Raw genomic sequence first — 72089 nt, forward strand, 5'->3', positions numbered from 1 at the left:
AATATATTCCTTTTTCCACTACTACTCTCTTAGCGCTCCAAATGTCCAGTTGCATTTTCTACAGAAAGAGAGTTCAGATCTGCTCAATCAAAAGTATGGTTTAACTCTGTTAGCTGAATGCACAGATCAGAAAGAAGTTTCACAGAATGATTCTGTGTAGTTTATATTTGGAGACATTCCTTTTTCCACTATTACCCTCTTAGCGCTCCGAATCTCCACTTGCATTTTCTACAGAAAGAGTGTTTCAGAACGGCTCAATCAAAACTAAGGTTCAACTCTTTTAGTTGAACAAACAGAACAGAAAGAAGTTTCACACAATTCTTCTGCGTAGTTTTTATTTGTAGACATTCTTTTTCCCAATATAGGCCTCTTAGCGCTCAGAATGTCCAATTGCAGTTTCTACAGAAAGAGTGTTTCAGAACGGCTCAATCAAAAGTAAGGTTCAACTCTGTTAGTTGAATGCACAGAACAGAAAGAAGTTTCATACAATGCTTCTGTGTAGTTTATATTTGAACATATTCTTTTTTCCACTATTACCCACTTAGCGCTACGAATGTCCAGTTGCATTTTCTACAGACAGAGTGTTTCAAAACTGCTCAATCAAAAGTATGGTTTAACTCTGTTAGCTGAATGCTCAGATCAGAAAAAAGTTTCACAGAATGCTTCTGTGTAGTTTATATTTGAATATATTCCTTTTTCCACTACTACGCTCTTAGCGCTCCAAATGTCCAGTTGCATTTTCTAGAGAAAGAGTGTTCAGATCTGCTCAATCAAAAGTATGTTTTAACTCTGTTAGCTGAATGCACAGATCAGAAAGAAGTTTCACCGAATGATTCTGTGTAGTTTATATTTGAAGACATTCCTTTTTCCACTATTACCCTCTTAGCGCTCCGAATCTCCACTTGCATTTTCTACAACAAGAGTGTTTCATAACTGCTCAATCAAAAATATGTTTTATCTCTGTTAACTGAATTTATAGATCAGAAATAAGTTTCACAGAATGCATCTGTGTAGTTTTTATTTGAAGATATTCTTTTTCCCAATGTAGGCCTCTTAGCGCTTAGCATGTCCAATTGCAGTTTCTACAGAAAGAGTGTTTCAGAACGGCTCAATCAAAAGTAAGGTTCAACTCTGTTAGTTGAATGCACAGAACAGAAAGGATTTTCACAGAATGCTACTGTGTAGTTTATATTTGAATATATTCCTTTTTCCACTATTACCCTCTTAGCGCTCCGAATGTCCACTTGCATTTTCTACCGAAAGAGTGTTCAGAACTGCGCAATCAAAAGTATGGTTTAACTCTGTTAGCTTAATGAACATATCAGAAATAAGTTTCACACAATGCTTCTGTGTAGTTTTTATTTTAAGATATTATTTTTCCCAATAGAGGCCTCTTAGCGCTCAGAATGTCCAATTGCAGTTTCTACAGAAAGAGTGTTTCAGAAAGGCTCAATCAAAAGTAAGGTTCAACTCTGTTAGTTGAATGCACAGAACAGAAAGAAGTTTCATACAATCCTTCTGTATAGTTTATATCTGAACATACTCTTTTTTCCACTATTACCCACTTAGCGCTACGAATGTCCAGTTGCATTTTCTACAGACAGAGTGTTTCAAAACTGCTCAATCAAAAGTATGGTTTAATTCTGTTAGCTGAATGCTCAGATCAGAAAGAAGTTTCACAGAATGCTTCTGTGTAGTTTATATTTGAATATATTCCTTTTTCCACTACTACTCTCTTAGCGCTCCAAATGTCCAGTTGCATTTTCTACAGAAAGAGTGTTCAGATCTGCTCAATCAAAAGTATGGTTTAACTCTGTTAGCTGAATGCACAGATCAGAAAGAAGTTTCACAGAATGATTCTGTGTAGTTTATATTTGGAGACATTCCTTTTTCCACTATTACCCTCTTAGCACTCCGAATCTCCACTTGCATTTTCAACAGAAAGAGTGTTTAAGAACGGCTCAATCAAAACTAAGTTTCAAATCTTTTAGTTGAACAAACAGAACAGAAAGAAGTTTCACACAATTCTTCTGTGTAGTTTTTATTTGTAGACATTCTTTTTCCCAATATAGGCCTCTTAGCGCTCAGAATGTCCAATTGCAGTTTCTACAGAAAGAGTGTTTCAGAACGGCTCAATCAAAAGTAAGGTTCAACTCTGTTAGTTGAATGCACAGAACAGAAAGAAGTTTCATACAATGCTCCTGTGTAGTTTATATTTGAACATATTCTTTTTTCCACTATTACCCACTTAGAGCTACGAATGTCCAGTTGCATTTTCTACAGACAGAGTGTTTCAAAAGTGCTCAATCAAAAGTATGGTTTAACTCTGTTAGCTGAATGCTCAGATCAGAAAGAAGTTTCACAGAATGCTTCTGTGTATTTTATATTTGAATATATTCCTTTTTCCACTACTACGCTCTTAGCGCTCCAAATGTCCAGTTGCATTTTCTACAGAAAGAGTGTTCAGATCTGCTCAATCAAAAGTATGGTTTAACTCTGTTAGCTGAATGCACAGATCAGAAAGAAGTTTCACCGAATGATTCTGTGTAGTTTATATTTGAAGACATTCCTTTTTCCACTATTACCCTCTTAGCGCTCCGAATCTCCACTTGCATTTTCTACAAAAAGTGTGTTTCATAACTGCTCAATCAAAAATATGTTTTATGCCTGTTAACTGAATTTACAGATCAGAAATAAGTTTCACAGAATGCATCTGTGTAGTTTTTATTTGAAGATATTCTTTTTCCCAATGTAGGCCTCTTAGCGCTTAGCATGTCCAATTGCAGTTTCTGCAGAAAGAGTGTTTCAGAACGGCTCAATCAAAAGTAAGGTTCAACTCTGTTAGTTGAATGCACAGAACAGAAAGAATTTTCACAGAATGCTACTGTGTAGTTTATATTTGAATATATTCCTTTTTCCACTATTACCCTCTTAGCGCTCCGAATGTCCACTTGCATTTTCTACAGAAAGAGTGTTCAGAACTGCGCAATCAAAAGTATGGTTTATCTCTGTTAGCTTAATGAACATATCAGAAATAAGTTTCACACAATGCTTCTGTGTAGTTTTTATTTGAAGATATTATTTTTCCCATTAGAGGCCTCTTAGCGCTCCGAATGTCCAATTGCAGTTTCTACAGAAAGAGTGTTTCAGAAAGGCTCAATCAAAAGTAAGGTTCAACTCTGTTAGTTGAATGCACAGAACAGAAAGAAGTTTCATACAATGCTTCTGTGTAGTTTATATTTGAACATATTCTTTTTTCCACTATTACCCACTTAGCGCTACGAATGTCCAGTTGCATTTTCTACAGACAGAGTGTTTCAAAACTGCTCAATCAAAAGTATGGTTTAACTCTGTTAGCTGAATGCTCAGATCAGAAAGAATTTTCACAGAATGCTTCTGTGTAGTTTATATTTGAATATATTCCTTTTTCCACTACTACTCTCTTAGCGCTCCAAATGTCCAGTTGCATTTTCTACAGAAAGAGTGTTCAGATCTGCTCAATCAAAAGTATGGTTTAACTCTGTTAGCTGAATGCACAGATCAGAAAGAAGTTTCACAGAATGATTCTGTGTAGTTTATATTTGGAGACATTCCTTTTTCCACTATTACCCCCTTAGCGCTCCGAATCTCCACTTGCATTTTCTACAGAAAGACTGTTACAGAACGGCTCAATCAAAACTAAGGTTCAACACTTTTAGTTGAACAAACAGAACAGAAAGAAGTTTCACACAATTCTTCTGTGTAGTTTTTATTTTTAGACATTCTTTTTCCCAATATAGGCCTCTTAGCGCTCAGAATGTCCAATTGCAGTTTCTACAGAAAGTGTGTTTCAGAACGGCTCAATCAAAAGTAAGGTTCAATTCTGTTAGTTGAATGCACAGAACAGAAAGAAGTTTCATACAATGCTTCTGTGTAGTTTATATTTGAACATATTCTTTTTTCCACTATTACCCACTTAGCGCTACGAATGTCCAGTTGCATTTTCTACAGACAGAGTGTTTCAAAACTGCTCAATCAAAAGTATGGTTTAACTCTGTTAGCTGAATGCTCAGATCAGAAAGAAGTTTCACAGAATGCTTCTGTGTAGTTTATATTTGAATATATTCCTTTTTCCACTACTACGCTCTTAGCGCTCCAAATGTACAGTTGCATTTTCAACAGAAAGAGTGTTCAGATCTGCTCAATCAAAAGTATGGTTTAACTCTGTTAGCTGAATGCACAGATCAGAAAGAAGTTTCACCGAATGATTCTGTGTAGTTTATATTTGAAGACATTCCTTTTTCCACTATTACCCTCTTAGCGCTCCGAATCTCCACTTGCATTTTCTACAGAAAGAGTGTTTCAGAACGGCTCAATCAAAACTAAGGTTCAACTCTTTTAGTTGAACAAACAGAACAGAAAGAAGTTTCACACAATTCTTCTGTGTAGTTTTTATTTGTAGACATACTTTTTCCCAATATAGGCCTCTTAGCGCTCAGAATGTCCAATTGCAGTTTCTACAGAAAGAGTGTTTCAGAACGGCTCAATCAAAAGTAAGGTTCAACTCTGTTAGTTGAATGCACAGAACAGAAAGAAGTTTCATACAATGCTTCTGTGTAGTTTATATTTGAACATATTCTCTTTTCCACTATTACCCACTTAGCGCTACGAATGTCCAGTTGCATTTTCTACAGACAGAGTGTTTCAAAACTGCTCAATCAAAAGTATGGTTTAACTCTGTTAGCTGTATGCTCAGATCAGAAAGAAGTTTCACAGAATGCTTCTGTGTAGTTTATATTTGAATATATTCCTTTTTCCACTACTACGCTCTTAGCGCTCCAAATGTCCAGTTGCATTTTCAACAGAAAGAGTGTTCAGATCTGCTCAATCAAAAGTATGGTTTAACTCTGTTAGCTGAATGCACAGATCAGAAAGATGTTTCACCGAATGATTCTGTGTAGTTTATATTTGAAGACATTCCTTTTTCCACTATTAACCTCTTAGCGCTCCGAATCTCCACTTGCATTTTCTACAAAAAGAGTGTTTCATAACTGCTCAATCAAAAATATGTTTTATCTCTGTTAACTGAATTTACAGATCAGAAATAAGTTTCACAGAATGCATCTGTGTAGTTTTTATTTGAAGATATTCTTTTTCCCAATGTAGGCCTCTTAGCGCTTAGCATGTCCAATTGCAGTTTCTACAGAAAGAGTGTTTCAGAACGGCTCAATCAAAAGTAAGGTTCAACTCTGTTAGTTGAATGCACAGAACAGAAAGAATTTTCACAGAATGCTACTGTGTAGTTTATATTTGAATATATTCCTTTTTCCACTATTACCCTCTTAGCGCTCCGAATGTCCACTTGCATTTTCTACAGAAAGAGTGTTCAGAACTGCGCAATCAAAAGTATGGTTTAACTCTGTTAGCTTAATGAACATATCAGAAATAAGTTTCACACAATGCTTCTGTGTAGTTTTAATTTGAAGATATTATTTTTCCCAATAGAGGCCTCTTAGCGCTCAGAATGTCCAATTGCAGTTTCTACAGAAAGAGTGTTTCAGAAAGGCTCATTCAAAAGTAAGTTTCACCTCTGTTAGTTGAATGCACAGAACAGAAAGAAGTTTCATACAATGCTTCTGTGTAGTTTATATTTGAACATATTCTTTTTTCCACTATTACCCACTTAGCGCTACGAATGTGCAGTTGCATTTTCTACAGACAGAGTGTTTCAAAACTGCTCAATCAAAAGTATGGTTTAACTCTGTTAGCTGAATGCTCAGATCAGAAAGAAGTTTCACAGAATGCTTCTGTGTAGTTTATATCTGAATATATTCCTTTTTCCACTACTACTCTCTTAGCGCTCCAAATGTCCAGTTGCATTTTCTACAGAAAGAGTGTTCAGATCTGCTCAATCAAAAGTATGGTTTAACTCTGTTATCTGAATGCACAGATCAGAAAGAAGTTTCACAGAATGATTCTGTGTAGTTTATATTTGGAGACATTCCTTTTTCCACTATTACCCTCTTAGCGCTCCGAATCTCCACTTGCATTTTCTACAGAAAGAGTGTTTCAGAACGGCTCAATCAAAACTAAGGTTCAACTCTTTTAGTTGAACAAACAGAACAGAAAGAAGTTTCACACAATTCTTCTGTGTAGTTTTTATTTGTAGACATTCTTTTTCCCAATATAGGCCTCTTAGCGCTCAGAATGTCCAATTGCAGTTTCTACAGAAAGAGTGTTTCAGAACGGCTCAATCAAAAGTAAGGTTCAACTCTGTTAGTTGAATGCACAGAAAAGAAAGAAGTTTCATACAATGCTTCTGTGTAGTTTATATTTGAACATATTCTCTTTTCCACTATTACCCACTTAGCTCTACGAATGTCCAGTTGCATTTTCTACAGACAGAGTGTTTCAAAACTGCGCAATCAAAAGTATGGTTTAACTCTGTTAGCTGTATGCTCAGATCAGAAAGAAGTTTCACAGAATGCTTCTGTGTAGTTTATATTTGAATATATTCCTTTTTCCACTACTACGCTCTTAGCGCTCCAAATGTCCAGTTGCATTTTCAACAGAAAGAGTGTTCAGATCTGCTCAATCAAAAGTATGGTTTAACTCTGTTAGCTGAATGCACAGATCAGAAAGAAGTTTCACCGAATGATTCTGTGTAGTTTATATTTGAAGACATTCCTTTTTCCACTATTAACCACTTAGCGCTCCGAATCTCCACTTGCATTTTCTACAAAAAGAGTGTTTCATAACTGCTCAATCAAAAATATGTTTTATCTCTGTTAACTGAATTTATAGATCAGAAATAAGTTTCACAGAATGCATCTGTGTAGTTTTTATTTGAAGATATTCTTTTTCCCAATGTAGGCCTCTTAGCGCTTAGCATGTCCAATTGCAGTTTCTACAGAAAGAGTGTTTCAGAACGGCTCAAAAAAAACTAAGGTTCAACTCTGTTAGTTGAATGCACAGAACAGAAAGAATTTTCACAGAATGCTACTGTGTAGTTTATATTTGAATATATTCCTTTTTCCACTATTACCCTCTGAGCGCTCCGAATGTCCACTTGCATTTTCTACAGAAAGAGTGTTCAGAACTGCGCAATCAAAAGTATGGTTTAACTCTGTTAGCTTAATGAACATATCAGAAATAAGTTTCACACAATGCTTCTGTGTAGTTTTAATTTGAAGATATTATTTTTCCCAACAGAGGCCTCTTAGCGCTCAGAATGTCCAATTGCAGTTGCTACAGAAAGAGTGTTTCAGAAAGGCTCAATCAAAAGTAAGGTTCAACTCTGTTAGTTGAATGCACAGAACAGAAAGAAGTTTCATACAATGCTTCTGTGTAGTTTATATTTGAACATATTCTTTTTTCCACTATTACCCACTTAGTGCTACGAATGTCCAGTTGCATTTTCTACAGACAGAGTGTTTCAAAACTGCTCAATCAAAAGTATGGTTTAACTCTGTTAGCTGAATGCTCAGATCAGAAAGAAGTTTCACAGAATGCTTCTGTGTAGTTTATATTTGAATATATTCCTTTTTCCACTACTACTCTCTTAGCGCTCCAAATGTCCAGTTGCATTTTCTACAGAAAGAGTGTTCAGATCTGCTCAATCAAAAGTATGGTTTAACTCTGTTAGCTGAATGCACAGATCAGAAAGAAGTTTCACAGAATGATTCTGTGTAGTTTATATATGGAGACATTCCTTTTTCCACTATTACCCTCTTAGCGCTCCGAATCTCCACTTGCATTTTCTACAGAAAGAGTGTTTCAGAACGGCTCAATCAAAACTAAGGTTCAACTCTTTTAGTTGAACAAACAGAACAGAAAGAAGTTTCACACAATTCTTCTGTGTAGTGTTTATTTGTAGACATTCTTTTTCCCAATATAGGCCTCTTAGCGCTCAGAATGTCCAATTGCAGTTTCTACAGAAAGAGTGTTTCAGAACGGCTCAATCAAAAGTAAGGTTCAACTCTGTTAGTTGAATGCACAGAACAGAAAGAAGTTTCATACAATGCTTCTGTGTAGTTTATATTTGAACATATTCTCTTTTCCACTATTACCCACTTAGCGCTACGAATGTCCAGTTGCATTTTCTACAGACAGAGTGTTTCAAAACTGCTCAATCAAAAGTATGGTTTAACTCTGTTAGCTGTATGCTCAGATCAGAAAGAAGTTTCACAGAATGCTTCTGTGTAGTTTATATTTGAATATATTCCTTTTTCCACTACTACGCTCTTAGCGCTCCAAAGGTCCAGTTGCATTTTCAACAGAAAGAGTGTTCAGATCTGCTCAATCAAAAGTATGGTTTAACTCTGTTAGCTGAATGCACAGATCAGAAAGAAGTTTCACCGAATGATTCTGTGTAGTTTATATTTGAAGACATTCCTTTTTCCACTATTACCCTCTTAGCGCTACGAATCTCCACTTGCATTTTCTACAAAAAGAGTGTTTCATAACTGCTCAATCAAAAATATGTTTTATCTCTGTTAACTGAATTTATAGATCAGAAATAACTTTCACAGAATGCATCTGTGTAGTTTTTATTTGAAGATATTCTTTTTCCCAATGTAGGCCTCTTAGCGCTTAGCATGTCCAATTGCAGTTTCTACAGATAGAGTGTTTCAGAACGGCTCAATCAAAAGTAAGGTTCAACTCTGTTAGTTGAATGCACAGAACAGAAAGAATTTTCACAGAATGCTACTGTGTAGTTTATATTTGAATATATTCCTTTTTCCACTATTACCCTCTTAGCGCTCCGAATGTCCACTTGCATTTTCTACAGAAAGAGTGTTCAGAACTGCGCAATCAAAAGTATGGTTTAACTCTGTTAGCTTAATGAACATATCAGAAATAAGTTTCACACAATGCTTCTGTGTAGTTTTTATTTGAAGATATTATTTTTCCCAATAGAGGCCTCTTAGCGCTCAGAATGTCCAATTGCAGTTTCTACAGAAAGAGTGTTTCAGAAAGGCTCAATCAAAAGTAAGGTTCAACTCTGTTAGTTGAATGCACAGAACAGAAAGAAGTTTCATTCAATGCTTCTGTGTAGCTTATATTTGAACATATTCTTTTTTCCACTATTACCCACTTAGCGCTACGAATGTCCAGTTGCAATTTCTACAGACAGAGTGTTTCAAAACTGCTCAATCAAAAGTATGGTTTAACTCTGTTAGCTGAATGCTCAGATCAGAAAGAAGTTTCACAGAATGCTTCTGTGTAGTTTATATTTGAATATATTCCTTTTTCCACTACTACTCTCTTAGCGCTCCAAATGTCCAGTTGCATTTTCTACAGAAAGAGTGTTCAGATCTGCTCAATCAAAAGTATGGTTTAACTCTGTTAGCTGAATGCACAGATCAGAAAGAAGTTTCACAGAATGATTCTGTGTAGTTTATATTTGGAGACATTCCTTTTTCCACTATTACCCTCTTAGCGCTCCGAATCTCCACTTGCATTTTCTACAGAAAGAGTGTTTCAGAACGGCTCAATCAAAACTAAGGTTCAACTCTTTTAGTTGAACAAACAGAACAGAAAGAAGTTTCACACAATTCTTCTGTGTAGTGTTTATTTGTAGACATTCTTTTTCCCAATATAGGCCTCTTAGCGCTCAGAATGTCCAATTGCAGTTTCTACAGAAAGAGTGTTTCAGAACGGCTCAATCAAATGTAAGGTTCAACTCTGTTAGTTGAATGCACAGAACAGAAAGCAGTTTCATACAATGCTTCTGTGTAGTTTATATTTGAACATATTCTCTTTTCCACTATTACCCACTTAGCGCTACGAATGTCCAGTTGCATTTTCTACAGACAGAGTGTTTCAAAACTGCTCAATCAAAAGTATGGTTTAACTCTGTTAGCTGTATGCTCAGATCAGAAAGAAGTTTCACAGAATGCTTCTGTGTAGTTTATATTTGAATATATTCCTTTTTCCACTACTACGCTCTTAGCGCTCCAAAGGTCCAGTTGCATTTTCAACAGAAAGAGTGTTCAGATCTGCTCAATCAAAAGTATGGTTTAACTCTGTTAGCTGAATGCACAGATCAGAATGAAGTTTCACCGAATGATTCTGTGTAGTTTATATTTGAAGACATTCCTTTTTCCACTATTACCCTCTTAGCGCTCCGAATCTCCACTTGCATTTTCTACAAAAAGTGTGTTTCATAACTGCTCAATCAAAAATATGTTTTATCTCTGTTAACTGAATTTATAGATCAGAAATAAGTTTCACAGAATGCATCTGTGTAGTTTTTATTTGAAGATATTCTTTTTCCCAATGTAGGCCTCTTAGCGCTTAGCATGTCCAATTGCAGTTTCTACAGAAAGAGTGTTTCAGAACGGCTCAATCAAAAGTAAGGTACAACTCTGTTAGTTGAATGCACAGAACAGAAAGAATTTTCACAGAATGCTACTGTGTAGTTTATATTTGAATATATTCCTTTTTCCACTATTACCCTCTTAGCGCTCCGAATGTCCACTTGCATTTTCTACAGAAAGAGTGTTCAGAACTGCGCAATCAAAAGTATGGTTTAATTCTGTTAGCTTAATGAACATATCAGAAATAAGTTTCACACAATGCTTCTGTGTAGTTTTTATTTGAAGATATTATTTTTCCCAATAGAGGCCTCTTAGCGCTCAGAATGTCCAATTGCAGTTTCTACAGAAAGAGTGTTTCAGAAAGGCTCAATCAAAAGTAAGGTTCAACTCTGTTAGTTGAATGCACAGAACAGAAAGCAGTTTCATACAATGCTTCTGTGTAGTTTATATTTGAACATATTCTTTTTTCCACTATTACCCACTTAGCGCTACGAATGTCCAGTTGCATTTTCTACGGACAGAGTGTTTCAAAACTGCTCAATCAAAAGTATGGTTTAACTCTGTTAGCTGAATGCTCAGATCAGAAAGAAGTTTCACAGAATGCTTCTGTGTAGTTTATATTTGAATATATTCCTTTTTCCACTACTACTCTCTTAGCGTTCCAAATGTCCAGTTGCATTATCTACAGAAAGAGTGTTCAGATCTGCTCAATCAAAAGTATGGTTTAACTCTGTTAGCTGAATGCACAGATCAGAAAGAAGTTTCACAGAATGATTCTGTGTAGTTTATATTTGGAGACATTCCTTTTTCCACTATTACCCTCTTAGCGCTCCGAATCTCCACTTGCATTTTCTACAGAAAGAGTGTTTCAGAACGGCTCAATCAAAACTAAGGTACAACTCTTTTAGTTGAACAAACAGAACAGAAAGAAGTTTCACACAATTCTTCTGTGTAGTTTTTATTTGTAGACATTCTTTTTCCCAATATAGGCCTCTTAGCGCTCAGAATGTCCAATTGCAGTTTCTACAGAAAGAGTGTTTCAGAACGGCTCAATCAAAAGTAAGGTTCAACTCTGTTAGTTGAATGCACAGAACAGAAAGAAGTTTCATACAATGCTTCTGTGTAGTTTATATTTGAACATATTCTCTTTTCCACTATTACCCACTTAGCGCTACGAATGTCCAGTTGCATTTTCTACAGACAGAGTGTTTCAAAACTGCTCAATCAAAAGTATGGTTTAACTCTGTTAGCTGTATGCTCAGATCAGAAAGAAGTTTCACAGAATGCTTCTGTGTAGTTTATATTTGAATATATTCCTTTTTCCACTACTACGCTCTTAGCGCTCCAAAGGTCCAGTTGCATTTTCAACAGAAAGAGTGTTCAGATCTGCTCAATCAAAAGTATGGTTTAACTCTGTTAGCTGAATGCACAGATCAGAAAGAAGTTTCACCGAATGATTCTGTGTAGTTTATATTTGAAGACATTCCTTTTTCCACTATTACCCACTTAGCGCTCCGAATCTCAACTTGCATTTTCTACAAAAAGTGTGTTTCATAACTGCTCAATCAAAAATATGTTTTATCTCTGTTAACTGAATTTATAGATCAGAAATAAGTTTCACAGAATGCATCTGTGTAGTTTTTATTTGAAGATATTATTTTTCCCAATGTAGGCCTCTTAGCGCTTAGCATGTCCAATTGCAGTTTCTACAGAAAGAGTGTTTCAGAACGGCTCAATCAAAAGTAAGGTTCAACTCTGTTAGTTGAATGCACAGAACAGAAAGAATTTTCACAGAATGCTACTGTGTAGTTTATATTTGAATATATTCCTTTTTCCACTATTACCTTCTTAGCGCTCCGAATGTCCACTTGCATTTTCTACAGAAAGAGTGTTCAGAACTGCGCAATCAAAAGTATGGTTTAATTCTGTTAGCTTAATGAACATATCAGAAATAAGTTTCACACAATGCTTCTGTGTAGTTTTTATTTGAAGATATTATTTTTCCCAATAGAGGCCTCTTAGCGCTCAGAATGTCCAATTGCAGTTTCTACAGAAAGAGTGTTTCAGAAAGGCTCAATCAAAAGTAAGGTTCAACTCTGTTAGTTGAATGCACGGAACAGAAAGAAGTTTCATACAATGCTTCTGTGTAGTTTATATTTGAACATATTCTTTTTTCCACTATTACCCACTTAGCGCTACGAATGTCCGGTTGCATTTTCTACAGACAGAGTGTTTCAAAACTGCTCAATCAAAAGTATGGTTTAACTCTGTTAGCTGAATGCTCAGATCAGAAAGAAGTTTCACAGAATGCTTCTGTGTAGTTTATATTTGAATATATTCCTTTTTCCACTACTACTCTCTTAGCGCTCCAAATGTCCAGTTGCATTTTCTACAGAAAGAGTGTTCAGATCTGCTCAATCAAAAGTATGGTTTAACTCTGTTAGCTGAATGCACAGATCAGAAAGAAGTTTCACAGAATGATTCTGTGTAGTTTATATTTGGAGACATTCCTTTTTCCACTATTACCCTCTTAGCGCTCCGAATCTCCACTTGCATTTTCTACATAAAGAGTGTTTCAGAACGGCTCAATCAAAACTAAGGTTCAACTCTTTTAGTTGAACAAACAGAACAGAAAGAAGTTTCACACAATTCTTCTGTGTAGTTTTTATTTGTAGACATTCTTTTTCCCAATATAGGCCTCTTAGCTCTCAGAATGTCCAATTGCAGTTTCTACAGAAAGAGTGTTTCAGAACGGCTCAATCAAAAGTAAGGTTCAACTCTGTTAGTTGAATGCACAGAACAGAAAGAAGTTTCATACAATGCTTCTGTGTAGTTTATATTTGAACATTTTCTTTTTTCCACTATTACCCACTTAGCGCTACGAATGTCCAGTTGCATTTTCTACAGACAGAGTGTTTCAAAACTGCTCAATCAAAAGTATGGTTTAACTCTGTTAGCTGAATGCTCAGATCAGAATGAAGTTTCACAGAATGCTTCTGTGTAGTTTATATTTGAATATATTCCTTTTTCCACTACTACGCTCTCAGCGCTCCAAATGTCCAGTTGCATTTTCTACAGAAAGAGTGTTCAGATCTGCTCAATCAAAAGTATGTTTTAACTCTGTTAGCTGAATGCACAGATCAGAAAGAAGTTTCACCGAATGATTCTGTGTAGTTTATATTTGAAGACATTCCTTTTTCCACTATTACCCTCTTAGCGCTCCGAATCTCCACTTGCATTTTCTACAACAAGAGTGTTTCATAACTGCTCAATCAAAAATATGTTTTATCTCTGTTAACTGAAATTACAGATCAGAAATATGTTTCACAGAATGCATCTGTTTAGTTTTTATTTGAAGATATTCTTTTTCCCAATGTAGGACTCTTAGCGCTTAGCATGTCGAATTGCAGTTTCTACAGAGAGAGTGTTTCAGAACGGCTCAATCAAAAGTAAGGTTCAACTCTGTTAGTTGAATGCACAGAACAGAAAGCATTTTCACAGAATGCTACTGTGTAGTTTATATTTGAATATATTCCTTTTTCCACTATTACCCTCTTAGCGCTCCGAATGTCCACTTGCAATTTCTACAGAAAGAGTGTTCAGAACTGCGCAATCAAAAGTATGGTTTAACTCTGTTAGCTTAATGAACATATCAGAAATAAGTTTCACACAATGCTTCTGTGTAGTTTTTATTTGAAGATATTATTTTTCCCAATAGAGGCCTCTTAGCGCTCAGAATGTCCAATTGCAGTTTCTACAGAAAGAGTGTTTCAGAAAGGCTCAATCAAAAGTAAGGTTCAACTCTGATAGTTGAATGCACAGAACAGAAAGGAGTTTCATACAATGCTTCTGTGTAGTTTATATTTGAACATATTCTTTTTTCCACTATTACCCACTTAGCGCTACGAATGTCCAGTTGCATTTTCTACAGACAGAGTGTTTCAAAACTGCTCTATCAAAAGTATGGTTTAACTCTGTTAGCTGAATGCTCAGATCAGAAAGAAGTTTCACAGAATGCTTCTGTGTAGTTTATATTTGAATATATTCCTTTTTCCACTACTACTCTCTTAGCGCTCCAAATGTCCAGTTGCATTTTCTACAGAAAGAGTGTTCAGATCTGCTCAATCAAAAGTATGGTTTAACTCTGTTTGCTGAATGCACAGATCAGAAAGAAGTTTCCCAGAATGATTCTGTGTAATTTATATTTGGAGACATTCCTTTTTCCACTATTACCCTCTTAGCGCTCCGAATCTCCACTTGCATTTTCTACAGAAAGAGTGTTTCAGAACGGCTCAATCAAAACTAAGGTTCAACTCTTTTAGTTGAACAAACAGAACAGAAAGAAGTTTCACACAATTCTTCTGTGTAGTTTTTATTTGTAGACATTCTTTTTCCCAATATAGGCCTCTTAGCGCTCAGAATGTCCAATTGCAGTTTCTACAGAAAGAGTGTTTCAGAACGGCTCAATCAAAAGTAAGGTTCAACTCTGTTAGTTGAGTGCACAGAACAGAAAGTAGTTTCATACAATGCTTCTGTGTAGTTTATATTTGAACATATTTTTTTTCCACTATTACCCACTTAGCGCTACGAATGTCCAGTTGCATTTTCTACAGACAGAGTGTTTCAAAACTGCTCAATCAAAAGTATGGTTTAACTCTGTTAGCTGAATGCTCAGATCAGAAAGAAGTTTCACAGAATGCTTCTGTGTAGTTTATATTTGAATATATTCCTTTTTCCACTACTACGCTCTTAGCGCTCCAAATGTCCAGTTGCATTTTCTACAGAAAGAGTGTTCAGATCTGCTCAATCAAAAGTATGTTTTAACTCTGTTAGCTGAATGCACAGATCAGAAAGAAGTTTCACCGAATGATTCTGTGTAGTTTATATTTGAAGACATTCCTTTTTCCACTATTACCCTCTTAGCGCTCCGAATCTCCACTTGCATTTTCTACAACAAGAGTGTTTCATAACTGCTCAATCAAAAATATGTTTTATCTCTGTTAACTGAAATTACAGATCAGAAATAAGTTTCACAGAATGCATCTGTGTAGTTTTTATTTGAAGATATTCTTTTTCCCAATGTAGGACTCTTAGCGCTTAGCATGTCCAATTGCAGTTTCTACAGAAAGAGTGTTTCAGAACGGCTCAATCAAAAGTAAGGTTCAACTCTGTTAGTTGAATGCACAGAACAGAAAGAATTTTCACAGAATGCTACTGTGTAGTTTATATTTGAATATATTCCTTTTTCCACTATTACCCTCTTAGCGCTCCGAATGTCCACTTGCAATTTCTACAGAAAGAGTGTTCAGAACTGCGCAATCAAAAGTATGGTTTAACTCTGTTAGCTTAATGAACATATCAGAAATAAGTTTCACACAATGCTTCTGTGTAGTTTTTATTTGAAGATATTATTTTTCCCAATAGAGGCCTCTTAGCGCTCAGAATGTCCAATTGCAGTTTCTACAGAAAGAGTGTTTCAGAAAGGCTCAATCAAAAGTAAGGTTCAACTCTGATAGTTGAATGCACAGAACAGAAAGGAGTTTCATACAATGCTTCTGTGTAGTTTATATTTGAACATATTCTTTTTTCCACTATTACCCACTTAGCGCTACGAATGTCCAGTTGCATTTTCTACAGACAGAGTGTTTCAAAACTGCTCTATCAAAAGTATGGTTTAACTCTGTTAGCTGAATGCTCAGATCAGAAAGAAGTTTCACAGAATGCTTCTGTGTAGTTTATATTTGAATATATTACTTTTTCCACTACTACTCTCTTAGCGCTCCAAATGTCCAGTTGCATTTTCTACAGAAAGAGTGTTCAGATCTGCTCAATCAAAAGTATGGTTTAACTCTGTTTGCTGAATGCACAGATCAGAAAGAAGTTTCACAGAATGATTCTGTGTAGTTTATATTTGGAGACATTCCTTTTTCCACTATTACCCTCTTAGCGCTCCGAATCTCCACTTGCATTTTCTACAGAAAGAGTGTTTCAGAACGGCTCAATCAAAACTAAGGTTCAACTCTTTTAGTTGAACAAACAGAACAGAAAGAAGTTTCACACAATTCTTCTGTGTAGTTTTTATTTGTAGACATTCTTTTTCCCAATATAGGCCTCTTAGCGCTCAGAATGTCCAATTGCAGTTTCTACAGAAAGAGTGTTTCAGAACGGCTCAATCAAAAGTAAGGTTCAACTCTGTTAGTTGAGTGCACAGAACAGAAAGTAGTTTCATACAATGCTTCTGTGTAGTTTATATTTGAACATATTCTTTTTTCCACTATTACCCACTTAGCGCTACGAATGTCCAGTTGCATTTTCTACAGACAGAGTGTTTCAAAACTGCTCAATCAAAAGTATGGTTTAACTCTGTTAGCTGAATGCTCAGATCAGAAAGAAGTTTCACAGAATGCTTCTGTGTAGTTTATATTTGAATATATTCCTTTTTCCACTACTACGCTCTTAGCGCTCCAAATGTCCAGTTGCATTTTCTACAGAAAGAGTGTTCAGATCTGCTCAATCAAAAGTATGTTTTAACTCTGTTAGCTGAATGCACAGATCAGAAAGAAGTTTCACCGAATGATTCTGTGTAGTTTATATTTGAAGACATTTCTTTTTCCACTATTACCCTCTTAGCGCTCCGAATCTCCACTTGCATTTTCTACAAAAAGAGTGTTTCATAACTGCTCAATCAAAAATATGTTTTATCTCTGTTAACTGAAATTACAGATCAGAAATAAGTTTCACAGAATGCATCTGTGTAGTTTTTATTTGAAGATATTCTTTTTCCCAATGTAGGACTCTTAGCGCTTAGCATGTCCAATTGCAGTTTCTACAGAAAGAGTGTTTCAGAACGGCTCAATCAAAAGTAAGGTTCAACTCTGTTAGTTGAATGCACAGAACAGAAAGAATTTTCACAGAATGCTACTGTGTAGTTTATATTTGAATATATTCCTTTTTCCACTATTACCCTCTTAGCGCTCCGAATGTCCACTTGCAATTTCTACAGAAAGAGTGTTCAGAACTGCGCAATCAAAAGTATGGTTTAACTCTGTTAGCTTAATGAACATATCAGAAATAAGTTTCACACAATGCTTCTGTGTAGTTTTTATTTGAAGATATTATTTTTCCCAATAGAGTCCTCTTAGCGCTCAGAATGTCCAATTGCAGTTTCTACAGAAAGAGTGTTTCAGAAAGGCTCAATCAAAAGTAAGGTTCAACTCTGTTAGTTGAATGCACAGAACAGAAAGGAGTTTCATACAATGCTTCTGTGTAGTTTATATTTGAACATATTCTTTTTTCCACTATTACCCACTTAGCGCTACGAATGTCCAGTTGCATTTTCTACAGACAGAGTGTTTCAAAGCTGCTCAATCAAAAGTATGGTTTAACTCTGTTAGCTGAATGCTCAGATCAGAAAGAAGTTTCACAGAATGCTTCTGTGTAGTTTATATTTGAATATATTCCTTTTTCCACTACTACTCTCTTAGCGCTCCAAATGTCCAGTTGCATTTTCTACAGAAAGAGTGTTCAGATCTGCTCAATAAAAAGTATGGTTTAACTCTGTTAGCTGAATGCACAGATCAGAAAGAAGTTTCACAGAATGATTCTGTGTAGTTTATATTTGGAGACATTCCTTTTTCCACTATTACCCTCTTAGCGCTCCGAATCTCCACTTGCATTTTCTACAGAAAGAGTGTTTCAGAACGGCTCAATCAAAACTAAGGTTCAACTCTTTTAGTTGAACAAACAGAACAGAAAGAAGTTTCACACAATTCTTCTGTGTAGTTTTTATTTGTAGACATTCTTTTTCCCAATATAGGCCTCTTAGCGCTCAGAATGTCCAATTGCAGTTTCTACAGAAAGAGTGTTTCAGAACGGCTCAATCAAAAGTAAGGTTCAACTCTGTTAGTTGAATGCACAGAACAGAAAGAAGTTTCATACAATGCTTCTGTGTAGTTTATATTTGAACATATTCTTTTTTCCACTATTACCCACTTAGCGCTACGAATGTCCAGTTGCATTTTCTACAGACAGAGTGTTTCAAAACTGCTCAATCAAAAGTATGGTTTAACTCTGTTAGCTGAATGCTCAGATCAGAAAGAAGTTTCACAGAATGCTTCTGTGTAGTTTATATTTGAATATATTCCTTTTTCCACTACTACGCTCTTAGCGCTCCAAATGTCCAGTTGCATTTTCTACAGAAAGAGTGTTCAGATCTGCTCAATCAAAAGTATGTTTTAACTCTGTTAGCTGAATGCACAGATCAGAAAGAAGTTTCACCGAATGATTCTGTGTAGTTTATATTTGAAGACATTACTTTTTCCACTATTACCCTCTTAGCGCTCCGAATCTCCACTTGCATTTTCGACAAAAAGAGTGTTTCATAACTGCTCAATCAAAAATATGTTTTATCTCTGTTAACTGAAATTACAGATCAGAAATAAGTTTCACAGAATGCATCTGTGTAGTTTTTATTTGAAGATATTCTTTTTCCCAATGTAGGACTCTTAGCGCTTAGCATGTCCAATTGCAGTTTCTACAGAAAGAGTGTTTCACAACGGCTCAATCAAAAGTAAGGTTCAACTCTGTTAGTTGAATGCACAGAACAGAAAGAATTTTCACAGAATGCTACTGTGTAGTTTATATTTGAATATATTCCTTTTTCCACTATTACCCTCTTAGCGCTCCGAATGTCCACTTGCAATTTCTACAGAAAGAGTGTTCAGAACTGCGCAATCAAAAGTATGGTTTAACTCTGTTAGCTTAATGAACATATCAGAAATAAGTTTCACACAATGCTTCTGTGTAGTTTTTATTTGAAGATATTATTTTTCCCAATAGAGTCCTCTTAGCGCTCAGAATGTCCAATTGCAGTTTCTACAGAAAGAGTGTTTCAGAAAGGCTCAATCAAAAGTAAGGTTCAACTCTGTTAGTTGAATGCACAGAACAGAAAGGAGTTTCATACAATGCTTCTGTGTAGTTTATATTTGAACATATTCTTTTTTCCACTATTACCCACTTAGCGCTACGAATGTCCAGTTGCATTTTCTACAGACAGAGTGTTTCAAAGCTGCTCAATCAAAAGTATGGTTTAACTCTGTTAGCTGAATGCTCAGATCAGAAAGAAGTTTCACAGAATGCTTCTGTGTAGTTTATATTTGAATATATTCCTTTTTCCACTACTACTCTCTTAGCGCTCCAAATGTCCAGTTGCATTTTCTACAGAAAGAGTGTTCAGATCTGCTCAATAAAAAGTATTGTTTAACTCTGTTAGCTGAATGCACAGATCAGAAAGAATTTTCACAGAATGATTCTGTGTAGTTTATATTTGGAGACATTCCTTTTTCCACTATTACCCTCTTAGCGCTCCGAATCTCCACTTGCATTTTCTACAGAAAGAGTGTTTCAGAACGGCTCAATCAAAACTAAGGTTCAACTCTTTTAGTTGAACAAACAGAACAGAAAGAAGTTTCACACAATTCTTCTGTGTAGTTTTTATTTGTAGACATTCTTTTTCCCAATATAGGCCTCTTAGCGCTCAGAATGTCCAATTGCAGTTTCTACAGAAAGAGTGTTTCAGAACGGCTCAATCAAAAGTAAGGTTCAACTCTGTTAGTTGAGTGCACAGAACAGAAAGAAGTTTCATACAATGCTTCTGTGTAGTTTATATTTGAACATATTCTTTTTTCCACTATTACCCACTTAGTGCTACGAATGTCCAGTTGCATTTTCTACAGACAGAGTGTTTCAAAACTGCTCAATCAAAAGTATGGTTTAACTCTGTTAGCTGAATGCTCAGATCAGAAAGAAATTTCACAGAATGCTTCTGTGTAGTTTATATTTGAATATATTCCTTTTTCCACTACTACGCTCTTACCGCTCCAAATGTCCAGTTGCATTTTCAACAGAAAGAGTGTTCAGATCTGCTCAATCAAAAGTATGGTTTAACTCTGTTAGCTGAATGCACAGATCAGAAAGAAGTTTCACCGAATGATTCTGTGTAGTTTATATTTGAAGACATTCCTTTTTCCAGTATTACCCTCTTAGCGCTCCGAATCTCCACTTGCATTTTCTACAAAAAGAGTGTTTCATAACTGCTCAATCAAAAATATGTTTTATCTCTGTTAACTGAATTTACAGATCAGAAATAAGTTTCACAGAATGCATCTGTGTAGTTTTTATTTGAAGATATTCTTTTTCCCAATGTAGGCCTCTTAGCGCTTAGCATGTCCAATTGCAGTTTCTACAGAAAGAGTGTTTCAGAACGGCTCAATCAAAGGTAAGGTTCAACTCTGTTAGTTGAATGCACAGAACAGAAAGAATTTTCACAGAATGCTACTGTGTAGTTTATATTTGAATATATTCCTTTTTCCACAATTACCCTCTTAGCGCTCCGAATGTCCACTTGCATTTTCTACAGAAAGAGTGTTCAGAACTGCGCAATCAAAAGTATGGTTTAACTCTGTTAGCTTAATGAACATATCAAAAATAAGTTTCACACAATGCTTCTGTGTAGTTTTTATTTGAAGATATTATTTTTCCCAATAAGGCCTCTTAGCGCTCAGTATGTCCAATTGCAGATTCTACAGAAAGAGTGTTTCAGAAAGGCTCAATCAAAAGTAAGGTTCAACTCTGTTAGTTGAATGCACAGAAGAGAAAGAAGTTTCATAAAATGCTTCTGTGTAGTTTATATTTGAACATATTCTTTTTTCCACTATTACCCACTTAGCGCTACGAATGTCCAGTTGCATTTTCTACAGACAGAGTGTTTCAAAACTGCTCAATCAAAAGTATGGTTTAACTCTGTTAGCTGAATGCTCAGATCAGAAAGAAGTTTCACAGAATGCTTCTGTGTAGTTTATATTTGAATATATTCCTTTTTCCACTACTACTCTCTTAGCGCTCCAAATGTCCAGTTGCATTTTCTACAGAAAGAGTGTTCAGATCTGCTGAATCAAAAGTATGGTTTAACTCTGTTAGCTGAATGCACAGATCAGAAAGAATTTTCACAGAATGATTCTGTGTAGTTTATATTTGGAGACATTCCTTTTTCCACTATTACCCTCTTAGCGCTCCGAATCTCCACTTGCATTTTCTACAGAAAGAGTGTTTCAGAACGGCTCAATCAAAACTAAGGTTCAACTCTTTTAGTTGAACAAACAGAACAGAAAGAAGTTTCACACAATTCTTCTGTGTAGTTTTTATTTGTAGACATTCTTTTTCCCAATATAGGCCTCTTAGCGCTCAGAATGTCCAATTGCAGTTTCTACAGAAAGAGTGTTTCAGAACGGCTCAATCAAAAGTAAGGTTCAACTCTGTTAGTTGAATGCACAGAACAGAAAGAAGTTTCATACAATGCTTCTGTGTAGTTTATATTTGAACATATTCTTTTTTCCACTCTTACCCACTTAGCGCTACGAATGTCCAGTTGCATTTTCTACAGACAGAGTGTTTCAAAACTGCTCAATCAAAAGTATGGTTTAACTCTGTTAGCTGAATGCTCAGATCAGAAAGAAGTTTCACAGAATGCTTCTGTGTAGTTTATATTTGAATATATTCCTTTTTCCACTACTACTCTCTTAGCGCTCCAAATGTCCAGTTTCATTTTCAACAGAAAGAGTGTTCAGATCTGCTCAATCAAAAGTATGGTTTAACTCTGTTAGCTGAATGCACAGATCAGAAAGAAGTTTCACCGAATGATTCTGTGTAGTTTATATTTGAAGACATTCCTTTTTCCACTATTACCCTCTTAGCGCTCCGAATCTCCACTTGCATTTTCTACAAAAAGAGTGTTTCATAACTGCTCAATCAAAAATATGTTTTATCTCTGTTAACTGAATTTACAGATCAGAAATAAGTTTCACAGAATGCATCTGTGTAGTTTTTATTTGAATATATTCATTTTCCCAATGTAGGCCTCTTAGCGCTTAGCATGTCCAATTGCAGTTTCTACAGAAAGAGTGTTTGAGAACGGCTCAATCAAAAGTAAGGTTCAACTCTGTTAGTTGAATGCACAGAACAGAAAGAATTTTCACAGAATGCTACTGTGTAGTTTATATTTGAATATATTCCTTTTTCCACTATTACCCTCTTAGCGCTCCGAATGTCCACTTGCAATTTCTACAGAAAGAGTGTTCAGAACTGCGCAATCAAAAGTATGGTTTAACTCTGTTAGCTTAATGAACATATCAGAAATAAGTTTCACACAATGCTTCTGTGTAGTTTTTATTTGAAGATATTATTTTTCCCAATAGAAGCCTCTTAGCGCTCAGAATGTCCAATTGCAGTTTCTACAGAAAGAGTGTTTCAGAAAGGCTCAATCAAATGTAAGGTTCAACTCTGTTAGTTGAATGCACAGAACAGAAAGGAGTTTCATACAATGCTTCTGTGTAGTTTATATTTGAACATATTCTTTTTTCCACTATTACCCACTTAGCGCTACGAATGTCCAGTTGCATTTTCTACAGACAGAGTGTTTCAAAACTGCTCAATCAAAAGTATGGTTTAACTCTGTTAGCTGAATGCTCAGATCAGAAAGAAGTTTCACAGAATGCTTCTGTGTAGTTTATATTTGAATATATTCCTTTTTCCACTACTACGCTCTTACCGCTCCAAATGTCCAGTTGCATTTTCAACAGAAAGAGTGTTCAGATCTGCTCAATCAAAAGTATGGTTTAACTCTGTTAGCTGAATGCACAGATCAGAAAGAAGTTTCACCGAATGATTCTGTGTAGTTTATATTTGAAGACATTCCTTTTTCCACTATTACCCTCTTAGCGCTCCGAATCTCCACTTGCATTTTCTACAAAAAGAGTGTTTCATAACTGCTCAATCAAAAATATGTTTTATCTCTGTTAACTGAATTTACAGATCAGAAATAAGTTTCACAGAGTGCATCTGTGTAGTTTTTATTTGAAGATATTCTTTTTCCCAATGTAGGCCTCTTAGCGCTTAGCATGTCCAATTGCAGTTTCTACAGAAAGAGTGTTTCAGAACGGCTCAATCAAAAGTAAGGTTCAACTCTGTTAGTTGAATGCACAGAACAGAAAGAATTTTCACAGAATGCTACTGTGTAGTTTATATTTGAATATATTCCTTTTTCCACTGTTACCCTCTTAGCGCTCCGAATGTCCACTTGCATTTTCTACAGAAAGAGTGTTCAGAACTGCGCAATCAAAAGTATGGTTTAACTCTGTTAGCTTAATGAACATATCAGAAATAAGTTTCACACAATGCTTCTGTGTACTTTTTATTTGAAGATATTATTTTTCCCAATAGAGGCCTCTTAGCGCTCAGAATGTCCAATTGCAGTTTCTACAGAAAGAGTGTTTCAGAAAGGCTCAATCAAAAGTAAGGTTCAACTCTGTTAGTTGAATGCACAGAACAGAAAGAAGTTTCATACAATGCTTCTGTGTAGTTTATATTTGAACATATTCTTTTTTCCACTATTACCCACTTAGCGCTACGAATGTCCAGTTGCATTTTCTACAGACAGAGTGTTTCAAAACTGCTCAATCAAAAGTATGGTTTAACTCTGTTAGCTGAATGCTCAGATCAGAAAGAAGTTTCACAGAATGCTTCTGTGTAGTTTATATTTGAATATATTCCTTTTTCCACTACTACTCTCTTAGCGCTCCAAATGTCCAGTTGCATTTTCTACAGAAAGAGTGTTCAGATCTGCTCAATCAAAAGTATGGTTTAACTCTGTTAGCTGAATGCACAGATCAGAAAGAAGTTTCACAGAATGATTCTGTGTAGTTTATATTTGGAGACATTCCTTTTTCCACTATTACCCTCTTAGCGCTCCGAATCTCCACTTGCATTTTCTACAGAAAGAGTGTTTCAGAACGGCTCAATCAAAACTAAGGTTCAACTCTTTTAGTTGAACAAACAGAACAGAAAGAAGTTTCACACAATTCTTCTGTGTAGTTTTTATTTGTAGACATTCTTTTTCCCAATATAGGCCTCTTAGCGCTCAGAATGTCCAATTGCAGTTTCTACAGAAAGAGTGTTTCAGAACGGCTCAATCAAAAGTAAGGTTCAACTCTGTTAGTTGAGTGCACAGAACAGAAAGAAGTTTCATACAATGCTTCTGTGTAGTTTATATTTGAACATATTCTTTTTTCCACTATTACCCACTTAGCGCTAAGAATGTCCAGTTGCATTTTCTACAGACAGAGTGTTTCAAAACTGCTCAATCAAAAGTATGGTTTAACTCTGTTAGCTGAATGCTCAGATCAGAAAGAAGTTTCACAGAATGCTTCTGTGTAGTTTATATTTGAATATATTCCTTTTTCCACTACTACGCTCTTAGCGCTCCAAATGTCCAGTTGCATTTTCTACAGAAAGAGTGTTCAGATCTGCTCAATCAAAAGTATGTTTTAACTCTGTTAGCTGAATGCACAGATCAGAAAGAAGTTTCACCGAATGATTCTGTGTAGTTTATATTTGAAGACATTACTTTTTCCACTATTACCCTCTTAGCGCTCCGAATCTCCACTTGCATTTTCTACAAAAAGAGTGTTTCATAACTGCTCAATCAAAAATATGTTTTATCTCTGTTAACTGAAATTACAGATCAGAAATAAGTTTCACAGAATGCATCTGTGTAGTTTTTATTTGAAGATATTCTTTTTCCCAGTGTAGGCCTCTTAGCGCTTAGCATGTCCAATTGCAGTTTCTACAGAAAGAGTGTTTCAGAACGGCTCAATCAAAAGTAAGGTTCAACTCTGTTAGTTGAATGCACAGAACAGAAAGAATTTTCACAGAATGCTACTGTGTAGTTTATATTTGAATATATTCCTTTTTCCACTATTACCCTCTTAGCGCTCCGAATGTCCACTTGCAATTTCTACAGAAAGAGTGTTCAGAACTGCGCAATCAAAAGTATGGTTTAACTCTGTTAGCTTAATGAACATATCAGAAATAAGTTTCACACAATGCTTCTGTGCAGTTTTTATTTGAAGATATTATTTTTCCCAATAGAGGCCTCTTAGCGCTCAGAATGTCCAATTGCAGTTTCTACAGAAAGAGTGTTTCAGAAAGGCTCAATCAAATGTAAGGTTCAACTCTGTTAGTTGAATGCACAGAACAGAAAGGAGTTTCATACAATGCTTCTGTGTAGTTTATATTTGAACATATTCTTTTTTCCACTATTACCCACTTAGCGCTACGAATGTCCAGTTGCATTTTCTACAGACAGAGTGTTTCAAAACTGCTCTATCAAAAGTATGGTTTAACTCTGTTAGCTGAATGCTCAGATCAGAAAGAAGTTTCACAGAATGCTTCTGTGTAGTTTATATTTGAATATATTACTTTTTCCACTACTACTCTCTTAGCGCTCCAAATGTCCAGTTGCATTTTCTACAGAAAGAGTGTTCAGATCTGCTCAATCAAAAGTATGGTTTAACTCTGTTTGCTGAATGCACAGATCAGAAAGAAGTTTCACAGAATGATTCTGTGTAGTTTATATTTGGAGACATTCCTTTTTCCACTATTACCCTCTTAGCGCTCCGAATCTCCACTTGCATTTTCTACAGAAAGAGTGTTTCAGAACGGCTCAATCAAAACTAAGGTTCAACTCTTTTAGTTGAACAAACAGAACAGAAAGAAGTTTCACACAATTCTTCTGTGTAGTTTTTATTTGTAGACATTCTTTTTCCCAATATAGGCCTCTTAGCGCTCAGAATGTCCAATTGCAGTTTCTACAGAAAGAGTGTTTCAGAACGGCTCAATCAAAAGTAAGGTTCAACTCTGTTAGTTGAGTGCACAGAACAGAAAGTAGTTTCATACAATGCTTCTGTGTAGTTTATATTTGAACATATTCTTTTTTCCACTATTACCCACTTAGCGCTACGAATGTCCAGTTGCATTTTCTACAGACAGAGTGTTTCAAAACTGCTCAATCAAAAGTATGGTTTAACTCTGTTAGCTGAATGCTCAGATCAGAAAGAAGTTTCACAGAATGCTTCTGTGTAGTTTATATTTGAATATATTCCTTTTTCCACTACTACGCTCTTAGCGCTCCAAATGTCCAGTTGCATTTTCTACAGAAAGAGTGTTCAGATCTGCTCAATCAAAAGTATGTTTTAACTCTGTTAGCTGAATGCACAGATCAGAAAGAAGTTTCACCGAATGATTCTGTGTAGTTTATATTTGAAGACATTTCTTTTTCCACTATTACCCTCTTAGCGCTCCGAATCTCCACTTGCATTTTCTACAAAAAGAGTGTTTCATAACTGCTCAATCAAAAATATGTTTTATCTCTGTTAACTGAAATTACAGATCAGAAATAAGTTTCACAGAATGCATCTGTGTAGTTTTTATTTGAAGATATTCTTTTTCCCAATGTAGGACTCTTAGCGCTTAGCATGTCCAATTGCAGTTTCTACAGAAAGAGTGTTTCAGAACGGCTCAATCAAAAGTAAGGTTCAACTCTGTTAGTTGAATGCACAGAACAGAAAGAATTTTCACAGAATGCTACTGTGTAGTTTATATTTGAATATATTCCTTTTTCCACTATTACCCTCTTAGCGCTCCGAATGTCCACTTGCAATTTCTACAGAAAGAGTGTTCAGAACTGCGCAATCAAAAGTATGGTTTAACTCTGTTAGCTTAATGAACATATCAGAAATAAGTTTCACACAATGCTTCTGTGTAGTTTTTATTTGAAGATATTATTTTTCCCAATAGAGTCCTCTTAGCGCTCAGAATGTCCAATTGCAGTTTCTACAGAAAGAGTGTTTCAGAAAGGCTCAATCAAAAGTAAGGTTCAACTCTGTTAGTTGAATGCACAGAACAGAAAGGAGTTTCATACAATGCTTCTGTGTAGTTTATATTTGAACATATTCTTTTTTCCACTATTACCCACTTAGCGCTACGAATGTCCAGTTGCATTTTCTACAGACAGAGTGTTTCAAAACTGCTCTATCAAAAGTATGGTTTAACTCTGTTAGCTGAATGCTCAGATCAGAAAGAAGTTTCACAGAATGCTTCTGTGTAGTTTATATTTGAATATATTACTTTTTCCACTACTACTCTCTTAGCGCTCCAAATGTCCAGTTGCATTTTCTACAGAAAGAGTGTTCAGATCTGCTCAATCAAAAGTATGGTTTAACTCTGTTTGCTGAATGCACAGATCAGAAAGAAGTTTCACAGAATGATTCTGTGTAGTTTATATTTGGAGACATTCCTTTTTCCACTATTACCCTCTTAGCGCTCCGAATCTCCACTTGCATTTTCTGCAGAAAGAGTGTTTCAGAACGGCTCAATCAAAACTAAGGTTCAACTCTTTTAGTTGAACAAACAGAACAGAAAGAAGTTTCACACAATTCTTCTGTGTAGTTTTTATTTGTAGACATTCTTTTTCCCAATATAGGCCTCTTAGCGCTCAGAATGTCCAATTGCAGTTTCTACAGAAAGAGTGTTTCAGAACGGCTCAATCAAAAGTAAGGTTCAACTCTGTTAGTTGAGTGCACAGAACAGAAAGTAGTTTCATACAATGCTTCTGTGTAGTTTATATTTGAACATATTCTTTTTTCCACTATTACCCACTTAGCGCTACGAATGTCCAGTTGCATTTTCTACAGACAGAGTGTTTCAAAACTGCTCAATCAAAAGTATGGTTTAACTCTGTTTGCTGAATGCTCAGATCAGAAAGAAGTTTCACAGAATGCTTCTGTGTAGTTTATATTTGAATATATTCCTTTTTCCACTACTACGCTCTTACCGCTCCAAATGTCCAGTTGCATTTTCAACAGAAAGAGTGTTCAGATCTGCTCAATTAAAAGTATGGTTTAACTCTGTTAGCTGAATGCACAGATCAGAAAGTAGTTTCACCGAATGATTCTGTGTAGTTTATATTTGAAGACATTCCTTTTTCCAGTATTACCCTCTTAGCGCTCCGAATCTCCACTTGCATTTTCTACAAAAAGAGTGTTTCATAACTGCTCAATCAAAAATATGTTTTATCTCTGTTAACTGAATTTACAGATCAGAAATAAGTTTCACAGAATGCATCTGTGTAGTTTTTATTTGAAGATATTCTTTTTCCCAATGTAGGCCTCTTAGCGCTTAGCATGTCCAATTGCAGTTTCTACAGAAAGAGTGTTTCAGAACGGCTCAATCAAAGGTAAGGTTCAACTCTGTTAGTTGAATGCACAGAACAGAAAGAATTTTCACAGAATGCTACTGTGTAGTTTATATTTGAATATATTCCTTTTTCCACAATTACCCTCTTAGCGCTCCGAATGTCCACTTGCATTTTCTACAGAAAGAGTGTTCAGAACTGCGCAATCAAAAGTATGGTTTAACTCTGTTAGCTTAATGAACATATCAAAAATAAGTTTCACACAATGCTTCTGTGTAGTTTTTATTTGAAGATATTATTTTTCCCAATAAGGCCTCTTAGCGCTCAGAATGTCCAATTGCAGATTCTACAGAAAGAGTGTTTCAGAAAGGCTCAATCAAAAGTAAGGTTCAACTCTGTTAGTTGAATGCACAGAACAGAAAGAAGTTTCATAAAATGCTTCTGTGTAGTTTATATTTGAACATATTCTTTTTTCCACTATTACCCACTTAGCGCTACGAATGTCCAGTTGCATTTTCTACAGACAGAGTGTTTCAAAACTGCTCAATCAAAAGTATGGTTTAACTCTGTTAGCTGAATGCTCAGATCAGAAAGAAGTTTCACAGAATGCTTCTGTGTAGTTTATATTTGAATATATTCCTTTTTCCACTACTACTCTCTTAGCGCTCCAAATGTCCAGTTGCATTTTCTACAGAAAGAGTGTTCAGATCTGCTGAATCAAAAGTATGGTTTAACTCTGTTAGCTGAATGCACAGATCAGAAAGAATTTTCACAGAATGATTCTGTGTAGTTTATATTTGGAGACATTCCTTTTTCCACTATTACCCTCTTAGCGCTCCGAATCTCCACTTGCATTTTCTACAGAAAGAGTGTTTCAGAACGGCTCAATCAAAACTAAGGTTCAACTCTTTTAGTTGAACAAACAGAACAGAAAGAAGTTTCACACAATTCTTCTGTGTAGTTTTTATTTGTAGACATTCTTTTTCCCAATATAGGCCTCTTAGCGCTCAGAATGTCCAATTGCAGTTTCTACAGAAAGAGTGTTTCAGAACGGCTCAATCAAAAGTAAGGTTCAACTCTGTTAGTTGAATGCACAGAACAGAAAGAAGTTTCATACAATGCTTCTGTGTAGTTTATATTTGAACATATTCTTTTTTCCACTCTTACCCACTTAGCGCTACGAATGTCCAGTTGCATTTTCTACAGACAGAGTGTTTCAAAACTGCTCAATCAAAAGTATGGTTTAACTCTGTTAGCTGAATGCTCAGATCAGAAAGAAGTTTCACAGAATGCTTCTGTGTAGTTTATATTTGAATATATTCCTTTTTCCACTACTACTCTCTTAGCGCTCCAAATGTCCAGTTTCATTTTCAACAGAAAGAGTGTTCAGATCTGCTCAATCAAAAGTATGGTTTAACTCTGTTAGCTGAATGCACAGATCAGAAAGAAGTTTCACCGAATGATTCTGTGTAGTTTATATTTGAAGACATTCCTTTTTCCACTATTACCCTCTTAGCGCTCCGAATCTCCACTTGCATTTTCTACAAAAAGAGTGTTTCATAACTGCTCAATCAAAAATATGTTTTATCTCTGTTAACTGAATTTACAGATCAGAAATAAGTTTCACAGAATGCATCTGTGTAGTTTTTATTTGAATATATTCTTTTTCCCAATGTAGGCCTCTTAGCGCTTAGCATGTCCAATTGCAGTTTCTACAGAAAGAGTGTTTGAGAACGGCTCAATCAAAAGTAAGGTTCAACTCTGTTAGTTGAATGCACAGAACAGAAAGAATTTTCACAGAATGCTACTGTGTAGTTTATATTTGAATATATTCCTTTTTCCACTATTACCCTCTTAGCGCTCCGAATGTCCACTTGCAATTTCTACAGAAAGAGTGTTCAGAACTGCGCAATCAAAAGTATGGTTTAACTCTGTTAGCTTAATGAACATATCAGAAATAAGTTTCACACAATGCTTCTGTGTAGTTTTTATTTGAAGATATTATTTTTCCCAATAGAGGCCTCTTAGCGCTCAGAATGTCCAATTGCAGTTTCTACAGAAAGAGTGTTTCTGAAAGGCTCAATCAAATGTAAGGTTCAACTCTGTTAGTTGAATGCACAGAACAGAAAGGGGTTTCATACAATGCTTCTGTGTAGTTTATATTTGAACATATTCTTTTTTCCACTATTACCCACTTAGCGCTACGAATGTCCAGTTGCATTTTCTACAGACAGAGTGTTTCAAAACTGCTCAATCAAAAGTATGGTTTAACTCTGTTAGCTGAATGCTCAGATCAGAAAGAAGTTTCACAGAATGCTTCTGTGTAGTTTATATTTGAATATATTCCTTTTTCCACTACTACGCTCTTACCGCTCCAAATGTCCAGTTGCATTTTCAACAGAAAGAGTGTTCAGATCTGCTCAATCAAAAGTATGGTTTAACTCTGTTAGCTGAATGCACAGATCAGAAAGAAGTTTCACCGAATGATTCTGTGTAGTTTATATTTGAAGACATTCCTTTTTCCACTATTACCCTCTTAGCGCTCCGAATCTCCACTTGCATTTTCTACAAAAAGAGTGTTTCATAACTGCTCAATCAAAAATATGTTTTATCTCTGTTAACTGAATTTACAGATCAGAAATAAGTTTCACAGAGTGCATCTGTGTAGTTTTTATTTGAAGATATTCTTTTTCCCAATGTAGGCCTCTTAGCGCTTAGCATGTCCAATTGCAGTTTCTACAGAAAGAGTGTTTCAGAACGGCTCAATCAAAAGTAAGGTTCAACTCTGTTAGTTGAATGCACAGAACAGAAAGAATTTTCACAGAATGCTACTGTGTAGTTTATATTTGAATATATTCCTTTTTCCACTATTACCCTCTTAGCGCTCCGAATGTCCACTTGCATTTTCTACAGAAAGAGTGTTCAGAACTGCGCAATCAAAAGTATGGTTTAACTCTGTTAGCTTAATGAACATATCAGAAATAAGTTTCACACAATGCTTCTGTGTACTTTTTATTTGAAGATATTATTTTTCCCAATAGAGGCCTCTTAGCGCTCAGAATGTCCAATTGCAGTTTCTACAGAAAGAGTGTTTCAGAAAGGCTCAATCAAAAGTAAGGTTCAACTCTGTTAGTTGAATGCACAGAACAGAAAGAAGTTTCATACAATGCTTCTGTGTAGTTTATATTTGAACATATTCTTTTTTCCACTATTACCCACTTAGCGCTACGAATGTCCAGTTGCATTTTCTACAGACAGAGTGTTTCAAAACTGCTCAATCAAAAGTATGGTTTAACTCTGTTAGCTGAATGCTCAGATCAGAAAGAAGTTTCACAGAATGCTTCTGTGTAGTTTATATTTGAATATATTCCTTTTTCCACTACTACTCTCTTAGCGCTCCAAATGTCCAGTTGCATTTTCTACAGAAAGAGTGTTCAGATCTGCTCAATCAAAAGTATGGTTTAACTCTGTTAGCTGAATGCACAGATCAGAAAGAAGTTTCACAGAATGATTCTGTGTAGTTTATATTTGGAGACATTCCTTTTTCCACTATTACCCTCTTAGCGCTCCGAATCTCCACTTGCATTTTCTACAGAAAGAGTGTTTCAGAACGGCTCAATCAAAACTAAGGTTCAACTCTTTTAGTTGAACAAACAGAACAGAAAGAAGTTTCACACAATTCTTCTGTGTAGTTTTTATTTGTAGACATTCTTTTTCCCAATATAGGCCTCTTAGCGCTCAGAATGTCCAATTGCAGTTTCTACAGAAAGAGTGTTTCAGAACGGCTCAATCAAAAGTAAGGTTCAACTCTGTTAGTTGAGTGCACAGAACAGAAAGAAGTTTCATACAATGCTTCTGTGTAGTTTATATTTGAACATATTCTTTTTTCCACTATTACCCACTTAGCGCTAAGAATGTCCAGTTGCATTTTCTACAGACAGAGTGTTTCAAAACTGCTCAATCAAAAGTATGGTTTAACTCTGTTAGCTGAATGCTCAGATCAGAAAGAAGTTTCACAGAATGCTTCTGTGTAGTTTATATTTGAATATATTCCTTTTTCCACTACTACGCTCTTAGCGCTCCAAATGTCCAGTTGCATTTTCTACAGAAAGAGTGTTCAGATCTGCTCAATCAAAAGTATGTTTTAACTCTGTTAGCTGAATGCACAGATCAGAAAGAAGTTTCACCGAATGATTCTGTGTAGTTTATATTTGAAGACATTACTTTTTCCACTATTACCCTCTTAGCGCTCCGAATCTCCACTTGCATTTTCTACAAAAAGAGTGTTTCATAACTGCTCAATCAAAAATATGTTTTATCTCTGTTAACTGAAATTACAGATCAGAAATAAGTTTCACAGAATGCATCTGTGTAGTTTTTATTTGAAGATATTCTTTTTCCCAATGTAGGCCTCTTAGCGCTTAGCATGTCCAATTGCAGTTTCTACAGAAAGAGTGTTTCAGAACGGCTCAATCAAAAGTAAGGTTCAACTCTGTTAGTTGAATGCACAGAACAGAAAGAATTTTCACAGAATGCTACTGTGTAGTTTATATTTGAATATATTCCTTTTTCCACTATTACCCTCTTAGCGCTCCGAATGTCCACTTGCAATTTCTACAGAAAGAGTGTTCAGAACTGCGCAATCAAAAGTATGGTTTAACTCTGTTAGCTTAATGAACATATCAGAAATAAGTTTCACACAATGCTTCTGTGTAGTTTTTATTTGAAGATATTATTTTTCCCAATAGAGGCCTCTTAGCGCTCAGAATGTCCAATTGCAGTTTCTACAGAAAGAGTGTTTCAGAAAGGCTCAATCAAATGTAAGGTTCAACTCTGTTAGTTGAATGCACAGAACAGAAAGGAGTTTCATACAATGCTTCTGTGTAGTTTATATTTGAACATATTCTTTTTTCCACTATTACCCACTTAGCGCTACGAATGTCCAGTTGCATTTTCTACAGACAGAGTGTTTCAAAACTGCTCTATCAAAAGTATGGTTTAACTCTGTTAGCTGAATGCTCAGATCAGAAAGAAGTTTCACAGAATGCTTCTGTGTAGTTTATATTTGAATATATTACTTTTTCCACTACTACTCTCTTAGCGCTCTAAATGTCCAGTTGCATTTTCTACAGAAAGAGTGTTCAGATCTGCTCAATCAAAAGTATGGTTTAACTCTGTTTGCTGAATGCACAGATCAGAAAGAAGTTTCACAGAATGATTCTGTGTAGTTTATATTTGGAGACATTCCTTTTTCCACTATTACCCTCTTAGCGCTCCGAATCTCCACTTGCATTTTCTACAGAAAGAGTGTTTCAGAACGGCTCAATCAAAACTAAGGTTCAACTCTTTTAGTTGAACAAACAGAACAGAAAGAAGTTTCACACAATTCTTCTGTGTAGTTTTTATTTGTAGACATTCTTTTTCCCAATATAGGCCTCTTAGCGCTCAGAATGTCCAATTGCAGTTTCTACAGAAAGAGTGTTTCAGAACGGCTCAATCAAAAGTAAGGTTCAACTCTGTTAGTTGAGTGCACAGAACAGAAAGTAGTTTCATACAATGCTTCTGTGTAGTTTATATTTGAACATATTCTTTTTTCCACTATTACCCACTTAGCGCTACGAATGTCCAGTTGCATTTTCTACAGACAGAGTGTTTCAAAACTGCTCAATCAAAAGTATGGTTTAACTCTGTTAGCTGAATGCTCAGATCAGAAAGAAGTTTCACAGAATGCTTCTGTGTAGTTTATATTTGAATATATTCCTTTTTCCACTACTACGCTCTTAGCGCTCCAAATGTCCAGTTGCATTTTCTACAGAAAGAGTGTTCAGATCTGCTCAATCAAAAGTATGTTTTAACTCTGTTAGCTGAATGCACAGATCAGAAAGAAGTTTCACCGAATGATTCTGTGTAGTTTATATTTGAAGACATTTCTTTTTCCACTATTACCCTCTTAGCGCTCCGAATCTCCACTTGCATTTTCTACAAAAAGAGTGTTTCATAACTGCTCAATCAAAAATATGTTTTATCTCTGTTAACTGAAATTACAGATCAGAAATAAGTTTCACAGAATGCATCTGTGTAGTTTTTATTTGAAGATATTCTTTTTCCCAATGTAGGACTCTTAGCGCTTAGCATGTCCAATTGCAGTTTCTACAGAAAGAGTGTTTCAGAACGGCTCAATCAAAAGTAAGGTTCAACTCTGTTAGTTGAATGCACAGAACAGAAAGAATTTTCACAGAATGCTACTGTGTAGTTTATATTTGAATATATTCCTTTTTCCACTATTACCCTCTTAGCGCTCCGAATGTCCACTTGCAATTTCTACAGAAAGAGTGTTCAGAACTGCGCAATCAAAAGTATGGTTTAACTCTGTTAGCTTAATGAACATATCAGAAATAAGTTTCACACAATGCTTCTGTGTAGTTTTTATTTGAAGATATTATTTTTCCCAATAGAGTCCTCTTAGCGCTCAGAATGTCCAATTGCAGTTTCTACAGAAAGAGTGTTTCAGAAAGGCTCAATCAAAAGTAAGGTTCAACTCTGTTAGTTGAATGCACAGAACAGAAAGGAGTTTCATACAATGCTTCTGTGTAGTTTATATTTGAACATATTCTTTTTTCCACTATTACCCACTTAGCGCTACGAATGTCCAGTTGCATTTTCTACAGACAGAGTGTTTCAAAACTGCTCTATCAAAAGTATGGTTTAACTCTGTTAGCTGAATGCTCAGATCAGAAAGAAGTTTCACAGAATGCTTCTGTGTAGTTTATATTTGAATATATTACTTTTTCCACTACTACTCTCTTAGCGCTCCAAATGTCCAGTTGCATTTTCTACAGAAAGAGTGTTCAGATCTGCTCAATCAAAAGTATGGTTTAACTCTGTTTGCTGAATGCACAGATCAGAAAGAAGTTTCACAGAATGATTCTGTGTAGTTTATATTTGGAGACATTCCTTTTTCCACTATTACCCTCTTAGCGCTCCGAATCTCCACTTGCATTTTCTACAGAAAGAGTGTTTCAGAACGGCTCAATCAAAACTAAGGTTCAACTCTTTTAGTTGAACAAACAGAACAGAAAGAAGTTTCACACAATTCTTCTGTGTAGTTTTTATTTGTAGACATTCTTTTTCCCAATATAGGCCTCTTAGCGCTCAGAATGTCCAATTGCAGTTTCTACAGAAAGAGTGTTTCAGAACGGCTCAATCAAAAGTAAGGTTCAACTCTGTTAGTTGAGTGCACAGAACAGAAAGTAGTTTCATACAATGCTTCTGTGTAGTTTATATTTGAACATATTCTTTTTTCCACTATTACCCACTTAGCGCTACGAATGTCCAGTTGCATTTTCTACAGACAGAGTGTTTCAAAACTGCTCAATCAAAAGTATGGTTTAACTCTGTTTGCTGAATGCTCAGATCAGAAAGAAGTTTCACAGAATGCTTCTGTGTAGTTTATATTTGAATATATTCCTTTTTCCACTACTACGCTCTTACCGCTCCAAATGTCCAGTTGCATTTTCAACAGAAAGAGTGTTCAGATCTGCTCAATTAAAAGTATGGTTTAACTCTGTTAGCTGAATGCACAGATCAGAAAGTAGTTTCACCGAATGATTCTGTGTAGTTTATATTTGAAGACATTCCTTTTTCCAGTATTACCCTCTTAGCGCTCCGAATCTCCACTTGCATTTTCTACAAAAAGAGTGTTTCATAACTGCTCAATCAAAAATATGTTTTATCTCTGTTAACTGAATTTACAGATCAGAAATAAGTTTCACAGAATGCATCTGTGTAGTTTTTATTTGAAGATATTCTTTTTCCCAATGTAGGCCTCTTAGCGCTTAGCATGTCCAATTGCAGTTTCTACAGAAAGAGTGTTTCAGAACGGCTCAATCAAAGGTAAGGTTCAACTCTGTTAGTTGAATGCACAGAACAGAAAGAATTTTCACAGAATGCTACTGTGTAGTTTATATTTGAATATATTCCTTTTTCCACAATTACCCTCTTAGCGCTCCGAATGTCCACTTGCATTTTCTACAGAAAGAGTGTTCAGAACTGCGCAATCAAAAGTATGGTTTAACTCTGTTAGCTTAATGAACATATCAAAAATAAGTTTCACACAATGCTTCTGTGTAGTTTTTATTTGAAGATATTATTTTTCCCAATAAGGCCTCTTAGCGCTCAGAATGTCCAATTGCAGATTCTACAGAAAGAGTGTTTCAGAAAGGCTCAATCAAAAGTAAGGTTCAACTCTGTTAGTTGAATGCACAGAACAGAAAGAAGTTTCATAAAATGCTTCTGTGTAGTTTATATTTGAACATATTCTTTTTTCCACTATTACCCACTTAGCGCTACGAATGTCCAGTTGCATTTTCTACAGACAGAGTGTTTCAAAACTGCTCAATCAAAAGTATGGTTTAACTCTGTTAGCTGAATGCTCAGATCAGAAAGAAGTTTCACAGAATGCTTCTGTGTAGTTTATATTTGAATATATTCCTTTTTCCACTACTACTCTCTTAGCGCTCCAAATGTCCAGTTGCATTTTCTACAGAAAGAGTGTTCAGATCTGCTGAATCAAAAGTATGGTTTAACTCTGTTAGCTGAATGCACAGATCAGAAAGAATTTTCACAGAATGATTCTGTGTAGTTTATATTTGGAGACATTCCTTTTTCCACTATTACCCTCTTAGCGCTCCGAATCTCCACTTGCATTTTCTACAGAAAGAGTGTTTCAGAACGGCTCAATCAAAACTAAGGTTCAACTCTTTTAGTTGAACAAACAGAACAGAAAGAAGTTTCACACAATTCTTCTGTGTAGTTTTTATTTGTAGACATTCTTTTTCCCAATATAGGCCTCTTAGCGCTCAGAATGTCCAATTGCAGTTTCTACAGAAAGAGTGTTTCAGAACGGCTCAATCAAAAGTAAGGTTCAACTCTGTTAGTTGAATGCACAGAACAGAAAGAAGTTTCATACAATGCTTCTGTGTAGTTTATATTTGAACATATTCTTTTTTCCACTCTTACCCACTTAGCGCTACGAATGTCCAGTTGCATTTTCTACAGACAGAGTGTTTCAAAACTGCTCAATCAAAAGTATGGTTTAACTCTGTTAGCTGAATGCTCAGATCAGAAAGAAGTTTCACAGAATGCTTCTGTGTAGTTTATATTTGAATATATTCCTTTTTCCACTACTACTCTCTTAGCGCTCCAAATGTCCAGTTTCATTTTCAACAGAAAGAGTGTTCAGATCTGCTCAATCAAAAGTATGGTTTAACTCTGTTAGCTGAATGCACAGATCAGAAAGAAGTTTCACCGAATGATTCTGTGTAGTTTATATTTGAAGACATTCCTTTTTCCACTATTACCCTCTTAGCGCTCCGAATCTCCACTTGCATTTTCTACAAAAAGAGTGTTTCATAACTGCTCAATCAAAAATATGTTTTATCTCTGTTAACTGAATTTACAGATCAGAAATAAGTTTCACAGAATGCATCTGTGTAGTTTTTATTTGAATATATTCTTTTTCCCAATGTAGGCCTCTTAGCGCTTAGCATGTCCAATTGCAGTTTCTACAGAAAGAGTGTTTGAGAACGGCTCAATCAAAAGTAAGGTTCAACTCTGTTAGTTGAATGCACAGAACAGAAAGAATTTTCACAGAATGCTACTGTGTAGTTTATATTTGAATATATTCCTTTTTCCACTATTACCCTCTTAGCGCTCCGAATGTCCACTTGCAATTTCTACAGAAAGAGTGTTCAGAACTGCGCAATCAAAAGTATGGTTTAACTCTGTTAGCTTAATGAACATATCAGAAATAAGTTTCACACAATGCTTCTGTGTAGTTTTTATTTGAAGATATTATTTTTCCCAATAGAGGCCTCTTAGCGCTCAGAATGTCCAATTGCAGTTTCTACAGAAAGAGTGTTTCTGAAAGGCTCAATCAAATGTAAGGTTCAACTCTGTTAGTTGAATGCACAGAACAGAAAGGGGTTTCATACAATGCTTCTGTGTAGTTTATATTTGAACATATTCTTTTTTCCACTATTACCCACTTAGCGCTACGAATGTCCAGTTGCATTTTCTACAGACAGAGTGTTTCAAAACTGCTCAATCAAAAGTATGGTTTAACTCTGTTAGCTGAATGCTCAGATCAGAAAGAAGTTTCACAGAATGCTTCTGTGTAGTTTATATTTGAATATATTCCTTTTTCCACTACTACGCTCTTACCGCTCCAAATGTCCAGTTGCATTTTCAACAGAAAGAGTGTTCAGATCTGCTCAATCAAAAGTATGGTTTAACTCTGTTAGCTGAATGCACAGATCAGAAAGAAGTTTCACCGAATGATTCTGTGTAGTTTATATTTGAAGACATTCCTTTTTCCACTATTACCCTCTTAGCGCTCCGAATCTCCACTTGCATTTTCTACAAAAAGAGTGTTTCATAACTGCTCAATCAAAAATATGTTTTATCTCTGTTAACTGAATTTACAGATCAGAAATAAGTTTCACAGAGTGCATCTGTGTAGTTTTTATTTGAAGATATTCTTTTTCCCAATGTAGGCCTCTTAGCGCTTAGCATGTCCAATTGCAGTTTCTACAGAAAGAGTGTTTCAGAACGGCTCAATCAAAAGTAAGGTTCAACTCTGTTAGTTGAATGCACAGAACAGAAAGAATTTTCACAGAATGCTACTGTGTAGTTTATATTTGAATATATTCCTTTTTCCACTATTACCCTCTTAGCGCTCCGAATGTCCACTTGCATTTTCTACAGAAAGAGTGTTCAGAACTGCGCAATCAAAAGTATGGTTTAACTCTGTTAGCTTAATGAACATATCAGAAATAAGTTTCACACAATGCTTCTGTGTACTTTTTATTTGAAGATATTATTTTTCCCAATAGAGGCCTCTTAGCGCTCAGAATGTCCAATTGCAGTTTCTACAGAAAGAGTGTTTCAGAAAGGCTCAATCAAAAGTAAGGTTCAACTCTGTTAGTTGAATGCACAGAACAGAAAGAAGTTTCATACAATGCTTCTGTGTAGTTTATATTTGAACATATTCTTTTTTCCACTATTACCCACTTAGCGCTACGAATGTCCAGTTGCATTTTCTACAGACAGAGTGTTTCAAAACTGCTCAATCAAAAGTATGGTTTAACTCTGTTAGCTGAATGCTCAGATCAGAAAGAAGTTTCACAGAATGCTTCTGTGTAGTTTATATTTGAATATATTCCTTTTTCCACTACTACTCTCTTAGCGCTCCAAATGTCCAGTTGCATTTTCTACAGAAAGAGTGTTCAGATCTGCTCAATCAAAAGTATGGTTTAACTCTGTTAGCTGAATGCACAGATCAGAAAGAAGTTTCACAGAATGATTCTGTGTAGTTTATATTTGGAGACATTCCTTTTTCCACTATTACCCTCTTAGCGCTCCGAATCTCCACTTGCATTTTCTACAGAAAGAGTGTTTCAGAACGGCTCAATCAAAACTAAGGTTCAACTCTTTTAGTTGAACAAACAGAACAGAAAGAAGTTTCACACAATTCTTCTGTGTAGTTTTTATTTGTAGACATTCTTTTTCCCAATATAGGCCTCTTAACGCTCAGAATGTCCAATTGCAGTTTCTACAGAAAGAGTGTTTCAGAACGGCTCAATCAAAAGTAAGGTTCAACTCTGTTAGTTGAGTGCACAGAACAGAAAGAAGTTTCATACAATGCTTCTGTGTAGTTTATATTTGAACATATTCTTTTTTCCACTATTACCCACTTAGCGCTAAGAATGTCCAGTTGCATTTTCTACAGACAGAGTGTTTCAAAACTGCTCAATCAAAAGTATGGTTTAACTCTGTTAGCTGAATGCTCAGATCAGAAAGAAGTTTCACAGAATGCTTCTGTGTAGTTTATATTTGAATATATTCCTTTTTCCACTACTACGCTCTTAGCGCTCCAAATGTCCAGTTGCATTTTCTACAGAAAGAGTGTTCAGATCTGCTCAATCAAAAGTATGTTTTAACTCTGTTAGCTGAATGCACAGATCAGAAAGAAGTTTCACCGAATGATTCTGTGTAGTTTATATTTGAAGACATTACTTTTTCCACTATTACCCTCTTAGCGCTCCGAATCTCCACTTGCATTTTCTACAAAAAGAGTGTTTCATAACTGCTCAATCAAAAATATGTTTTATCTCTGTTAACTGAAATTACAGATCAGAAATAAGTTTCACAGAATGCATCTGTGTAGTTTTTATTTGAAGATATTCTTTTTCCCAATGTAGGCCTCTTAGCGCTTAGCATGTCCAATTGCAGTTTCTACAGAAAGAGTGTTTCAGAACGGCTCAATCAAAAGTAAGGTTCAACTCTGTTAGTTGAATGCACAGAACAGAAAGAATTTTCACAGAATGCTACTGTGTAGTTTATATTTGAATATATTCCTTTTTCCACTATTACCCTCTTAGCGCTCCGAATGTCCACTTGCAATTTCTACAGAAAGAGTGTTCAGAACTGCGCAATCAAAAGTATGGTTTAACTCTGTTAGCTTAATGAACATATCAGAAATAAGTTTCACACAATGCTTCTGTGTAGTTTTTATTTGAAGATATTATTTTTCCCAATAGAGGCCTCTTAGCGCTCAGAATGTCCAATTGCAGTTTCTACAGAAAGAGTGTTTCAGAAAGGCTCAATCAAATGTAAGGTTCAACTCTGTTAGTTGAATGCACAGAACAGAAAGGAGTTTCATACAATGCTTCTGTGTAGTTTATATTTGAACATATTCTTTTTTCCACTATTACCCACTTAGCGCTACGAATGTCCAGTTGCATTTTCTACAGACAGAGTGTTTCAAAACTGCTCAATCAAAAGTATGGTTTAACTCTGTTAGCTGAATGCTCAGATCAGAAAGAAGTTTCACAGAATGCTTCTGTGTAGTTTATATTTGAATATATTCCTTTTTCCACTACTACTCTCTTAGCGCTCCAAATGTCCAGTTGCATTTTCTACAGAAAGAGTGTTCAGATCTGCTGAATCAAAAGTATGGTTTAACTCTGTTAGCTGAATGCACAGATCAGAAAGAATTTTCACAGAATGATTCTGTGTAGTTTATATTTGGAGACATTCCTTTTTCCACTATTACCCTCTTAGCGCTCCGAATCTCCACTTGCATTTTCTACAGAAAGAGTGTTTCAGAACGGCTCAATCAAAACTAAGGTTCAACTCTTTTAGTTGAACAAACAGAACAGAAAGAAGTTTCACACAATTCTTCTGTGTAGTTTTTATTTGTAGACATTCTTTTTCCCAATATAGGCCTCTTAGCGCTCAGAATGTCCAATTGCAGTTTCTACAGAAAGAGTGTTTCAGAACGGCTCAATCAAAAGTAAGGTTCAACTCTGTTAGTTGAATGCACAGAACAGAAAGAAGTTTCATACAATGCTTCTGTGTAGTTTATATTTGAACATATTCTTTTTTCCACTCTTACCCACTTAGCGCTACGAATGTCCAGTTGCATTTTCTACAGACAGAGTGTTTCAAAACTGCTCAATCAAAAGTATGGTTTAACTCTGTTAGCTGAATGCTCAGATCAGAAAGAAGTTTCACAGAATGCTTCTGTGTAGTTTATATTTGAATATATTCCTTTTTCCACTACTACTCTCTTAGCGCTCCAAATGTCCAGTTTCATTTTCAACAGAAAGAGTGTTCAGATCTGCTCAATCAAAAGTATGGTTTAACTCTGTTAGCTGAATGCACAGATCAGAAAGAAGTTTCACCGAATGATTCTGTGTAGTTTATATTTGAAGACATTCCTTTTTCCACTATTACCCTCTTAGCGCTCCGAATCTCCACTTGCATTTTCTACAAAAAGAGTGTTTCATAACTGCTCAATCAAAAATATGTTTTATCTCTGTTAACTGAATTTACAGATCAGAAATAAGTTTCACAGAATGCATCTGTGTAGTTTTTATTTGAATATATTCTTTTTCCCAATGTAGGCCTCTTAGCGCTTAGCATGTCCAATTGCAGTTTCTACAGAAAGAGTGTTTGAGAACGGCTCAATCAAAAGTAAGGTTCAACTCTGTTAGTTGAATGCACAGAACAGAAAGAATTTTCACAGAATGCTACTGTGTAGTTTATATTTGAATATATTCCTTTTTCCACTATTACCCTCTTAGCGCTCCGAATGTCCACTTGCAATTTCTACAGAAAGAGTGTTCAGAACTGCGCAATCAAAAGTATGGTTTAACTCTGTTAGCTTAATGAACATATCAGAAATAAGTTTCACACAATGCTTCTGTGTAGTTTTTATTTGAAGATATTATTTTTCCCAATAGAGGCCTCTTAGCGCTCAGAATGTCCAATTGCAGTTTCTACAGAAAGAGTGTTTCTGAAAGGCTCAATCAAATGTAAGGTTCAACTCTGTTAGTTGAATGCACAGAACAGAAAGGAGTTTCATACAATGCTTCTGTGTAGTTTATATTTGAACATATTCTTTTTTCCACTATTACCCACTTAGCGCTACGAATGTCCAGTTGCATTTTCTACAGACAGAGTGTTTCAAAACTGCTCAATCAAAAGTATGGTTTAACTCTGTTAGCTGAATGCTCAGATCAGAAAGAAGTTTCACAGAATGCTTCTGTGTAGTTTATATTTGAATATATTCCTTTTTCCACTACTACGCTCTTACCGCTCCAAATGTCCAGTTGCATTTTCAACAGAAAGAGTGTTCAGATCTGCTCAATCAAAAGTATGGTTTAACTCTGTTAGCTGAATGCACAGATCAGAAAGAAGTTTCACCGAATGATTCTGTGTAGTTTATATTTGAAGACATTCCTTTTTCCACTATTACCCTCTTAGCGCTCCGAATCTCCACTTGCATTTTCTACAAAAAGAGTGTTTCATAACTGCTCAATCAAAAATATATTTTATCTCTGTTAACTGAATTTACAGATCAGAAATAAGTTTCACAGAGTGCATCTGTGTAGTTTTTATTTGAAGATATTCTTTTTCCCAATGTAGGCCTCTTAGCGCTTAGCATGTCCAATTGCAGTTTCTACAGAAAGAGTGTTTCAGAACGGCTCAATCAAAAGTAAGGTTCAACTCTGTTAGTTGAATGCACAGAACAGAAAGAATTTTCACAGAATGCTACTGTGTAGTTTATATTTGAATATATTCCTTTTTCCACTATTACCCTCTTAGCGCTCCGAATGTCCACTTGCATTTTCTACAGAAAGAGTGTTCAGAACTGCGCAATCAAAAGTATGGTTTAACTCTGTTAGCTTAATGAACATATCAGAAATAAGTTTCACACAATGCTTCTGTGTACTTTTTATTTGAAGATATTATTTTTCCCAATAGAGGCCTCTTAGCGCTCAGAATGTCCAATTGCAGTTTCTACAGAAAGAGTGTTTCAGAAAGGCTCAATCAAAAGTAAGGTTCAACTCTGTTAGTTGAATGCACAGAACAGAAAGAAGTTTCATACAATGCTTCTGTGTAGTTTATATTTGAACATATACTTTTTTCCACTATTACCCACTTAGCGCTACGAATGTCCAGTTGCATTTTCTACAGACAGAGTGTTTCAAAACTGCTCAATCAAAAGTATGGTTTAACTCTGTTAGCTGAATGCTCAGATCAGAAAGAAGTTTCACAGAATGCTTCTGTGTAGTTTATATTTGAATATATTCCTTTTTCCACTACTACTCTCTTAGCGCTCCAAATGTCCAGTTGCATTTTCTACAGAAAGAGTGTTCAGATCTGCTCAATCAAAAGTATGGTTTAACTCTGTTAGCTGAATGCACAGATCAGAAAGAATTTTCACAGAATGATTCTGTGTAGTTTATATTTGGAGACATTCCTTTTTCCACTATTACCCTCTTAGCGCTCCGAATCTCCACTTGCATTTTCTACAGAAAGAGTGTTTCAGAACGGCTCAATCAAAACTAAGGTTCAACTCTTTTAGTTGAACAAACAGAACAGAAAGAAGTTTCACACAATTCTTCTGTGTAGTTTTTATTTGTAGACATTCTTTTTCCCAATATAGGCCTCTTAGCGCTCAGAATGTCCAATTGCAGTTTCTACAGAAAGAGTGTTTCAGAACGGCTCAATCAAAAGTAAGGTTCAACTCTGTTAGTTGAGTGCACAGAACAGAAAGAAGTTTCATACAATGCTTCTGTGTAGTTTATATTTGAACATATTCTTTTTTCCACTATTACCCACTTAGCGCTAAGAATGTCCAGTTGCATTTTCTACAGACAGAGTGTTTCAAAACTGCTCAATCAAAAGTATGGTTTAACTCTGTTAGCTGAATGCTCAGATCAGAAAGAAGTTTCACAGAATGCTTCTGTGTAGTTTATATTTGAATATATTCCTTTTTCCACTACTACGCTCTTAGCGCTCCAAATGTCCAGTTGCATTTTCTACAGAAAGAGTGTTCAGATCTGCTCAATCAAAAGTATGTTTTAACTCTGTTAGCTGAATGCACAGATCAGAAAGAAGTTTCACCGAATGATTCTGTGTAGTTTATATTTGAAGACATTACTTTTTCCACTATTACCCTCTTAGCGCTCCGAATCTCCACTTGCATTTTCTACAAAAAGAGTGTTTCATAACTGCTCAATCAAAAATATGTTTTATCTCTGTTAACTGAAATTACAGATCAGAAATACGTTTCACAGAATGCATCTGTGTAGTTTTTATTTGAAGATATTCTTTTTCCCAATGTAGGCCTCTTAGCGCTTAGCATGTCCAATTGCAGTTTCTACAGAAAGAGTGTTTCAGAACGGCTCAATCAAAAGTAAGGTTCAACTCTGTTAGTTGAATGCACAGAACAGAAAGAATTTTCACAGAATGCTACTGTGTAGTTTATATTTGAATATATTCCTTTTTCCACTATTACCCTCTTAGCGCTCCGAATGTCCACTTGCAATTTCTACAGAAAGAGTGTTCAGAACTGCGCAATCAAAAGTATGGTTTAACTCTGTTAGCTTAATGAACATATCAGAAATAAGTTTCACACAATGCTTCTGTGTAGTTTTTATTTGAAGATATTATTTTTCCCAATAGAGGCCTCTTAGCACTCAGAATGTCCAATTGCAGTTTCTACAGAAAGAGTGTTTCAGAAAGGCTCAATCAAATGTAAGGTTCAACTCTGTTAGTTGAATGCACAGAACAGAAAGGAGTTTCATACAATGCTTCTGTGTAGTTTATATTTGAACATATTCTTTTTTCCACTATTACCCACTTAGCGCTACGAATGTCCAGTTGCATTTTCTACAGACAGAGTGTTTCAAAACTGCTCAATCAAAAGTATGGTTTAACTCTGTTAGCTGAATGCTCAGATCAGAAAGAAGTTTCACAGAATGCTTCTGTGTAGTTTATATTTGAATATATTCCTTTTTCCACTACTACTCTCTTAGCGCTCCAAATGTCCAGTTGCATTTTCTACAGAAAGAGTGTTCAGATCTGCTCAATCAAAAGTATGGTTTAACTCTGTTAGCTGAATGCACAGATCAGAAAGAAGTTTCACAGAATGATTCTGTGTAGTTTATATTTGGAGACATTCCTTTTTCCACTATTACCCTCTTAGCGCTCCGAATCTCCACTTGCATTTTCTACAGAAAGAGTGTTTCAGAACGGCTCAATCAAAACTAAGGTTCAACTCTTTTAGTTGAACAAACAGAACAGAAAGAAGTTTCACACAATTCTTCTGTGTAGTTTTTATTTGTAGACATTCTTTTTCCCAATATAGGCCTCTTAGCGCTCAGAATGTCCAATTGCAGTTTCTACAGAAAGAGTGTTTCAGAACGGCTCAATGAAAAGTAAGGTTCAACTCTGTTAGTTGAGTGCACAGAACAGAAAGAAGTTTCATACAATGCTTCTGTGTAGTTTATATTTGAACATATTCTTTTTTCCACTCTTACCCACTTAGCGCTACGAATGTCCAGTTGCATTTTCTACAGACAGAGTGTTTCAAAACTGCTCAATCAAAAGTATGGTTTAACTCTGTTAGCTGAATGCTCAGATCAGAAAGAAGTTTCACAGAATGCTTCTGTGTAGTTTATATTTGAATATATTCCTTTTTCCACTACTACGCTCTTAGCGCTCCAAGTGTCCAGTTGCATTTTCTACAGAAAGAGTGTTCAGATCTGCTCAATCAAAAGTATGGTTTAACTCTGTTAGCTGAATGCACAGATCAGAAAGAAGTTTCACCGAATGATTCTGTGTAGTTTATATTTGAAGACATTCCTTATTCCACTATTACCCTCTTAGCGCTCCGAATCTCCACTTGCATTTTCTACAAAAAGAGTGTTTCATAACTGCTCAATCAAAAATATGTTTTATCTCTGTTAACTGAATTTACAGATCAGAAATAAGTTTCACAGAATGCATCTGTGTAGTTTTTATTTGAAGATATTCTTTTTCCCAATGTAGGCCTCTTAGCGCTTAGCATGTCCAATTGCAGTTTCTACAGAAAGAGTGTTTCAGAACGGCTCAATCAAAAGTAAGGTTCAACTCTGTTAGTTGAATGCACAGAACAGAAAGAATTTTCACAGAATGCTACTGTGTAGTTTATATTTGAATATATTCCTTTTTCCACTATTACCCTCTTAGCGCTCCGAATCTCCATTGCATTTTCTACAGAAAGAGTGTTTCAGAACGGCTCAATCAAAACTAAGGTTCAACTCTTTTAGTTGAACAAACAGAACAGAAAGAAGTTTCACACAATTCTTCTGTGTAGTTTTTATTTGTAGACATTCTTTTTCCCAATATAGGCCTCTTAGCGCTCAGAATGTCCAATTGCAGTTTCTACAGAAAGAGTGTTTCAGAACGGCTCAATCAAAAGTAAGGTTCAACTCTGTTAGTTGAATGCACAGAACAGAAAGAGGTTTCATACAATGCTTCTGTGTAGTTTATATTTGCACATATTCTTTTTTCCACTATTACCCACTTAGCGCTACGAATGTCCAGTTGCATTTCCTACAGACAGAGTGTTTCAAAACTGCTCAATCAAAAGTATGGTTTAACTCTGTTAGCTGAATGCTCAGATCAGAAAGAAGTTTCACAGAATGCTTCTGTGTAGTTTATATTTGAATATATTCCTTTTTCCACTACTACGCACTTAGCGCTCCAAATGTCCAGTTGCATTTTCTACAGAAAGAGTGTTCAGATCTGCTCAATCAAAAGTATGGTTTAACTCTGTTAGCTGAATGCACAGATCTGAAAGAAGTTTCACCGAATGATTCTGTGTAGTTTATGTTTGAAGACATTCCTTTTTCCACTATTACCCTCTTAGCGCTCCGAATCTCCACTTGCATTTTCTACAAAAAGAGTGTTTCATAACTGCTCAATGAAAAATATGTTTTATCTCTGTTAACTGAATTTACAGATCAGAAATAAGTTGCACAGAATGCATCTGTGTAGTTTTTATTTGAAGATATTCTTTTTCCCAATGTAGGCCTCTTAGCGCTTAGCATGTCCAATTGCAGTTTCTACAGAAAGAGTGTTTCAGAACGGCTCAATAAAAAGTAAGGTTCAACTCTGTTAGTTGAATGCACAGAACAGAAAGCATTTTCACAGAATGCTACTGTGTAGTTTATATTTGAATATATCCGTTTTTCCACTATTACCCTCTTAGCGCTCCGAATGTCCACTTGCATTTTCTACAGAAACAGTGTTCAGAACTGCGCAATCAAAAGTATGGTTTAACTCTGTTAGCTTAATGAACATATCAGAAATAAGTTTCACACAATGCTTCTGTGTAGTTTTTATTTGAAGATATTATTTTTCCCAATATAGGCCTCTTAGCGCTCAGAATGTCCAATTGCAGATTCTACAGAAAGAGTGTTTCAGAAAGGCTCAATCAAAAGTAAGGTTCAACTCTGTTAGTTGAATGCACAGAACAGAAAGAAGTTTCATACAATGCTTCTGTGTAGTTTATATTTGAACATATTCTTTTTTCCACTATTACCCACTTAGCGCTACGAATGTCCAGTTTCATTTTCTACAGACAGAGTGTTTCAAAACTGCTCAATCAAAAGTATGGTTTAACTCTGTTAGCTGAATGCTCAGATCAGAAAGAAGTTTCACAGAATGCTTCTGTGTAGTTTATATTTGAATATATTCCTTTTTCCACTACTACACTCTTAGCGCTCCAAATGTCCAGTTGCATTTTCTACAGAAAGAGTGTTCAGATCTGCTCAATCAAAAGTATGGTTTAACTCTGTTAGCTGAATGCACAGATCAGAAAGAAGTTTCACAGAATGATTCTGTGTAGTTTATATTTGGAGACATTCCTTTTTCCACTATTACCCTCTTAGCACTCCGAATCTCCACTTGCATTTTCAACAGAAAGAGTGTTTAAGAACGGCTCAATCAAAACTAAGTTTCAAATCTTTTAGTTGAACAAACAGAACAGAAAGAAGTTTCACACAATTCTTCTGTGTAGTTTTTATTTGTAGACATTCTTTTTCCCAATATAGGCCTCTTAGCGCTCAGAATGTCCAATTGCAGTTTCTACAGAAAGAGTGTTTCAGAACGGCTCAATCAAAAGTAAGGTTCAACTCTGTTAGTTGAATGCACAGAACAGAAAGAAGTTTCATACAATGCTTCTGTGTAGTTTATATTTGAACATATTCTCTTTTCCACTATTACCCACTTAGCGCTACGAATGTCCAGTTGCATTTTCTACAGACAGAGTGTTTCAAAACTGCTCAATCAAAAGTATGGTTTAACTCTGTTAGCTGAATGCTCAGATCAGAAAGAAGTTTCACAGAATGCTTCTGTGTAGTTTATATTTGTATATATTCCTTTTTCCACTACTACGCTCTTAGCGCTCCAAATGTCCAGTTGCATTTTCTACAGAAAGAGTGTTCAGATCCGCTCAATCAAAAGTATGGTTTAACTCTGTTAGCTGAATGCACAGATCAGAAAGAAGTTTCACCGAATGATTCTGTGTAGTTTATATTTGAAGACATTCCTTTTTCCACTATTACCCTCTTAGCGCTCCGAATCTCCACTTGCATTTTCTACAAAAAGAGTGTTTCATAACTGCTCAATCAAAAATATGTTTTATCTCTGTTAACTGAATTTACAGATCAGAAATAAGTTTCACAGAATGCATCTGTGTAGTTTTTATTTGAAGATATTCTTTTTCCCAATGTAGGCCTCTTAGCGCTTAGCATGTCCAATTGCAGTTTCTACAGAAAGAGTGTTTCAGAACGGCTCAATCAAAAGTAAGGTTCAACTCTGTTAGTTGAATGCACAGAACAGAAAGAATTTTCACAGAATGCTACTGTGTAGTTTATATTTGAATATATTCCTTTTTCCACTATTACCCTCTTAGCGCTCCGAATGTCCACTTGCATTTTCTACAGAAAGAGTGTTCAGAACTGCGCAATCAAAAGTATGGTTTAACTCTGTTAGCTTAATGAACATATCAGAAATAAGTTTCACACAATGCTTCTGTGTAGTTTTTATTTGAAGATATTATTTTTCCCAATATAGGCCTCTTAGGGCTCAGAATGTCCAATTGCAATTTCTACAGAAAGAGTGTTTCAGAAAGGCTCAATCAAAAGTAAGGTTCAACTCTGTTAGTTGAATGCACAGAACAGAAAGAAGTTTCATACAATGCTTCTGTGTAGTTTATATTTGAACATATTCTTTTTTCCACTATTACCCACTTAGCGCTACGAATGTCCAGTTGCATTTTCTACAGACAGAGTGTTTCAAAACTGCTCAATCAAAAGTATGGTTTAACTCTGTTAGCTGAATGCTCAGATCAGAAAGAAGTTTCACAGAATGCTTCTGTGTAGTTTATATTTGAATATATTCCTTTTTCCACTACTACTCTCTTAGCGCTCCAAATGTCCAGTTGCATTTTCTACAGAAAGAGTGTTCAGATCTGCTCAATCAAAAGTATTTTTTAACTCTGTTAGCTGAATGCACGGATCAGAAAGAAGTTTCACAGAATGATTCTGTGTAGTTTATATTTGGAGACATTCCTTTTTCCACTATTACCCTCTTAGCGCTCCGAATCTCCACTTGCATTTTGTACAGAAAGAGTGTTTCAGAACGGCTCAATCAAAACTAAGGTTCAACTCTTTTAGTGGAACAAACAGAAGAGAAAGAAGTTTCACACAATTCTTCTGTGTAGTTTTTATTTGTAGACATTCTTTTTCCCAATATAGGCCTCTTAGCGCTCAGAATGTCCAATTGCAGTTTCTACAGAAAGAGTGTTTCAGAACGGCTCAATCAAAAGTAAGGTTCAACTCTGTTAGTTGAATGCACAGAACAGAAAGAAGTTTCATACAATGCTTCTGTGTAGTTTATATTTGAACATATTCTCTTTTCCACTATTACCCACTTAGCGCTACGAATGTCCAGTTGCATTTTCTACAGACAGTGTGTTTCAAAACTGCTCAATCAAAAGTATGGTTTAACTCTGTTAGCTGTATGCTCAGATCAGAAAGAAGTTTCACAGAATGCTTCTGTGTAGTTTATATTTGAATATATTCCTTTTTCCACTACTACGCTCTTAGCGCTCCAAATGTCCAGTTGCATTTTCAACAGAAAGAGTGTTCAGATCTGCTCAATCAAAAGTATGGTTTAACTCTGTTAGCTGAATGCACAGATCAGAAAGAAGTTTCACCGAATGATTCTGTGTAGTTTATATTTGAAGACATTCCTTTTTCCACTATTAACCACTTAGCGCTCCGAATCTCCACTTGCATTTTCTACAAAAAGAGTGTTTCATAACTGCTCAATCAAAAATATGTTTTATCTCTGTTAACTGAATTTATAGATCAGAAATAAGTTTCACAGAATGCATCTGTGTAGTTTTTATTTGAAGATATTCTTTTTCCCAATGTAGGCCTCTTAGCGCTTAGCATGTCCAATTGCAGTTTCTACAGAAAGAGTGTTTCAGAACGGCTCAAAAAAAAGTAAGGTTCAACTCTGTTAGTTGAATGCACAGAACAGAAAGAATTTTCACAGAATGCTACTGTGTAGTTTATATTTGAATATATTCCTTTTTCCACTATTACCCTCTTAGCGCTCCGAATGTCCACTTGCATTTTCTACAGAAAGAGTGTTCAGAACTGCGCAATCAAAAGTATGGTTTAACTCTGTTAGCTTAATGAACATATCAGAAATAAGTTTCACACAATGCTTCTGTGTAGTTTTTATTTGAAGATATTATTTTTCCCAATAGAGGCCTCTTAGCGCTCAGAATGTCCAATTGCAGTTTCTACAGAAAGAGTGTTTCAGAAAGGCTCAATCAAAAGTAAGGTTCAACTCTGTTAGTTGAATGCACAGAACAGAAAGAAGTTTCATTCAATGCTTCTGTGTAGCTTATATTTGAACATATTCTTTTTTCCACTATTACCCACTTAGCGCTACGAATGTCCAGTTGCATTTTCTACAGACAGAGTGTTTCAAAACTGCTCAATCAAAAGTATGGTTTAACTCTGTTAGCTGAATGCTCAGATCAGAAAGAAGTTTCACAGAATGCTTCTGTGTAGTTTATATTTGAATATATTCCTTTTTCCACTACTACTCTCTTAGCGCTCCAAATGTCCAGTTGCATTTTCTACAGAAAGAGTGTTCAGATCTGCTCAATCAAAAGTATGGTTTAACTCTGTTAGCTGAATGCACAGATCAGAAAGAAGTTTCACAGAATGATTCTGTGTAGTTTATATTTGGAGACATTCCTTTTTCCACTATTACCCTCTTAGCGCTCCGAATCTCCACTTGCATTTTCTACAGAAAGAGTGTTTCAGAACGGCTCAATCAAAACTAAGTTTCAACTCTTTTAGTTGAACAAACAGAACAGAAAGAAGTTTCACACAATTCTTCTGTGTAGTGTTTATTTGTAGACATTCTTTTTCCCAATATAGGCCTCTTAGCGCTCAGAATGTCCAATTGCAGTTTCTACAGAAAGAGTGTTTCAGAACGGCTCAATCAAAAGTAAGGTTCAACTCTGTTAGTTGAATGCACAGAACAGAAAGAAGTTTCATACAATGCTTCTGTGTAGTTTATATTTGAACATAATCTCTTTTCCACTATTACCCACTTAGCGCTACGAATGTCCAGTTGCATTTTCTACAGACAGAGTGTTTCAAAACTGCTCAATCAAAAGTATGGTTTAACTCTGTTAGCTGTATGCTCAGATCAGAAAGAAGTTTCACAGAATGCTTCTGTGTAGTTTATATTTGAATATATTCCTTTTTCCACTACTACGCTCTTAGCGCTCCAAAGGTCCAGTTGCAATTTCAACAGAAAGAGTGTTCAGATCTGCTCAATCAAAAGTATGGTTTAACTCTGTTAGCTGAATGCACAGATCAGAAAGAAGTTTCACCGAATGATTCTGTGTAGTTTATATTTGAAGACATTCCTTTTTCCACTATTACCCTCTTAGCGCTCCGAATCTCCACTTGCATTTTCTACAAAAAGAGTGTTTCATAACTGCTCAATCAAAAATATGTTTTATCTCTGTTAACTGAATTTATAGATCAGAAATAAGTTTCACAGAATGCATCTGTGTAGTTTTTATTTGAAGATATTCTTTTTCCCAATATAGGCCTCTTAGCGCTTAGCATGTCCAATTGCAGTTTCTACAGAAAGAGTGTTTCAGAACGGCTCAATCAAAAGTAAGGTTCAACTCTGTTAGCTGAATGCACAGAACAGAAAGGATTTTCACAGAATGCTACTGTGTAGTTTATATTTGAATATATTCCTTTTTCCACTATTACCCTCTTAGCGCTCCGAATGTCCACTTGCATTTTCTACAGAAAGAGTGTTCAGAACTGCGCAATCAAAAGTATGGTTTAAATCTGTTAGCTTAATGAACATATCAGAAATAAGTTTCACACAATGCTTCTGTGTAGTTTTTATTTGAAGATATTATTTTTCCCAATAGAGGCCTCTTAGCGCTCAGAATGTCCAATTGCAGTTTCTACAGAAAGAGTGTTTCAGAAAGGCTCATTCAAAAGTAAGTTTCACCTCTGTTAGTTGAATGCACAGAACAGAAAGAAGTTTCATACAATGCTTCTGTGTAGTTTATATTTGAACATATTCTTTTTTCCAATATTACCCACTTAGCGCTACGAATGTCCAGTTGCATTTTCTACAGACAGAGTGTTTCAAAACTGCTCAATCAAAATTATGGTTTAACTCTGTTAGCTGAATGCTCAGATCAGAAAAAAGTTTCAGAGAATGCTTCTGTGTAGTTTATATTTGAATATATTCCTTTTTCCACTACTACTCTCTTAGCGCTCCAAATGTCCAGTTGCATTTTCTACAGAAAGAGTGTTCAGATCTGCTCAATCAAAAGTATGGTTTAACTCTGTTAGCTGAATGCACAGATCAGAAAGAAGTTTCACAGAATGATTCTGTGTAGTTTATATTTGGAGACATTCCTTTTTCCACTATTACCCTCTTAGCGCTCCGAATCTCCACTTGCATTTTCTACAGAAAGAGTGTTTCAGAACGGCTCAATCAAAACTAAGGTTCAACTCTTTTAGTTGAACAAACAGAACAGAAAGAAGTTTCACACAATTCTTCTGTGTAGTTTTTATTTGTAGACATTCTTTTTCCCAATATAGGCCTCTTAGCGCTCAGAATGTCCAATTGCAGTTTCTACAGAAAGAGTGTTTCAGAACGGCTCAATCAAAAGTAAGGTTCAACTCTGTTAGTTGAATGCACAGAACAGAAAGAAGTTTCATACAATGCTTCTGTGTAGTTTATATTTGAACATATTCTCTTTTCCACTATTACCCACTTAGCGCTACGAATGTCCAGTTGCATTTTCTACAGACAGAGTGTTTCAAAACTGCTCAATCAAAAGTATGGTTTAACTCTGTTAGCTGTATGCTCAGATCAGAAAGAAGTTTCACAGAATGCTTCTGTGTAGTTTATATTTGAATATATTCCTTTTTCCACTACTACGCTCTCAGCGCTCCAAATGTCCAGTTGCATTTTCTACAGAAAGAGTGTTCAGATCTGCTCAATCAAAAGAATGTTTTAACTCTGTTAGCTGAATGCACAGATCAGAAAGAAGTTTCACCGAATGATTCTGTGTAGTTTATATTTGAAGACATTCCTTTTTCCACTATTACCCTCTTAGCGCGCCGAATCTCCACTTGCATTTTCTACAACAAGAGTGTTTCATAACTGCTCAATCAAAAATATGTTTTATCTCTGTTAACTGAAATTACAGATCAGAAATAAGTTTCACAGAATGCATCTGTGTAGTTTTTATTTGAAGATATTCTTTTTCCCAATGTAGGACTCTTAGCGCTTAGCATGTCCAATTGCAGTTTCTACAGAAAGAGTGTTTCAGAACGGCTCAATCAAAAGTAAGGTTCAACTCTGTTAGTTGAATGCACAGAACAGAAAGAATTTTCACAGAATGCTACTGTGTAGTTTATATTTGAATATATTCCTTTTTCCACTATTACCCTCTTAGCGCTCCGAATGTCCACTTGCAATTTCTACAGAAAGAGTGTTCAGAACTGCGCAATCAAAAGTATGGTTTAACTCTGTTAGCTTAATGAACATATCAGAAATAAGTTTCACACAATGCTTCTGTGTAGTTTTTATTTGAAGATATTATTTTTCCCAATAGAGGCCTCTTAGCGCTCAGAATGTCCAATTGCAGTTTCTACAGAAAGAGTGTTTCAGAAAGGCTCAATCAAAAGTAAGGTTCAATTCTGATAGTTGAATGCACAGAACAGAAAGGAGTTTCATACAATGCTTCTGTGTAGTTTATATTTGAACATATTCTTTTTTCCACTATTACCCACTTAGCGCTACGAATGTCCAGTTGCATTTTCTACAGACAGAGTGTTTCAAAACTGCTCAATCAAAAGTATGGTTTAACTCTGTTAGCTGAATGCTCAGATCAGAAAGAAGTTTCACAGAATGCTTCTGTGTAGTTTATATTTGAATATATTCCTTTTTCCACTACTACTCTCTTAGCGCTCCAAATGTCCAGTTGCATTTTCTACAGAAAGAGTGTTCAGATCTGCTCAATCAAAAGTATGGTTTAACTCTGTTTGCTGAATGCACAGATCAGAAAGAAGTTTCACAGAATGATTCTGTGTAGTTTATATTTGGAGACATTCCTTTTTCCACTATTACCCTCTTAGCGCTCCGAATCTCCACTTGCATTTTCTACAGAAAGAGTGTTTCAGAACGGCTCAATCAAAACTAAGGTTCAACTCTTTTAGTTGAACAAACAGAACAGAAAGAAGTTTCACACAATTCTTCTGTGTAGTTTTTATTTGTAGACATTCTTTTTCCCAATATAGGCCTCTTAGCGCTCAGAATGTCCAATTGCAGTTTCTACAGAAAGAGTGTTTCAGAACGGCTCAATCAAAAGTAAGGTTCAACTCTGTTAGTTGAGTGCACAGAACAGAAAGTAGTTTCATACAATGCTTCTGTGTAGTTTATATTTGAACATATTTTTTTTCCACTATTACCCACTTAGCGCTACGAATGTCCAGTTGCATTTTCTACAGACAGAGTGTTTCAAAACTGCTCAATCAAAAGTATGGTTTAACTCTGTTAGCTGAATGCTCAGATCAGAAAGAAGTTTCACAGAATGCTTCTGTGTAGTTTATATTTGAATATATTCCTTTTTCCACTACTACGCTCTTAGCGCTCCAAATGTCCAGTTGCATTTTCTACAGAAAGAGTGTTCAGATCTGCTCAATCAAAAGTATGTTTTAACTCTGTTAGCTGAATGCACAGATCAGAAAGAAGTTTCACCGAATGATTCTGTGTAGTTTATATTTGAAGACATTCCTTTTTCCACTATTACCCTCTTAGCGCTCCGAATCTCCACTTGCATTTTCTACAAAAAGAGTGTTTCATAACTGCTCAATCAAAAATATGTTTTATCTCTGTTAACTGAAATTACAGATCAGAAATAAGTTTCACAGAATGCATCTGTGTAGTTTTTATTTGAAGATATTCTTTTTCCCAATGTAGGACTCTTAGCGCTTAGCATGTCCAATTGCAGTTTCTACAGAAAGAGTGTTTCAGAACGGCTCAATCAAAAGTAAGGTTCAACTCTGTTAGTTGAATGCACAGAACAGAAAGAATTTTCACAGAATGCTACTGTGTAGTTTATATTTGAATATATTCCTTTTTCCACTATTACCCTCTTAGCGCTCCGAATGTCCACTTGCAATTTCTACAGAAAGAGTGTTCAGAACTGCGCAATCAAAAGTATGGTTTAACTCTGTTAGCTTAATGAACATATCAGAAATAAGTTTCACACAATGCTTCTGTGTAGTTTTTATTTGAAGATATTATTTTTCCCAATAGAGGCCTCTTAGCGCTCAGAATGTCCAATTGCAGTTTCTACAGAAAGAGTGTTTCAGAAAGGCTCAATCAAAAGTAAGGTTCAACTCTGATAGTTGAATGCACAGAACAGAAAGGAGTTTCATACAATGCTTCTGTGTAGTTTATATTTGAACATATTCTTTTTTCCACTATTACCCACTTAGCGCTACGAATGTCCAGTTGCATTTTCTACAGACAGAGTGTTTCAAAACTGCTCTATCAAAAGTATGGTTTAACTCTGTTAGCTGAATGCTCAGATCAGAAAGAAGTTTCACAGAATGCTTCTGTGTAGTTTATATTTGAATATATTACTTTTTCCACTACTACTCTCTTAGCGCTCCAAATGTCCAGTTGCATTTTCTACAGAAAGAGTGTTCAGATCTGCTCAATCAAAAGTATGGTTTAACTCTGTTTGCTGAATGCACAGATCAGAAAGAAGTTTCACAGAATGATTCTGTGTAGTTTATATTTGGAGACATTCCTTTTTCCACTATTACCCTCTTAGCGCTCCGAATCTCCACTTGCATTTTCTACAGAAAGAGTGTTTCAGAACGGCTCAATCAAAACTAAGGTTCAACTCTTTTAGTTGAACAAACAGAACAGAAAGAAGTTTCACACAATTCTTCTGTGTAGTTTTTATTTGTAGACATTCTTTTTCCCAATATAGGCCTCTTAGCGCTCAGAATGTCCAATTGCAGTTTCTACAGAAAGAGTGTTTCAGAACGGCTCAATCAAAAGTAAGGTTCAACTCTGTTAGTTGAGTGCACAGAACAGAAAGTAGTTTCATACAATGCTTCTGTGTAGTTTATATTTGAACATATTTTTTTTCCACTATTACCCACTTAGCGCTACGAATGTCCAGTTGCATTTTCTACAGACAGAGTGTTTCAAAACTGCTCAATCAAAAGTATGGTTTAACTCTGTTAGCTGAATGCTCAGATCAGAAAGAAGTTTCACAGAATGCTTCTGTGTAGTTTATATTTGAATATATTCCTTTTTCCACTACTACGCTCTTAGCGCTCCAAATGTCCAGTTGCATTTTCTACAGAAAGAGTGTTCAGATCTGCTCAATCAAAAGTATGTTTTAACTCTGTTAGCTGAATGCACAGATCAGAAAGAAGTTTCACCGAATGATTCTGTGTAGTTTATATTTGAAGACATTTCTTTTTCCACTATTACCCTCTTAGCGCTCCGAATCTCCACTTGCATTTTCTACAAAAAGAGTGTTTCATAACTGCTCAATCAAAAATATGTTTTATCTCTGTTAACTGAAATTACAGATCAGAAATAAGTTTCACAGAATGCATCTGTGTAGTTTTTATTTGAAGATATTCTTTTTCCCAATGTAGGACTCTTAGCGCTTAGCATGTCCAATTGCAGTTTCTACAGAAAGAGTGTTTCAGAACGGCTCAATCAAAAGTAAGGTTCAACTCTGTTAGTTGAATGCACAGAACAGAAAGAATTTTCACAGAATGCTACTGTGTAGTTTATATTTGAATATATTCCTTTTTCCACTATTACCCTCTTAGCGCTCCGAATGTCCACTTGCAATTTCTACAGAAAGAGTGTTCAGAACTGCGCAATCAAAAGTATGGTTTAACTCTGTTAGCTTAATGAACATATCAGAAATAAGTTTCACACAATGCTTCTGTGTAGTTTTTATTTGAAGATATTATTTTTCCCAATAGAGTCCTCTTAGCGCTCAGAATGTCCAATTGCAGTTTCTACAGAAAGAGTGTTTCAGAAAGGCTCAATCAAAAGTAAGGTTCAACTCTGTTAGTTGAATGCACAGAACAGAAAGGAGTTTCATACAATGCTTCTGTGTAGTTTATATTTGAACATATTCTTTTTTCCACTATTACCCACTTAGCGCTACGAATGTCCAGTTGCATTTTCTACAGACAGAGTGTTTCAAAGCTGCTCATTCAAAAGTATGGTTTAACTCTGTTAGCTGAATGCTCAGATCAGAAAGAAGTTTCACAGAATGCTTCTGTGTAGTTTATATTTGAATATATTCCTTTTTCCACTACTACTCTCTTAGCGCTCCAAATGTCCAGTTGCATTTTCTACAGAAAGAGTGTTCAGATCTGCTCAATAAAAAGTATGGTTTAACTCTGTTAGCTGAATGCACAGATCAGAAAGAAGTTTCACGGAATGATTCTGTGTAGTTTATATTTGGAGACATTCCTTTTTCCACTATTACCCTCTTAGCGCTCCGAATCTCCACTTGCATTTTCTACAGAAAGAGTGTTTCAGAACGGCTCAATCAAAACTAAGGTTCAACTCTTTTAGTTGAACAAACAGAACAGAAAGAAGTTTCACACAATTCTTCTGTGTAGTTTTTATTTGTAGACATTCTTTTTCCCAATATAGGCCTCTTAGCGCTCAGAATGTCCAATTGCAGTTTCTACAGAAAGAGTGTTTCAGAACGGCTCAATCAAAAGTAAGGTTCAACTCTGTTAGTTGAGTGCACAGAACAGAAAGAAGTTTCATACAATGCTTCTGTGTAGTTTATATTTGAACATATTCTTTTTTCCACTATTACCCACTTAGCGCTACGAATGTCCAGTTGCATTTTCTACAGACAGAGTGTTTCAAAACTGCTCAATCAAAAGTATGGTTTAACTCTGTTAGCTGAATGCTCAGATCAGAAAGAAGTTTCACAGAATGCTTCTGTGTAGTTTATATTTGAATATATTCCTTTTTCCACTACTACGCTCTTAGCGCTCCAAATGTCCAGTTGCATTTTCTACAGAAAGAGTGTTCAGATCTGCTCAATCAAAAGTATGTTTTAACTCTGTTAGCTGAATGCACAGATCAGAAAGAAGTTTCACCGAATGATTCTGTGTAGTTTATATTTGAAGACATTACTTTTTCCACTATTACCCTCTTAGCGCTCCGAATCTCCACTTGCATTTTCTACAAAAAGAGTGTTTCATAACTGCTCAATCAAAAATATGTTTTATCTCTGTTAACTGAAATTACAGATCAGAAATAAGTTTCACAGAATGCATCTGTGTAGTTTTTATTTGAAGATATTCTTTTTCCCAATGTAGGACTCTTAGCGCTTAGCATGTCCAATTGCAGTTTCTACAGAAAGAGTGTTTCAGAACGGCTCAATCAAAAGTAAGGTTCAACTCTGTTAGTTGAATGCACAGAACAGAAAGAATTTTCACAGAATGCTACTGTGTAGTTTATATTTGAATATATTCCTTTTTCCACTATTACCCTCTTAGCGCTCCGAATGTCCACTTGCAATTTCTACAGAAAGAGTGTTCAGAACTGTGCAATCAAAAGTATGGTTTAACTCTGTTAGCTTAATGAACATATCAGAAATAAGTTTCACACAATGCTTCTGTGTAGTTTTTATTTGAAGATATTATTTTTCCCAATTTAGGCCTCTTAGCGCTCAGAATGTCCAATTGCAGTTTCTACAGAAAGAGTGTTTCAGAAAGGCTCAATCAAAAGTAAGGTTCAACTCTGTTAGTTGAATGCACAGAACAGAAAGGAGTTTCATACAATGCTTCTGTGTAGTTTATATTTGAACATATTCTTTTTTCCACTATTACCCACTTAGCGCTACGAATGTCCAGTTGCATTTTCTACAGACAGAGTGTTTCAAAGCTGCTCAATCAAAAGTATGGTTTAACTCTGTTAGCTGAAGGCTCAGATCAGAAAGAAGTTTCACAGAATGCTTCTGTGTAGTTTATATTTGAATATATTCCTTTTTCCACTACTACTCTCTTAGCGCTCCAAATGTCCAGTTGCATTTTCTACAGAAAGAGTGTTCAGATCTGCTCAATAAAAAGTATGGTTTAACTCTGTTAGCTGAATGCACAGATCAGAAAGAAGTTTCACAGAATGATTCTGTGTAGTTTATATTTGGAGACATTCCTTTTTCCACTATTACCCTCTTAGCGCTCCGAATCTCCACTTGCATTTTCTACAGAAAGAGTGTTTCAGAACGGGTCAATCAAAACTAAGGTTCAACTCTTTTAGTTGAACAAACAGAACAGAAAGAAGTTTCACACAATTCTTCTGTGTAGTTTTTATTTGTAGACATTCTTTTTCCCAATATAGGCCTCTTAGCGCTCAGAATGTCCAATTGCAGTTTCTACAGAAAGAGTGTTTCAGAACGGCTCAATCAAAAGTAAGGTTCAACTCTGTTAGTTGAGTGCACAGAACAGAAAGAAGTTTCATACAATGCTTCTGTGTAGTTTATATTTGAACATATTCTTTTTTCCACTATTACCCACTTAGCGCTACGAATGTCCAGTTGCATTTTCTACAGACAGAGTGTTTCAAATCTGCTCAATCAAAAGTATGGTTTAACTCTGTTAGCTGAATGCTCAGATCAGAAAGAAGTTTCACAGAATGCTTCTGTGTAGTTTATATTTGAATATATTCCTTTTTCCACTACTACGCTCTTACCGCTCCAAATGTCCAGTTGCATTTTCAACAGAAAGAGTGTTCAGATCTGCTCAATCAAAAGTATGGTTTAACTCTGTTAGCTGAATGCACAGATCAGAAAGAAGTTTCACCGAATGATTCTGTGTAGTTTATATTTGAAGACATTCCTTTTTCCAGTATTACCCTCTTAGCGCTCCGAATCTCCACTTGCATTTTCTACAAAAAGAGTGTTTCATAACTGCTCAATCAAAAATATGTTTTATCTCTGTTAACTGAATTTACAGATCAGAAATAAGTTTCACAGAATGCATCTGTGTAGTTTTTATTTGAAGATATTCTTTTTCCCAATGTAGGCCTCTTAGCGCTTAGCATGTCCAATTGCAGTTTCTACAGAAAGAGTGTTTCAGAACGGCTCAATCAAAGGTAAGGTTCAACTCTGTTAGTTGAATGCACAGAACAGAAAGAATTTTCACAGAATGCTACTGTGTAGTTTATATTTGAATATATTCCTTTTTCCACAATTACCCTCTTAGCGCTCCGAATGTCCACTTGCATTTTCTACAGAAAGAGTGTTCAGAACTGCGCAATCAAAAGTATGGTTTAACTCTGTTAGCTTAATGAACATATCAAAAATAAGTTTCACACAATGCTTCTGTGTAGTTTTTATTTGAAGATATTATTTTTCCCAATAAGGCCTCTTAGCGCTCAGAATGTCCAATTGCAGATTCTACAGAAAGAGTGTTTCAGAAAGGCTCAATCAAAAGTAAGGTTCAACTCTGTTAGTTGAATGCACAGAACAGAAAGAAGTTTCATAAAATGCTTCTGTGTAGTTTATATTTGAACATATTCTTTTTTCCACTATTACCCACTTAGCGCTACGAATGTCCAGTTGCATTTTCTACAGACAGAGTGTTTCAAAACTGCTCAATCAAAAGTATGGTTTAACTCTGTTAGCTGAATGCTCAGATCAGAAAGAAGTTTCACAGAATGCTTCTGTGTAGTTTATATTTGAATATATTCCTTTTTCCACTACTACTCTCTTAGCGCTCCAAATGTCCAGTTGCATTTTCTACAGAAAGAGTGTTCAGATCTGCTGAATCAAAAGTATGGTTTAACTCTGTTAGCTGAATGCACAGATCAGAAAGAATTTTCACAGAATGATTCTGTGTAGTTTATATTTGGAGACATTCCTTTTTCCACTATTACCCTCTTAGCGCTCCGAATCTCCACTTGCATTTTCTACAGAAAGAGTGTTTCAGAACGGCTCAATCAAAACTAAGGTTCAACTCTTTTAGTTGAACAAACAGAACAGAAAGAAGTTTCACACAATTCTTCTGTGTAGTTTTTATTTGTAGACATTCTTTTTCCCAATATAGGCCTCTTAGCGCTCAGAATGTCCAATTGCAGTTTCTACAGAAAGAGTGTTTCAGAACGGCTCAATCAAAAGTAAGGTTCAACTCTGTTAGTTGAATGCACAGAACAGAAAGAAGTTTCATACAATGCTTCTGTGTAGTTTATATTTGAACATATTCTTTTTTCCACTCTTACCCACTTAGCGCTACGAATGTCCAGTTGCATTTTCTACAGACAGAGTGTTTCAAAACTGCTCAATCAAAAGTATGGTTTAACTCTGTTAGCTGAATGCTCAGATCAGAAAGAAGTTTCACAGAATGCTTCTGTGTAGTTTATATTTGAATATATTCCTTTTTCCACTACTACTCTCTTAGCGCTCCAAATGTCCAGTTTCATTTTCAACAGAAAGAGTGTTCAGATCTGCTCAATCAAAAGTATGGTTTAACTCTGTTAGCTGAATGCACAGATCAGAAAGAAGTTTCACCGAATGATTCTGTGTAGTTTATATTTGAAGACATTCCTTTTTCCACTATTACCCTCTTAGCGCTCCGAATCTCCACTTGCATTTTCTACAAAAAGAGTGTTTCATAACTGCTCAATCAAAAATATGTTTTATCTCTGTTAACTGAATTTACAGATCAGAAATAAGTTTCACAGAATGCATCTGTGTAGTTTTTATTTGAATATATTCTTTTTCCCAATGTAGGCCTCTTAGCGCTTAGCATGTCCAATTGCAGTTTCTACAGAAAGAGTGTTTGAGAACGGCTCAATCAAAAGTAAGGTTCAACTCTGTTAGTTGAATGCACAGAACAGAAAGAATTTTCACAGAATGCTACTGTGTAGTTTATATTTGAATATATTCCTTTTTCCACTATTACCCTCTTAGCGCTCCGAATGTCCACTTGCAATTTCTACAGAAAGAGTGTTCAGAACTGCGCAATCAAAAGTATGGTTTAACTCTGTTAGCTTAATGAACATATCAGAAATAAGTTTCACACAATGCTTCTGTGTAGTTTTTATTTGAAGATATTATTTTTCCCAATAGAGGCCTCTTAGCGCTCAGAATGTCCAATTGCAGTTTCTACAGAAAGAGTGTTTCAGAAAGGCTCAATCAAATGTAAGGTTCAACTCTGTTAGTTGAATGCACAGAACAGAAAGGAGTTTCATACAATGCTTCTGTGTAGTTTATATTTGAACATATTCTTTTTTCCACTATTACCCACTTAGCGCTACGAATGTCCAGTTGCATTTTCTACAGACAGAGTGTTTCAAAACTGCTCAATCAAAAGTATGGTTTAACTCTGTTAGCTGAATGCTCAGATCAGAAAGAAGTTTCACAGAATGCTTCTGTGTAGTTTATATTTGAATATATTCCTTTTTCCACTACTACGCTCTTACCGCTCCAAATGTCCAGTTTCATTTTCAACAGAAAGAGTGTTCAGATCTGCTCAATCAAAAGTATGGTTTAACTCTGTTAGCTGAATGCACAGATCAGAAAGAAGTTTCACCGAATGATTCTGTGTAGTTTATATTTGAAGACATTCCTTTTTCCACTATTACCCTCTTAGCGCTCCGAATCTCCACTTGCATTTTCTACAAAAAGAGTGTTTCATAACTGCTCAATCAAAAATATGTTTTATCTCTGTTAACTGAATTTACAGATCAGAAATAAGTTTCACAGAGTGCATCTGTGTAGTTTTTATTTGAAGATATTCTTTTTCCCAATGTAGGCCTCTTAGCGCTTAGCATGTCCAATTGCAGTTTCTACAGAAAGAGTGTTTCAGAACGGCTCAATCAAAAGTAAGGTTCAACTCTGTTAGTTGAATGCACAGAACAGAAAGAATTTTCACAGAATGCTACTGTGTAGTTTATATTTGAATATATTCCTTTTTCCACTATTACCCTCTTAGCGCTCCGAATGTCCACTTGCATTTTCTACAGAAAGAGTGTTCAGAACTGCGCAATCAAAAGTATGGTTTAACTCTGTTAGCTTAATGAACATATCAGAAATAAGTTTCACACAATGCTTCTGTGTACTTTTTATTTGAAGATATTATTTTTCCCAATAGAGGCCTCTTAGCGCTCAGAATGTCCAATTGCAGTTTCTACAGAAAGAGTGTTTCAGAAAGGCTCAATCAAAAGTAAGGTTCAACTCTGTTAGTTGAATGCACAGAACAGAAAGAAGTTTCATACAATGCTTCTGTGTAGTTTATATTTGAACATATTCTTTTTTCCACTATTACCCACTTAGCGCTACGAATGTCCAGTTGCATTTTCTACAGACAGAGTGTTTCAAAACTGCTCAATCAAAAGTATGGTTTAACTCTGTTAGCTGAATGCTCAGATCAGAAAGAAGTTTCACAGAATGCTTCTGTGTAGTTTATATTTGAATATATTCCTTTTTCCACTACTACTCTCTTAGCGCTCCAAATGTCCAGTTGCATTTTCTACAGAAAGAGTGTTCAGATCTGCTCAATCAAAAGTATGGTTTAACTCTGTTAGCTGAATGCACAGATCAGAAAGAAGTTTCACAGAATGATTCTGTGTAGTTTATATTTGGAGACATTCCTTTTTCCACTATTACCCTCTTAGCGCTCCGAATCTCCACTTGCATTTTCTACAGAAAGAGTGTTTCAGAACGGCTCAATCAAAACTAAGGTTCAACTCTTTTAGTTGAACAAACAGAACAGAAAGAAGTTTCACACAATTCTTCTGTGTAGTTTTTATTTGTAGACATTCTTTTTCCCAATATAGGCCTCTTAGCGCTCAGAATGTCCAATTGCAGTTTCTACAGAAAGAGTGTTTCAGAACGGCTCAATCAAAAGTAAGGTTCAACTCTGTTAGTTGAGTGCACAGAACAGAAAGAAGTTTCATACAATGCTTCTGTGTAGTTTATATTTGAACATATTCTTTTTTCCACTATTACCCACTTAGCGCTAAGAATGTCCAGTTGCATTTTCTACAGACAGAGTGTTTCAAAACTGCTCAATCAAAAGTATGGTTTAACTCTGTTAGCTGAATGCTCAGATCAGAAAGAAGTTTCACAGAATGCTTCTGTGTAGTTTATATTTGAATATATTCCTTTTTCCACTACTACGCTCTTAGCGCTCCAAATGTCCAGTTGCATTTTCTACAGAAAGAGTGTTCAGATCTGCTCAATCAAAAGTATGTTTTAACTCTGTTAGCTGAATGCACAGATCAGAAAGAAGTTTCACCGAATGATTCTGTGTAGTTTATATTTGAAGACATTACTTTTTCCACTATTACCCTCTTAGCGCTCCGAATCTCCACTTGCATTTTCTACAAAAAGAGTGTTTCATAACTGCTCAATCAAAAATATGTTTTATCTCTGTTAACTGAAATTACAGATCAGAAATAAGTTTCACAGAATGCATCTGTGTAGTTTTTATTTGAAGATATTCTTTTTCCCAATGTAGGCCTCTTAGCGCTTAGCATGTCCAATTGCAGTTTCTACAGAAAGAGTGTTTCAGAACGGCTCAATCAAAAGTAAGGTTCAACTCTGTTAGTTGAATGCACAGAACAGAAAGAATTTTCACAGAATGCTACTGTGTAGTTTATATTTGAATATATTCCTTTTTCCACTATTACCCTCTTAGCGCTCCGAATGTCCACTTGCAATTTCTACAGAAAGAGTGTTCAGAACTGCGCAATCAAAAGTATGGTTTAACTCTGTTAGCTTAATGAACATATCAGAAATAAGTTTCACACAATGCTTCTGTGTAGTTTTTATTTGAAGATATTATTTTTCCCAATAGAGGCCTCTTAGCGCTCAGAATGTCCAATTGCAGTTTCTACAGAAAGAGTGTTTCAGAAAGGCTCAATCAAATGTAAGGTTCAACTCTGTTAGTTGAATGCACAGAACAGAAAGGAGTTTCATACAATGCTTCTGTGTAGTTTATATTTGAACATATTCTTTTTTCCACTATTACCCACTTAGCGCTACGAATGTCCAGTTGCATTTTCTACAGACAGAGTGTTTCAAAACTGCTCAATCAAAAGTATGGTTTAACTCTGTTAGCTGAATGCTCAGATCAGAAAGAAGTTTCACAGAATGCTTCTGTGTAGTTTATATTTGAATATATTCCTTTTTCCACTACTACTCTCTTAGCGCTCCAAATGTCCAGTTGCATTTTCTACAGAAAGAGTGTTCAGATCTGCTCAATCAAAAGTATGGTTTAACTCTGTTAGCTGAATGCACAGATCAGAAAGAAGTTTCACAGAATGATTCTGTGTAGTTTATATTTGGAGACATTCCTTTTTCCACTATTACCCTCTTAGCGCTCCGAATCTCCACTTGCATTTTCTACAGAAAGAGTGTTTCAGAACGGCTCAATCAAAACTAAGGTTCAACTCTTTTAGTTGAACAAACAGAACAGAAAGAAGTTTCACACAATTCTTCTGTGTAGTTTTTATTTGTAGACATTCTTTTCCCCAATATAGGCCTCTTAGCGCTCAGAATGTCCAATTGCAGTTTCTACAGAAAGAGTGTTTCAGAACGGCTCAATGAAAAGTAAGGTTCAACTCTGTTAGTTGAGTGCACAGAACAGAAAGAAGTTTCATACAATGCTTCTGTGTAGTTTATATTTGAACATATTCTTTTTTCCACTCTTACCCACTTAGCGCTACGAATGTCCAGTTGCATTTTCTACAGACAGAGTGTTTCAAAACTGCTCAATCAAAAGTATGGTTTAACTCTGTTAGCTGAATGCTCAGATCAGAAAGAAGTTTCACAGAATGCTTCTGTGTAGTTTATATTTGAATATATTCCTTTTTCCACTACTACGCTCTTACCGCTCCAAATGTCCAGTTGCATTTTCAACAGAAAGAGTGTTCAGATCTGCTCAATCAAAAGTATGGTTTAACTCTGTTAGCTGAATGCACAGATCAGAAAGAAGTTTCACCGAATGATTCTGTGTAGTTTATATTTGAAGACATTCCTTTTTCCACTATTACCCTCTTAGCGCTCCGAATCTCCACTTGCATTTTCTACAAAAAGAGTGTTTCATAACTGCTCAATCAAAAATATGTTTTATCTCTGTTAACTGAATTTACAGATCAGAAATAAGTTTCACAGAGTGCATCTGTGTAGTTTTTATTTGAAGATATTCTTTTTCCCAATGTAGGCCTCTTAGCGCTTAGCATGTCCAATTGCAGTTTCTACAGAAAGAGTGTTTCAGAACGGCTCAATCAAAAGTAAGGTTCAACTCTGTTAGTTGAATGCACAGAACAGAAAGAATTTTCACAGAATGCTACTGTGTAGTTTATATTTGAATATATTCCTTTTTCCACTATTACCCTCTTAGCGCTCCGAATGTCCACTTGCATTTTCTACAGAAAGAGTGTTCAGCACTGCGCAATCAAAAGTATGGTTTAACTCTGTTAGCTTAATGAACATATCAGAAATAAGTTTCACACAATGCTTCTGTGTAATTTTTATTTGAAGATATTATTTTTCCCAATAGAGGCCTCTTAGCGCTCAGAATGTCCAATTGCAGTTTCTACAGAAAGAGTGTTTCAGAAAGGCTCAATCAAATGTAAGGTTCAACTCTGTTAGTTGAATGCACAGAACAGAAAGAAGTTTCATACAATGCTTCTGTGTAGTTTATATTTGAACATATTCTATTTTCCACTATTACCCACTTAGCGCTACGAATGTCCAGTTGCATTTTCTACAGACAGAGTGTTTCAAAACTGCTCAATCAAAAGTATGGTTTAACTCTGTTAGCTGAATGCTCAGATCAGAAAGAAGTTTCACAGAATGCTTCTGTGTAGTTTATATTTGAATATATTCCTTTTTCCACTACTACTCTCTTAGCGCTCCAAATGTCCAGTTGCATTTTCTACAGAAAGAGTGTTCAGATCTGCTCAATCAAAAGTATGGTTTAACTCTGTTAGCTGAATGCACAGATCAGAAAAAAGTTTCACAGAATGATTCTGTGTAGTTTATATTTGGAGACATTCCTTTTTCCACTATTACCCTCTTAGCGCTCCGAATCTCCACTTGCATTTTCTACAAAAAGAGTGTTTCATAACTGCTCAATCAAAAATATGTTTTATCTCTGTTAACTGAATTTACAGATCAGAAATAAGTTTCACAGAATGCATCTGTGTAGTTTTTATTTGAAGATATTCTTTTTCCCAATGTAGGCCTCTTAGCGCTTAGCATGTCCAATTGCAGTTTCTACAGAAAGAGTGTTTCAGAACGGCTCAATCAAAGGTAAGGTTCAACTCTGTTAGTTGAATGCACAGAACAGAAAGAATTTTCACAGAATGCTACTGTGTAGTTTATATTTGAATATATTCCTTTTTCCACAATTACCCTCTTAGCGCTCCGAATGTCCACTTGCATTTTCTACAGAAAGAGTGTTCAGAACTGCGCAATCAAAAGTATGGTTTAACTCTGTTAGCTTAATGAACATATCAAAAATAAGTTTCACACAATGCTTCTGTGTAGTTTTTATTTGAAGATATTATTTTTCCCAATAAGGCCTCTTAGCGCTCAGAATGTCCAATTGCAGATTCTACAGAAAGAGTGTTTCAGAAAGGCTCAATCAAAAGTAAGGTTCAACTCTGTTAGTTGAATGCACAGAACAGAAAGAATTTTCATAAAATGCTTCTGTGTAGTTTATATTTGAACATATTCTTTTTTCCACTATTACCCACTTAGCGCTACGAATGTCCAGTTGCATTTTCTACAGACAGAGTGTTTCAAAACTGCTCAATCAAAAGTATGGTTTAACTCTGTTAGCTGAATGCTCAGATCAGAAAGAAGTTTCACAGAATGCTTCTGTGTAGTTTATATTTGAATATATTCCTTTTTCCACTACTACTCTCTTAGCGCTCCAAATGGCCAGTTGCATTTTCTACAGAAAGAGTGTTCAGATCTGCTCAATCAAAAGTATGGTTTAACTCTGTTAGCTGAATGCACAGATCAGAAAGAAGTTTCACAGAATGATTCTGTGTAGTTTATATTTGGAGACATTCCATTTTCCACTATTACCCTCTTAGCGCTCCGAATCTCCACTTGCATTTTCTACAGAAAGAGTGTTTCAGAACGGCGCAATCAAAACTAAGGTTCAACTCTTTTAGTTGAACAAACAGAACAGAAAGAAGTTTCACACAATTCTTCTGTGTAGTTTTTATTTGTAGACATTCTTTTTCCCAATATAGGCCTCTTAGCGCTCAGAATGTCCAATTGCAGTTTCTACAGAAAGAGTGTTTCAGAACGGCTCAATCAAAAGTAAGGTTCAACTCTGTTAGTTGAGTGCACAGAACAGAAAGAAGTTTCATACAATGCTTCTGTGTAGTTTATATTTGAACATATTCTTTTTTCCACTCTTACCCACTTAGCGCTACGAATGTCCAGTTGCATTTTCTACAGACAGAGTGTTTCAAAACTGCTCAATCAAAAGTATGGTTTAACTCTGTTAGCTGAATGCTCAGATCAGAAAGAAGTTTCACAGAATGCTTCTGTGTAGTTTATATTTGAATATATTCCTTTTTCCACTACTACGCTCTTACCGCTCCAAATGTCCAGTTGCATTTTCAACAGAAAGAGTGTTCAGATCTGCTCAATCAAAAGTATGGTTTAACTCTGTTAGCTGAATGCACAGATCAGAAAGAAGTTTCACAGAATGATTCTGTGTAGTTTATATTTGGAGACATTCCTTTTTCCACTATTACCCTCTTAGCGCTCCGAATCTCCACTTGCATTTTCTACAGAAAGAGTGTTTCAGAACGGCGCAATCAAAACTAAGGTTCAACTCTTTTAGTTGAACAAACAGAACAGAAAGAAGTTTCACACAATTCTTCTGTGTAGTTTTTATTTGTAGACATTCTTTTTCCCATTATAGGCCTCTTAGCGCTCAGAATGTCCAATTGCAGTTTCTACAGAAAGAGTGTTTCAGAACGGCTCAATCAAAAGTAAGGTTCAACTCTGTTAGTTGAATGCACAGAACAGAAAGAAGTTTCATACAATGCTTCTGTGTAGTTTATATTTGAACATATTCTTTTTTCCACTCTTACCCACTTAGCGCTACGAATTTCCAGTTGCATTTTCTACAGACAGAGTGTTTCAAAACTGCTCAATCAAAAGTATGGTTTAACTCTGTTAGCTGAATGCTCAGATCAGAAAGAAGTTTCACAGAATGCTTCTGTGTAGTTTATATATGAATATATTCCTTTTTCCACTAATACGCTCTTAGCGCTCCAAATGTCCAGTTGCATTTTCAACAGAAAGAGTGTTCAGATCTGCTCAATCAAAAGTATGGTTTAACTCTGTTAGCTGAATGCACAGATCAGAAAGAAGTTTCACCGAATGATTCTGTGTAGTTTATATTTGAAGACATTCCTTTTTCCACTATTACCCTCTTAGCGCTCCGAATCTCCACTTGCATTTTCTACAAAAAGAGTGTTTCATAACTGCTCAATCAAAAATATGTTTTATCTCTGTTAACTGAATTTACAGATCAGAAATAAGTTTCACAGAATGCATCTGTGTAGTTTTTATTTGAAGATATTCTTTTTCCCAATGTATGCCTCTTAGCGCTTAGCATGTCCAATTGCAGTTTCTACAGAAAGAGTGTTTCAGAACGGCTCAATGAAAGGTAAGGTTCAACTCTGTTAGTTGAATGCACAGAACAGAAAGAATTTTCACAGAATGCTACTGTGTAGTTTATATTTGAATATATTCCTTTTTCCACAATTACCCTCTTAGCGCTCCGAATGTCCACTTGCATTTTCTACAGAAAGAGTGTTCAGAACTGCGCAATCAAAAGTATGGTTTAACTCTGTTAGCTTAATGAACATATCAAAAATAAGTTTCACACAATGCTTCTGTGTAGTTTTTATTTGAAGATATTATTTTTCCCAATAAGGCCTCTTAGCGCTCAGAATGTCCAATTGCAGTTTCTACAGAAAGAGTGTTTCAGAACGGCTCAATCAAAAGTAAGGTTCAACTATGTTAGTTGAATGCACAGAACAGAAAGAAGTTTCATAAAATGCTTCTGTGTAGTTTATATTTGAACATATTCTTTTTTCCACTATTACCCACTTAGCGCTACGAATGTCCAGTTGCACTTACTACAGACAGAGTGTTTCAAAACTGCTCAATCAAAAGTATGGTTTAACTCTGTTAGCTGAATGCTCAGATCAGAAAGAAGTTTCACAGAATGCTTCTGTGTAGTTTATATTTGAATATATTCCTTTTTCCACTACTACTCTCTTAGCGCTCCAAATGTCCAGTTGCATTTTCTACAGAAAGAGTGTTCAGATCTGCTGAATCAAAAGTATGGTTTAACTCTGTTAGCTGAATGCACAGATCAGAAAGAAGTTTCACAGAATGATTCTGTGTAGTTTATATTTGGAGACATTCCTTTTTCCACTATTACCCTCTTAGCGCTCCGAATCTCCACTTGCATTTTCTACAGAAAGAGTGTTTCAGAACGGCTCAATCAAAACTAAGGTTCAAATCTTTTAGTTGAACAAACAGAACAGAAAGAAGTTTCACACAATTCTTCTGTGTAGTTTTTATTTGTAGACATTCTTTTTCCCAATATAGGCCTCTTAGCGCTCAGAATGTCCAATTGCAGTTTCTACAG

This window comes from Symphalangus syndactylus, chromosome 15 (assembly GCF_028878055.3).
Source record: "Symphalangus syndactylus isolate Jambi chromosome 15, NHGRI_mSymSyn1-v2.1_pri, whole genome shotgun sequence".
Taxonomy (NCBI): domain Eukaryota; kingdom Metazoa; phylum Chordata; class Mammalia; order Primates; family Hylobatidae; genus Symphalangus; species Symphalangus syndactylus.